The sequence below is a fragment of the Lactuca saligna genome, chromosome 5 (genome assembly GCF_052625555.1).
Source record: "Lactuca saligna cultivar CGN05327 chromosome 5, ASM5262555v1, whole genome shotgun sequence".
In the NCBI taxonomy this organism is placed as follows: Eukaryota; Viridiplantae; Streptophyta; class Magnoliopsida; order Asterales; family Asteraceae; genus Lactuca; species Lactuca saligna.
In genome coordinates this window covers 236,621,571-236,693,659 of record NC_136421.1, presented here as the reverse complement: position 1 = coordinate 236,693,659, position 72,089 = coordinate 236,621,571, and the positions used below count along the sequence as shown (strand labels likewise).

General features: G+C 38.4%; 3 protein-coding genes across 5 annotated transcripts in view; 2 read left to right on the top strand and 1 right to left on the bottom strand.

Annotated features, from left to right (window-relative positions):
* LOC145046598 (C2 domain-containing protein At1g53590-like) overlaps positions 1–1,954 on the bottom strand; it is a 3,810-nt gene extending 1,856 nt beyond the window's left edge. Inside the window, exons 1-8 of one of the 3 annotated variants that reach the window (XM_078994884.1) lie at positions 1,809–1,954; positions 1,386–1,568; positions 1,212–1,286; positions 908–1,051; positions 714–809; positions 501–632; positions 148–342; positions 27–75 (exon numbers count right to left, since the gene is read on the bottom strand). In XM_078994884.1, the coding sequence (XP_078851010.1) occupies positions 27–75; positions 148–342; positions 501–632; positions 714–809; positions 908–1,051; positions 1,212–1,286; positions 1,386–1,511 (817 nt within the window). In that variant the 5' untranslated portion in view covers positions 1,512–1,568; positions 1,809–1,954. Of the gene's footprint in view, positions 1–26; positions 76–147; positions 343–500; positions 633–713; positions 810–907; positions 1,052–1,211; positions 1,287–1,385 lie in introns of all 3 variants that reach the window. The other 2 variants (XM_078994885.1, XM_078994886.1) reach the window with 2 other exon arrangements.
* Positions 1,955–23,151: 21,197 nt separating this feature from the next.
* On the top strand, positions 23,152–26,162 carry GLY3 (glyoxalase II 3). The gene is made up of 9 exons (XM_078994881.1): positions 23,152–23,558; positions 24,316–24,444; positions 24,541–24,648; positions 24,743–24,877; positions 24,971–25,012; positions 25,127–25,186; positions 25,288–25,341; positions 25,467–25,491; positions 25,925–26,162. Exons 1-9 carry the CDS (start codon positions 23,322–23,324, stop codon positions 26,014–26,016), a joined length of 882 nt encoding a protein of 293 aa, XP_078851007.1. The 5' UTR covers positions 23,152–23,321; the 3' UTR covers positions 26,017–26,162.
* Positions 26,163–30,855: 4,693 nt separating this feature from the next.
* Positions 30,856–32,941, top strand: LOC145046594 (large ribosomal subunit protein eL20z-like). The gene is made up of 4 exons (XM_078994880.1): positions 30,856–31,216; positions 31,912–31,993; positions 32,423–32,537; positions 32,635–32,941. Exons 1-4 carry the CDS (start codon positions 31,000–31,002, stop codon positions 32,680–32,682), a joined length of 462 nt encoding a protein of 153 aa, XP_078851006.1. The 5' UTR covers positions 30,856–30,999; the 3' UTR covers positions 32,683–32,941.
* Positions 32,942–72,089: the final 39,148 nt, after the last annotated feature.

The window sequence follows — 72,089 nt, the reverse complement described above, 5'->3', positions numbered from 1 at the left end:
GGAGACACGTAAACTTATTATAATACCTGGTTCAGGTGAAACGAGTTTCTCAACATTCACCACCAACATATTAGGCTGTGAACATGTAATGGAAATTAGAAAACTCATAAATGGAAACCTGTATTAGATTAGATGAATGTTACCTACCTCAACGAGTGTCTCCTCAAATGCAACTGTTAGAAGCTTATCCAGCCATCCAGCAATCCCAGGTAGTTCAGTAACATCAAGACCATGGGAGAAAATCGGTTTCACAGTCATCTGAAAGTATGGTGGTTCAACAAAACAGACCCTCAAACGTCCAAGAAACGGCCATTTTGGGAGGAACTTCACCCCTACCAATACCTAAACAACATTTCAAACACCACAATCACATAACAAAACTCATGAATCCTGATTGATACTTTGATATATGTGGAGGTATCCATTTTCTTTCTGAAAGAGAGGAGAGAGATGAGACTCCAACATATACAAAAGTCAGATAAGTGGAAATTTAACGATACCTTTCCTTCGACATGCATTCCTGTCAAATGCATTTTTGCTGACATTCCAAACCCTAATCTTTTTGTCATTTTTGCTGCTAATATCGCATCCATGTCATCAGCTGTTCGGAAATTCAATCCCAACTCCAAGACCTTGAAACAATCAAAACCGCATTATTTAGAAACTCTTCTGTTCGCTACAAGACAAAAGTTGAAGAGAAGTTATCGACTTACCAAATGGTCGTCACCAGTGGATTGACGACAAACCCTCATTTCAGTGATCATTGGTGGAGATCTTCCCATATACAAACTCTGAACCACAGCTTCTTTCTGAATAAATAAATACATTAATTTAGCACGCTTTTTGACCAATTTATGCATTCTGTTACATCAAAAAGAAGAAGATAAACTTAAGATTGGATTTGTACCACTGTCCATGGTTTGTACTTCTGTAAGAACCAAGGGATGATAGGGAGGAGTATCTTTTGTGAGACGATATTTTCCATACATATAGGCCATATCCTTTCAACCATATGGTTTAACCATCTTACTGATTCAGAATCCGAAAGTACCTACAGAAAAAAGAAAAAGGGGTTTCAGAATTTGAGCTTTTACGGCTAAAGATTGGATCATCTCAATTCTCAACTAGCTCGTGAAAGAAGATAACCTAAAAAGTGATGATCTAGTAAAGAAAATGGAAGTCAAAAAAGGGAAAGAATATTAAGAGTTTACCCTTTTTTGATTGGCCTGTCTTCTTTCTTCGAATCGCACCTTTCTTCTGAATCTTGTGGAAAAATTCTCATGAACCTTTAAAACGAAATAAATAAATAAAATAAAATCATGATTTTTGGGAACATATCAACATACAAATACTTATACTTATAATCTTATATATATCTTGCTTACCATGTAAAGATAGATGAAGGAGATGAAGTAAACTATTGGGTGGCAATAACCGAAGGAAGATAGTAACCATATCACCAAGAACACAATGCCCACATGATGAATGATTGAAACCTCTGTTATATCCATGGAGTTGAAATCCAACCGTTGACCTTTGACCTTGTTCTTCTTCTTCTCAAACGCAAACTACAAGATTCAACTATTTAAATCAACAACTACGATGATTTAAAGAACCCCCACTTCATTAAAAGCTGTATCTTTTTTCTTGGGGACCAAAAACAGGGTCAAGAATCAAGAACAGTCACGAAAAACCCTAGAAGCTGAAATTTGTGAAATAGGTGATCTGGATCTGTCTTGAACAGCTTCAATAATTCAAGAAAATGGGTTTTCGTGGAAGCAAATTATAAATACGCATCGCATACGTACATTGATTGTTCAGATTTTTGAAATTGATACGACTTTGATGAAGTTGACTCACTGGACGTTAGCAGTTAAAGCTGCTTAAGCGCGCATTCAACGGGTGTGATACGTGTTCTACAGGTGTATAATCGTACTGACATCCCAGTGGATTCATCCCCGTTGCTTTCTTTCTTATACATTTGGCAATGTCGGCTATCTACGTGTCATTTCCTACAAAATATCCGTTTGTGAAAAAAAAAAAAAAAAAAAACTGTTTTGTAAAAATGTATGGGCCGAACTAGAAAGAGTGTATTTTAATTGATTTATCAATTGATTTTTTTTATAAGGTATCAGTTAATTATCGTTCGATATAATCGACTTTGATCGAGAAAAGTGGAAATGCAATAAATATGATTGGTTGAAGTGAAAGAAAATTAATATGATCAAGGTTTTCTAGAGATAATGCATAATCTAGAAAACGCATAATTAAAGGGTTCCCTAAATAATGTACTCATGAACGTGGCTCTCGCATGTCGGCATACTTTTTAACTTTCCTTTTTATTTTTAAGTAGTGTTAACACCTCCATGTATTATTGTATTGGAATAGAGACTTTGGTTTGGAAAAAGAATGCAAAAAATAATGTTGCAACATAAACATATCTATTAAAAGCTAAAAGAATCTAAAAATACATATATAAAAACACAAATGTAATAAATATCTTAAAAAGTAGATACAAAGTTGTAAAAAAGTTATAAAAAAATAATTTATAAATGAATTTAATAAAAATAAAGTTGTAAAAAATATATAAAAAAATTAGTTAGTTTTAGAAAATTCTTATTAATTTGAATTGGTTTATGGAAAAGTCTGGATTACTGGATAAGAAACTTTAATAAGCCTTTTTGTTTGGTTTCATATATTTTAACTGGTAATCAGTTGTTTTCGTTTAAAAAAAATGTAAGGACTTTCCGTTAATTTTGTTAAAATATTATGATTTTTCTAAACATAAGCTAATATAATAATATGTTAATTCTTATCCAAAAACAACCCGCTCATTTATATACATCCCATTCATTTATTTTCTCCTTACATATGTTTAAATTGAGAATATATAGTTCTTTGGCTTTGATTTTAAGAGAAATCACCAACAATAGCGGACATGAAGGAACTCGTCATGGTGATTAAAAGTTTTGTGACGAGTTTATGTGTATTGAGGGTGGGTCACTTGACCCACCTTTTTTTTATACATATAACAAGTTGTATATAATTTTTTTTTGTGACCCACCTCAAAAAATATGTATGAACTATCTAAATATTTTTTAAAAAATATATATCAAATTTTTAGAGCCCTTGTTTTATGTTTTAATAGCCCAATATTTTTAGGGTATAATCCAATATGTATATAATGCCCAATAGATTTTAAATATATTAAAATTTTAGAGCCCTTGTAATTAGCTTATTAAAGATTCATTTTTTTAGGTTAACAACTTGCATCATTATCATGTTGATGTATTTAAGGTGGTTATTAATATGCAACTTCAAGAGCTTGGCTTTAATGAAGCCAATACGAAATTACTTCTTTGCATAACTTGTTTGCGTGAATCTTTTAAAGCCTTTGATTTGGATAAGCTAATGGAAATGGCTACACTTTATAACGAAGAAGTTATGGTCTGTCGAAGTTTTACGCCAAATCGACACGACACTGGGAGATGTAAATAGTGAATTTACGACAGATGACTTTTTAGTCTTAGAAATCTAAAAAAATTGTAGTATACGTTAAACCGAGAACATACAAAAAAAAATGCTCAAATCTAACTTCGTACGAGGAAGTAATGAATTTTCTAAGATTTGACTTAGCAGTGCACAACCCGAAACTCGAATATTAGATCAAGCGGTTTTTGGCCTACGTGACCTAAATGAGAATTGAAGATCTCATTAATAGGAACTCAACGGTAAAAAGATGGACGAAAACAGAGTCCGTATGTAGAAGTTATGAATTTTACGCGGACATTTAACAATATAATCTCCTCGTACTGTTAAATTTAAGATCGGTCAAGAATTAGCCAACAGGGTCAAAATAAAAGTTGTAGATCTTATTTTTACCTACGCGTGGATATAAAGAACATCAAAAACAAAGGTCGTATGTGAAAGTTACAGATTTTAGAAGTCGGAAGTGTGTTGTGTGAAAATGGGTGATGTGGCACAATCTTGGTCATTGCTTTCTCCCAAAGTCTTGCCACTAGATGGTGACATATGGCACCAAGTTCAGTCATTTTCATCCTATAAATAGAACCTCTCTCACCCTCATTTTCTTCACACATTTCCCATTCTTTCTTATCTTTACTCTCTCTCTAGAACCTCTCTCTAGCACCGAAACCCCCCGAAAAGCCTAAGGAACCTCCCGAGCACGAGGCGGAAGCCCCAAAGTGCTCGATGGCTCTGAGATGAAGAGCTCTTCGGCTCGGGAACGCTGCTCCAGGCAAAGCCCGATTTTCTATAAAACCTGCTATAAGTGAGCTATCCTTACGCTATTTTTAATATAGCTATTATTTAATTATAGTAACGTTATTAGGAACTTATAATAAGTACTTGGGCTATTATTATGGGTTATATAATTATTGTTTAACGCTTATATAATAGTTGAAACATCCCAAAATACGACCCAAAAATTTTTGTTTAACAATTGAAGAAAGTACCAAAATAATATCACAAAGTAAAACTCATACGTCAATATTTCAAAACAGTAACGAATAGTTATGTAGAACTGTATCAATCACATTTATGAAAAACTAGAAACATCTCCCAGGACAACTGAAACTGTGGTGTATGCGATGCCATCAACTCGAGCTCTTCCCTTTGCTTACGGAAGTACCTGAAACCAAAACCGAAACTGTAAGCACGAAGCTTAGTGAGCTCCCCCAAACTACCACATACCATACAATAAATATAAACACATAATGGGCCTCGCCCACTGCATCGGACCGGAGTCCGGAAACTGCATCGGACCGAAGTCCGGAACTAGCCAGGGCCTTGCCCACTGCATCGGACCGAAATCCGGAACTGCTGAGGCCTTGCCTCCTGCATCGGACCGAAGTCTGGAACTAACTGCATCGGACCGAAGTCCGGAACCACTGATCATAGCATAGCATAAACATATCAACTAGCATGGACACATAAACAGCATACTGCATCGGGCTGTACCCTGAAACACATAACACATAAATCCTGTCTGAGTCACGAAGGCATCAAACATGATAAAATCTGCATCGGACCGAAATCCGGAACTACTACTAGCTATACGGGCCGGCATTGTGGTCTTAGAACCGTTCCTACTGGAAGGAAACTCACCTCGTGATCTGGCTGCTGAGTGTATGGCTCTGGAAGCTATATGCTACTACTCCGGTATCTCCCCGGCTACAATTCCACAAATGCACTCAATCAAAATACTAATAACTGCATTGGGGTAAAATGACTCTTTTACCCCTGGCTAAAGTCAACTCTCCTGGTCAAGGTCAACTCTTCTGGTCAAAGTCAACTTACAGTTGACCTGACTCGCCGAGTTGGGCTGCCAACTCGCCGAGTCCCTACTCTCATTTCTTAACCTTGTTTGCTGCTACTCGTCGAGTATGGCTTAAACTCGACGAGTTCCTATTTGATTCTAAAATTCCGACTATCTGCATCCGACTCGCCGAGTTGTATGAACAACTCGACGAGTTGTATGAACAACTCGACGAGTTGTTCTTGAATTTATGAAGATTGCCTTAGACTCGCTGAGTTATATGAACAACTCGCCGAGTCCCTCCATTACTGAGTCTAACCTTCGACTCACTGAGTCCATTCAACTACTCACTGGTCTCCACTCGGAATCACTCAAAGGGGAAGGATCGGGGACTCGCGACTCGACTCGCCGAGTCTGAAGAACGACTCGCCGAGTCACATGCATGCAATTACTAAAAACTTGATTCTGATCAAAACCACTGCGTACAATATATAGATCTGAGTTCCTAAAGCTGGTTTACCACGTAAAGTTTCCAACTTTACGTCTACATATGCATACAAAAGGATATAAAGGCTAAAAAGGCACTTGGAAGAGTAGATCTAGGGCTATCATGCAAAATGGCTCCATAAAGTTGATAGATTTACGTTTTTGGAACTGAAACATGGCTAGATCCGAAAGCTAATCCATCCAATATGATTTCTCTACTATGAACAAGCTAAAGAATGGGCTAAATATGCTTATAAAGGAGAATCAATCATCAAAACAGGAAGAAACCGATTATTACCTCAAAATACTCTAAAATGGGTGCAAAAACTTGGATCTTCTTCTTCTCCTTTGGATCTAGCCTCCTTCTTATCTTCAAAACTTCAAGATTTACACAAGGAATGCTCAAATACTCTATGAAATGGTTAGGGTTTGCTAAATAATGCTTTGAGGGCGAAGGAGACGGGTTTGGGGGCTCATAAGATGGTTTAAATAGGGTGCAAACCCGAAGATTCAGGGTTTCAACCTGGCAGGCCGACTCGCCGAGTCCCGAATATGGACTCGCCGAGTCGCCGATCTATACACTGCCCAAGATCACGACTCTACTCGACGAGTCGGTCCATAGACTCGTCGAGTCCCTCTACAAACTTCTAAAATAAATAATATAAAAGCAACATACCAGAGACGGGTCATTACAATTCTCCCCCACTTGACTCAGACTTCGTCCTCGAAGTTTGCTACGGCTGAATCTGCAAATAACTCTGGGTAGTGCTCTTTCATCTCATCTTCAGACTCCCACGTCCACTCAGACCCCTTCCGGTGCTCCCACTGCACCTTCACTAGCTGAATTACCTTGTTCCTCAAGGTCTTTATCTTCCGGTCCAGAATCGCGACCGGCCTCTCAATATAATTCAAGCTGCTATCAACCTGAATATCTTCTAAGGAAACAACTGCTGACTCATCCACCAAACATTTCCTCAACTGAGACACATGGAAAGTGTTGTGGATCTGGCTAAGCTTTGCCGGAAGATCCAATCGATATGCAACCCGACCCACCCGGGCCAAAACCATGAAAGGACCAATGAACCTGGGGCCCAGCTTGCCCTTCTTCCGAAACCTGATGACACCCTTCCAAGGTGAGACCTTTAGAAGGACCATATCGCCTACCCGGAACTCCAAGTCTGAACGCCGCCTGTCGGCGTAGCTCTTCTGCCGACTCTGCGCAGTCTGCAGTCTACTACGAACCTGCTGAATCAACTCGGTCGTCTTGAGCACCACCTCCGTGCTCCCAATGACTCGCTGACCGACCTCGCCCCAACAAATCGGGGTCATGCACTTCCTCCCATAAAGCATCTCAAAGGGAGGTCGATCAATGCTCGCATGATAACTGTTGTTATACGAAAATTCCGCTAACGGAAGATACGTATCCCAACTGCCACCGAAATCTAGGACACATGCACGAAGCATATCCTCGAGAGTCTGAATCGTCCTCTCACTCTGCCCGTCCGTCTGAGGGTGGAAAGCGGTGCTGAAATGGAGACGAGTACCCATCTCGTCATGAAACCGCTTCCAGAATCTGGATGTAAAACGGACGTCTCGATCTGACACCACAGATACCGGCACTCCATGACGTGCAACTATCTTCCGCACATAGATATCAGCTAACTTTTCCGCCGATATGTTCTCCTGGATCGGCATGAAATGAGCACTCTTCATCAACCGATCCACTACTACCCAAATCGAATCTACCCCACGTGCGGTCCTGGGAAGCTTGGTGATAAAGTCCATGGTGATGTCCTCCCATTTCCACACGGGAATGTCTAACGGCTGCATCTTGCCGTGAGGTCTCTGGTGTTCTGCCTTGACCTTCCTGCAGGTCAGGCACCTCTCTACATACCAAGCCACATCCCGCTTCATGCAGGGCCACCAATAATTGGGTCGAAGATCTCTATACATCTTCGTTGCCCCTGGGTGGATGGAAAATCGAGACTTATGAGCCTCGTCCATCAACACCTGTCGTACTCCGCCCCCGTACGGTACCCACACTCTCCCATGAAGGGTCAACAACCCCCGACTGTCATAATCAAAAGAAGCTACTCGGCCCACTATCCTCTCACACTTCTGCCTCTCCTCCTTGAGGCCCTCAACCTGAGCCTCCCTGATCCGATCCAATAACGGAGTAATCACTGTCATCCTCAGACATAAGTCTCTGATAGGGGTTGCTGTCACCTTTCGGCTCAACGCGTCGGCCACTACGTTGGCCTTCCCTGGATGGTAAAGGATTTCACAATCATAATCCTTTAGCACATCCAACCATCTCCTCTGCCTTATATTTAGACTCGGCTGATCCATAAGGTATCTCAAACTCTTGTGATCCGTGTAGATGGTACAACGGAACCCATAAAGGTAATGTCTCCAAATCTTGAGGGCAAACACCACTGCCCCGAGCTCTAAATCGTGGGTAGGATAGTTAGCCTCGTGAGGCTTCAACTGTCTCGAGGCATAAGTTATCACATGCCCCCGCTACATCAATACTGCTCCCATACCTGTGATTGAGGCATCACAGTAGACTACAAAATCCTCTATTCCCTCTGGCAGGGAAAGAATCAGAGCCTCGCATAGCCTCTGCCCGAGGGTCTCAAATGCCGCCTGCTGCTCAGGCCCCCAACAAAACACCACCGACTTCTTAGCCAGTCGGGCGAGCGGTACTGCTATCTTGGAGAAACCCTAAATGAATCTTCTGTAGTACCCTGCCAAACCTAGGAAGCTCCGAATCTCGGATGGAGACTTCGGGAACTCCCACTGCATCACGGCCTCTATCTTGGCCGGATCTACCAAGATACCCTTCTGGTTGATGAGGTGACCAAGGAACTGTACCTCACGCAACCAGAACTCGCACTTTGAGAACTTTGCGAAAAGTCTCTCCCTTCTCAAAACTTCTAGCACCTCCCTCAGGTGTTCCTCATGCTGCTCCTGAGTCTTGGAATATACCAAGATATCATCTATGAATACTATCACAGACCGATCCAACATCGGTCTACATACGTGATTCATGAGATCCACGAATGCGGCTGGAGCATTAGTGAGCCCAAAAGGCATCACCACAAACTCATAATGACTATATTGGGTCCTGAAAGCAGTCTTCTGCACATCTTCGCCTCTAACTCGCATCTGGTGATATCCGGAGCATAAATCGATCTTGGAGAACCAAGACGCCCCCTAAAACTGATCAAATAAATCATCTATCCTCGGGAGGGGGTAACGGTTCTTCACTATTACCTTATTCAGCTCCCGGTAGTCAATGCACATACGGTGCGACCCAGCCTTCTTCTTCACAAACAGGATCGGCGCTCCCCAAGGTGAACTACTTGGCCGAATAAAACCCTTGTCTAGCAACTCTTGCAGCTGCGTAGACAACTCCTGCTCAGGGGGACCTAACCGGTACGGTGCCTTAGCTATTGGAGCCGCACCAGGAATTAGGTCGATCCCAAACTCGACCTGCCTCTCAGGAGGTATTCCCGGTAAATCCTCCAGGAATACATCCGGAAAGTCTCGCACTATCGGAACATCGTCAACTGTCGTCTTGCCCTTCTCCCGGGCATCCAAGACATAAGCTACGTAACCGGCGCAACCCTGCTGAAAATAGCGCCTCGCCCTCGCGGCTGAACAAAAAACTGGTCCACGCTGTGGCCTCTCGCCCTGAATCACTAACTCTCCCTCACTGGGAGTGTGAACCCTCACTAGCTGTAACTCGCAATCAATCACTGCCCCGTTTGGACTCAACCAGTCCATTCCTACTATAACCTTATTCCCTCGCAGGGGAATAGGGACCAAATCCACCGAGAACTGCTCGTCGAACAACTAAAGAGAACATCCTCTATGCACCCTGGCAACTCTCATGGTCCTGTTATCTACTATCTTGACCTCTAGTGGACAATCCAGCTCCCCTGGAGTTCTACTAAATCTCTTGCTAAGCGCTAGTGATACAAATGATCGGGTAGCCCCCGAATCAAATAATACTGTAGCAGAAATGCCGTTCACAGAGAACGACCCTATACAAAACATATATCCAAAAGCAATAATCAATAATAATATAGAGATGAAGGGAAGACACATACCAGTCACCACATTAGGAATCGCTCGCGCCTCCTCTGCTGTCATCTGAAAAGCTCTACTCTTTGCCACTGGTGCCTCTGCTCGGCCCTGTCGGCCATCACTAATCCTCAAAGTAGCAGGGGCAGGTGCAACCACCTTCCCTGCTGCAGCTAAACTCGGACACTGGGACTTTTTATGTCCCCTCTGATTGCACTGAAAGCAAATCAGATCTGATGCTGCAATAGCGGTAGCAGGAGCCGTACAATCCCTGCTCAAATGCCCAGTCCGACCGCACTTGTAGCAGCCGGAACTCCCTACCTTGCACACCCCGTTGTGCAATCTCCCACACTTTCCACATCGACTGTGGCTCTGCTGACTCCTGGATCTGTGATCTGAAACCTTGGGCTTTTTGCCCGAACTGCCTGTACCCGAAACCGCCTCCGGTTTCCTCTTCCTCTCCATCTCAAGGTCAATCTCCCTCTCCCGAGCCCTAGCAATCATGTCATCCAACGTTTTACAGTTGGACCGGCTCACAAACTGGCGGATATCGCTCCGCAGCATCTCATGATAACGGGCCTTCTTCATTTCCTCATTGACTGCATACTAAGGAACGAGAAGAGCCCTCTCCCTGAACTTGGTGGTGATCTCCGCCACGGTCTCCGTAGTCTGGGTGAGGTCCTGAAACTACCTGGCTAACTGTTGTACCTCGATGACCGGTGCAAACTCCGCCCTGAACCTGGTGGAGAAATTAGCCCAGGTCATGGCATCTAACGCTGCATCATCTCCAATGGTATGTCCGACCTCCTCCCACCAATCCCGTGCCCTGTCCTTAAGAAGACAGGACGCCAATCTAACTTTGTCCCCCTCGGGACACCTGCTCGTGCGGAAAGCGTTGGCCACATCCACCAACCATCTAGTACTCGCTATGGGGTCCCGCGCCCCATGGTAATCTGGAGCTCCAGATGCCTGGAACTCCCTGAATGTAAGTGTGCACGACCCCATCATGGCCGCCACCTCGGCACGGAAGGTGCCCAATCTCTCACCCATCAGCTCTAGAATACCCTCCTTGATTGAACCGAAGATCACAGGAGTCTGCTCCAGTATGATACGAGTAACCTCAAAAGAAAGGAACTCTCTGGTCTGCTCATCCAACTGCCCGGCCTCCGGGCTTTGTCCTGATCCCCCTCCGGCACCTGAACTGCCGACTGCTGGTCTCGAACGCAAAACTACCATTCTGAAACAAATCATAGCAACATCAGAAAACTGAAATATCTCAAGGGATCACTAATACCAATACTAGTTTCCTGATCTTGTCTCGGCCTTCCTTGATTCGAGTATGGATCCTCTGCTTTCAGTAGTACGGGCCCATACTACCTTCCATATCTATCCGTACTTTCCTCAAGAACGGCCTTGACTCCACCAGTCACTTCTACTACTACCGATCTATGCTACTCTCATCATAGGCTTGCCCTAGGGGAAATCTCTAACTCCATTCAAAACAGTCCTCAGCTACTGAAGGCCTCCTTGTAATGCTAATTAGTCATTACCTGAACACCATCACATGTAATGAGGATCAGATAATCCTTCGAGTAAAAGACGCGTCCCTATGACGGTTAGACTCAAACAAGAGCTGCGCAATAGGGCCAAATCCAACACTCTGATATTATTCAACCCTGATCCCATGTGATGTGACGTGTTCACCTATTAGCTAACTCCCATCACTCAGAGTCCTACAAAGCACAAAGCAAGCAGCATTCAGATACAGAAAATTATTCAAGCAAATCTATTCTCATAACTAGATACTGTACTAGCATTCAATGATAAGCTCATACTATCAGGCATAACCCTAACAGGCTATCCTACTATTGTCTACTCAATACTAGCATGCAAATTTCGAAAAGCCGAAACTCATATAGCAGGCACATAAGGCATCCTCCTAGATCCTTAGTCCTATTCTAGCATGCTGTCTACTGAAATCAAAACTGGTAATCATAACATAACTTGTATGGGTAATTTGGGAGTACTTACTTGAACTCGGTTGATCGCATACGCCACACCATTTTCCTTTTATAAAACTCTTCTTCTTTCTAAGTTCTTTTTCCAAAATCATTTTCAAAACGTTTTTCTTTTGAAAATCTTTATCGTTTTCCTTAGTTTGAGTTCAGACACACCCGAAAGTGTATCCGAATCCCTCAAACCAAGGCTCTGATACCAACTTGAAACGTCCCAAAATACGACCCAAAAATTTTTGTTTAACAATTAAAGAAAGTACCAAAATAATATCACAAAGTAAAACTCATACGTCAATATTTCAAAACAGTAACTAATAGTTATGTAGAACTGTATCAAAACTGTATCAATCGCATTTATGAAAAACTAGAAACATCTCCCAGGACAACTGAAACTGTAGTGTATGCGATGCCATCAACTCGAGCTCTTCCCTTTGCTTACGGAAGTACCTGAAACCAAAACTGAAATTGTAATCACGAAGCTTAGTGAGCTCCCCCAAACTACCACATACCATACAATACATATAAACACATACTGGGCCTCGCCCACTACATCGAACCGGAGTCTGGAAACTGCATCGGACCGAAGTCCGGAACTAGCCAGGGCCTTGCCCACTGCATCGGACCGAAATCCGGAACTGCTGAGGCCTTGCCTCCTGCATCGGACCGAAGTCCGAAACTAACTGCATCGGACTGAAGTCCAGAACCACTGATCATAGCATAGCATAAACATATCAACTAGCATGGACACATAAACAACATACTGCATCGGGCTGTAACCCGGAACACATAACACATAAATCCTGTCTGAGTCACGAAGGCATCAGACGTGATAAAATCTGTATCAGACCGAAATCCGGAACTACTACTAGCTATACGGGTCGACATTGTGGCCTTAGACCCGTTCCTACTGGAAGGAAACTCACCTCGTGATCTGGCTGCTGAGTGTATGGCTCTGGAAGCTATCTGTTGCTGCTCCGGTATGTCCCTGGCTACAATTCCACAAATACACTCAATCAAAATACTAATAACTGCATTGGGGTAAAATAAACTCTTTTACCCCTGGCTAAAGTCAACTCTCCTGGTCAAGGTCAACTCTTCTGGTCAAAGTCAACTTACAGTTGACCTGACTCGCCAAGTTGGGCTGCCAACTCGCCGAGTCCCTACTCTCATTTCTTAACCCTGTTTGCTGCTACTCGTCGAGTATGGCTTAAACTCGACGAGTTCCTATTTGATTCTAAAATTCAGACTATCTGCATCCGACTCGCCGAGTTGTATGAACAACTCGACGAGTTGTTCTTGAATTTATGAAGATTGCCTTAGACTCACTGAGTTGTATGAACAACTCGCCGAGTCCCTCCATTACTGAGTCTAACCTCCGACTCACTGAGTCCATTCCACTACTCACTGGTCTCCACTCGAAATCACTCAAAGGGGAAGGATCGAGGACTCGCGACTCGACTCGCCGAGTCCGTAGAACGACTCGCCGAGTCACATGCATGCAATTACTAAAAACTCGATTCTACTCAAAACCACTGCATACAATATATAGATCTGAGTTCCTAAAGCTGGTTTACCACGTAAAGTTTCCAACTTTATGTGTACATATGCATACAAAAGGATATAAAGGTTAAAAAGGCAGTTGGAAGAGTAGATCTAGGGCTATCATGCAAAATGGCTCCATAAAGTTGATAGATCTACGTTTTTGGAACTGAAACATGGCTAGATCCGAAAGCTAATCCATCCAATATGATTTCTCTACTATGAACAAGCTAAAGAATGGGCTAAATATGCTTATAAAGGAAAATCAATCATCAAAACAGGAAGAAACCGATTATTACCTCAAAATACTTTGAAATGGGTGCATAAACTTGGATATTCTTCTTCTCCTTTGGATCTAGCCTCCTTCTTCTCTTCAAAACTTCAAGATTTACACAAGGAATGCTCAAATACTCAATGAAATGGTTAGGGTTTGCTAAATAATGCTTTGAGGGTGAAGGAGACGAGTTTGGGGGCTCATAAGATGGTTTAAATAGGGTGCAAACCCGGAGATTTAGGGTTTTAACCTGGCAGGCCGACTCGCCGAGTCCCGAATATGGACTCGCCGAGTCGCCGATCTATACGCTGCCCAAGATCACGACTCTACTCGACGAGTCGGGCCATAGACTCGTCGAGTCCCTCTACAAACTTCTAAAATAAATAATATAGAAGCAACATACCAGAGACGGGTCGTTACAATAGTAATAATAGCTAGACTGTTAATTAGTCTCGACGAATAATAGACTAAACTCTAGTGGTAATAATACTAGGTTTCGTCGAAGGAAATTATTTTTAAGAAGCGAAGCGCTGTCTGAGTTCAGAATCACCACCTTTTCAAGTGAGTGCATGGTCCCTTTCATCTTACACATAGATATGAAGTATTTTATATAAACTATGTGTTATGTGTGCATATTATCTGTATACTTGGTATCTATACTGGATGAACGATTTTATACAAGTTATATATGATTTAAACTGTATATGTACTTATATCTACATAATATGTTGGGTAAAATATGGGTAGATGAAATATGAGTTGGATGACGAGTTGAGAGGTGATATAGACTATGAGGTAAGGGTGAGAGGTGGACGATGTGAGAAGCCTTATTCCCAAATGCTGGCCCCGTCATCTAGCAGAGTATGGATGACAACCACAGACTATTCTAGACAGTCCAGTGGAACACTAACAGACTCGCAACCTGTAGGTGTTGTGAACGAAGTGTTCACCGGTGTACTCTAAAAACCCATTAACATGTATTACGAGTGGACTCTCGAAAACGATACTGTCAATAAAACCCTGGCAGATGTGCCTAAAGGACTATATCGGCAGATGCACCCCATAAAGAATGTCACAATCTTGGCAGCTGCGCCTAAGTGATAGAACTAGCAGCTGTGCTTGACAGCTGTGTCATTGACAACGATGAACTTCGTACTTATTCCTTAGGATAATCCTTAGGAATGAATGAATGAATGAGAAATAGCTGATTCTTAGGGTAGATCCTTAAGAGTAAAGAAGATAATGGGGATGTTTAATTGAGTTAACTGTTTGATGATTAAACATAATAATTATATAATTGTGGGTTGAAAACCCTATGTACTCACCAAGTTTTCCAACCTGACCCACTCAGTTTATTTATATCATAGGTGTTGATATGAAGTCACATTACACTGAGAGATTAAGGAGATATAAATCACTAGTGATAACGAATGTAAGTTTTGTTTATGTTTATGTTTCTGTATTGATGATGACATCCCAAATGTTTTAAAATGAATAAAAATATTTTTCTTTGGAAATGCCATGATAACGCATTTATCATGTTTTACTGAGAACAAATTCAACAACATTTTTATTAAAAGAGGTACTCTGATTTTTATAAAGCATAAACACAATCGGTCTTTTTTGGCCGTGAAAATGGGGATGTCACAAAAAAGCATATAATATATCCTAAGGTTTACCTTCTCTTAAAACTTGCATTGATCTTACTTGTTGCAACAACGAGTGTAGAATGTGCATTTTCAACAATGAAGTTGGTAAAGACCGATGTACGCAACAAAATTGGTGATCAATTGTTAAGTGATAGTTTGGTGTCATATATTGAAAAAAATGTTTTAGATAGTATTAGTAATGATACAATTGTGAAATCATATCAAGCTATAAGACCTCGTCGGGTACAATTGTAAGAACTTAATTTTTCTTTTGTTTTGCTTTTACAACTCGATCCGATTCGAACCCGCAATAATATAGATTTTTTTTTAATATTTTTATTCTTTTATCGGTTTCTTTTAAATAGTGAACCATATGGTTTTACGTTCTAAACTCGTCACTGATAGTCAACATCATGTAAGCATTTTGTGGATGTGAAGTTATGATAAGCATTATCAAGTCATGTAAAATCATAATGTTAATTGCATGTGTTTAGTTTTTTATTCTTATCTTTTTTGGGTACAAAATAGGAGATGAATATAAGAATCAAACATGTTTATTAAATTGATATCAACTATTAAGTTTGATGATGATAAAATTTGTCTATAAATTGCAGAAAGGCTTGTGGAAGTTCTAATACAAAAGTTATGTTATTATGTAGTTATCTTCATAAATACCTTATTAAATTTCAAATTTGCATAGTTGTGTTGGATTATCTCCAAAATAATCTTAAACTCAAACCCAACGAATTATATATTTTCATCTTAAATGCACGTAAAGAAAAAATAAATGAAGATGGTACATATAAACTAGCGGGTTATTTTGGATAATAATTTACATATTATTATATTAGGTTATCTTTAGAAAAAATATTTTGATTAATTTAAAGGAAAAGTCCTTGTGTTCTTTTAACGAAAAAATCTCGATAACCAGTTAAAATATGTGAAACCGGACAAAAGAGTTTATTTGAATATTTTTATCCGGTATTTAGGATTGTTTAGTTCAAAAATTAAAGACTAAACTGCAAATTTGGTCCATGTGGTTATCAAAAAAATGTGGATGGAGTCCAAACTCTTTTCAACTTGCACCACTGGTCCAAAATCGAATCTTTTTTGTGGATATGGTCCTTATCAAACTTAAAAAGAATATTATACCCTTCTGTTTTGTTTTTTACATTTTTTTATATTTATGTCTTTATTTTACTATTTTGATAATTAAAAAATAAAAATAAAAACCCACCATACCCCCCGTTCCACCGCACCCCTCTCTCTATCTCTTTCTCTCTTTTACACACAGTCACACACACAACTCCTTCAAGACATCGTCTTCTCCAAACATCCCAAATCAATGAACAAAAACCTGAATCAAGCCATAGAAACCCCTTTTCTTCTTCAACTGGGTTTACAAACCCAAAGGTTGAAACCTTATGTACACAGGAACAAAATGATTTAAATATTAGTTAATAAAGAGCTTCCATAGAAAGACCACTCGCCCACTGGAGCTTCTTTTTCGAGGCTGGTATTCGATGGTTAGGTTTTCCTCGTGAAGTTCGTGTGGCTCATTGTAAAACCACAAAGAAGCGGTGACGAGTTCAACAGACGAGCATAAACACACATACACCTATTTCAAATTTTGAATGTTGAACACACACACACACACAATCGTCTCTATGGCATAGGTTCGGTGGGATTTCTGAAAGCTATGTAATTTCTGAGATTGAGCCCACAAAGAGGTATGCAGTGATTGCTTTAACCCTAATTATCCCACAAAGGAACAAAATTTGATTCCCATATACATGGCTTTCTGTAAAAAAAAATGATTTAAAACTGAATTTGATGAGAAATTTGAGTTTTTTTTACTAGATTGGGAGGAAGATGTGAAAATTTTGGGGGTATTGAGGTTTTTAGTTGGAAATAGAAGACAAATAATAATGTGTGTGTGTTTCGTAAATTATGTGTGTGCTTAGTAATTATGTATACATGGTGAATGAAATAAATAGGACAAAAGAAGGTGAAGGTGAAGCTGGGTCTAAACCCGATTAGGTTCGTAGTGTTCATGTTCATCGAGAGATGCAATGCATTAGGGGATATTTGGTGGTTTTAAACAATGGAATGTGTAGATGTGTACTCGTCATAACTTTTTTGTGGTTGAATGTCGTCAACGGGTATGGTCGTCGGAGAAGACAACGTCTGGGCAACTTCCGACAGAGCAATCGCATGGGATCAAATGAAATCAAGCTTATTCCAATGGTGGTGATCGGAGGATTGTGTCCACAGAGAGAGAGAGAGAGAGAGAGAGAGAGAGAGAGAGAGAAAGAGAGAGAGACCAGTAGATGATGACTTAAGTGGGTGGGTAGCCTGTTTCTTGTTTTCTTAATTATATAAATATTAATAAAATGAAGAAATAATATAAAATGAAATTAAAATGGCATAACAGTCATTTCAAGTTAAACAGGGACCAAAAAAAAATAATCTATTTTAGACTATCCATGCAAGTTGAAAACTTTTTGAACATCATCCACATTTTTTTGATAACCACAATGACCAAATTTATAGTTTAGTCAAAATTAAAATTTAAGACTTTTCCGTAAACTAGATCAAAATAATGAGATTTTTCTAACAATAGCAAAAAATAATAATAATAATAAAATTGTAAAGCAATTCTTTTTAAAATAATAATTTTAAATTAGACATAAAAAGTACAAACGTAAAAAATTTGGACACCCAAACCCAATATTAATCCATGTAAAAAAATACAAGCAAGAAAGATAGACAAAAAAAATATTCTTTTAAAAAAATAATTTCAAAACATATAAAAAATAAAGGTGCTAAAAATTGGGGAAATTGAAATTTCCAAAAAAAAAAAAAAATAAACATTTCAAAAACCAAGCTAAAATTTTTATTTTTTAAATAATATCACATCCATTTTTAGTAAGATTAAAACCATTTGTTCATAAACCATTATTCCGAAATCAGAGTTAATAAGAAGATAATGCAGTGTCTCAAATCATAGTATGTTGATGTGTGTGTACAGTCTTGTATTTGCAATCCGATACATACATGTAAAATATTTAATCCACAACTATAAGTACAAAGCTTGCTGAGTTCCCCAAAATATCACATACAACATAACACAAATAACAACTTTAGATTATCAGCAACCCTAGAGACTATCTGAAGTCTCAGTACACATAGTAACACATATCACAGTAACAACAAATAAGATCAATCTGTTCAGCACGTATATACTACAACACATGCAAGTATAGTGAGAAAACTCACCTCGTGAATAACAGCTAGCACACTACTCACACACCGGGTAGACAGGTACAAAGAGACACATAACATCAATAAAGAAGTATCATCTCAGTCTACACCCTAAAACCCCAAATTTCACCAAAGTCAACCATGGTCAAAGCCAACGGTCAAGGTCAAAGTCATCATTAGCACGAATCCACGTCGTAGGCACTAAAAGACAGACACAGACGTGATAAGCCCAACTACCACGTCGTGGTCTTCCGTCTGAAAGGCTTTTCTTTCAATAAGGGCTTAATCCATAAGGACCAAAGCTAAAATCATCAAACCTGATTCATAATAAGTTAATAATGGATAAAGTTTCCAACTTTATCCATTACGATGGTCCAAACCACCAAGATCTAAACTTTAAATCTTAAAGGGAACCAAAGATGCATCTTTCTTAACTTAATCCATTAAGTCCAAGCCTCCCACTTTCAGATTTGAATCAACAAGATGTCTAGATGGATAAAGTTTCCAACTTTAACCTTAATAATGTTACAATCTTCCAAGATCTAAACTTTAATACACCAAAATGGCCGAAAGGACCAAGATAACTTGCATAGCTACAAAGGAAGGTACAAGATCATAACTTTCCTAGTCTATGAGGTCCATAAAGCATCCTAAACTGATCAAAAGATATTGGAGTCCAATTAACTCCAAGATCACCCATAAAATGGACCAAAAGTGTCAAAAACCCCGAATGACAAGATCTAATGAACTAGATAGCAAGACTGGAACGTTATACTTACAATAGTCTAAAAATGTAGTGTCTTTGATGGATCTAAAATTAAAGCATCATTCATTGCAACCAAAAGAGCCTTCTTGATCTTTAAAATCATCAAAACATTATAAAAAGCACCCAAAAGAGGAGAGAGGAGAAAGGAGAAGCTCAAATCTTTAAGGTGGAGGCTAGAGTGTCTCCCAAGAGGTTCTAGAGGTGATGGAGGCTGATAAAATGCCCCAAATGCGAAACCTTATGCTTAAATACGTTGAAACCCCTAAAATCAATCATGGGCTTGGGCCTAACTGGCCGTCATGTCGTGGGCTCTGATCCCCATGTTGTGGCCACAACTTTCACCCAAATCCACCTCAACTTCAAACAACCATAACTTCTTCATTTCAACTCCATTTTCAACGATCTAAGGTATTGAATAGCCCCACATTTCTATCTAGTTAATTTTGGCTTAACACATGTCAAACTAAAATCCTTAATTCATGAAAGAAGTTCGAAACTTTACACCTTGACTCCGAAACACAAACCAATGGCACAAATCACATAACCAATATTATCAACTGAAAGATATAATATGCTCAAGAGTCATATTAGAATGATATTCTAATTAACGTATGATCATAAGGGTCACGCGAACAATAACTTGATACAGTTGATTATTTATTAAAATTTGATTTTAATAAATATTGATAAGCTCTTATAATAAATTGGAAAAATATTTATTTCTTGGAAATAATTATTTTACAAAACAAGTAACATATTATTTCATAAGTTATAAATTAATAAGTCACACACAACATTTTGGACCAGTTGAATCCTTTTGTCTTTTACCAAAAGACAAAGTTTATAGTTTATAAACTTTGAGTTTATAAAATTTAAACATTTTGTATTCTTTTTGGGTCTATGGCTAAAAGCTCTTGGAGAGTCAAAGGCATGGCTCATGCAATTGTTTAATGTAAAGAATTCAACCTAAGAAACATGGTAAGACATGTTCATGATATAGGGACATGTTTGCTTAAAGTGTTAAGACCTAATGGGTATTAACTTGACTTTATGCATGTAGATATAAGGCTTGCATTTTTGGTCTTGCACTTCTTCATGCAATTATCGAAACTCTACAAGCTCTCCCTCTCTTCTCTTGCTTTTGAAAACTTGAAGATTAAGTTGATTGCATTTCACTATATTGGAATAAATACTTGGATATTTATTTCAAGCTTAAGAGCTTACATAGAAGTAGCATTCTCATCAAGTTGGTGCATTGTTGGTGTCTCTTTTGGTTTTACACTCTTCATCAAAACTCAAGCCTCCCAAGAGGACTCAAGGGAAAACAAAGGTTGTTATCATCTTCCTTATTCTTTGGTTGTGTTTTTATCTTTCCATTCCTTGCAAGTAGATCCATGGTGGGTTGTAAATGTTATTATGTTCGAAATTTTTATGTCTTCGTTGCTAAGATTATGAGTTTTTGGAAACTAATCTTGAACTCAAACCTAACATCAACATCCAATAGGGGCTAAACCTTATTCCCTTCAAGCCTAAGGCCTTTACTCGATCTATTTACGGCCCGCTATCGCGGAAAAGAAACATTCAGAAACTATGTGTTACATTTCTCTCCCACTTAAACTGGATTTCACCCTTGAAATCTGACTTGGTTAGAATTAAACTGCACTATCACAATCCATATGCTACATCCAACCACTTCTTATAATCAACACATCCGTATCGAATTCGAGAGACTATCTAGAACCCAATTGATGCCAACAAACCACCCGATCATTTGGAACACCCAACTCTAAAACTTCCGCATCACTAGCCTCCTGGTACTCTAATCAGCATCCCAATACACCATTATATCTAACCAAACAACTACGGGTCATTAGCGACCTAAGGACTATCAACAACTTTGAAAATACTCACGACATCCATTAGGTACTAAGACTCGGCTAGTCTAGCATGCACACTACTATGGCATAGGTAATATAGGGAGAGATCTCACACGAAACCTCATCATAAAACGAACATGAGTCCACTAATAAGAATCCCAACAAAAAGATGTTAATATACCACCATGACTTTTCCAATAAGTCAACACCTTATAATTGTCCGAATCAACCTGCCGGTCACCGACCCATTAGGGACAACACTATATTGCACAACGCTCGTCTATGCCACACAAATAACAAACCGACGCATGGGTCTCTGCTACATAACTGCCCGCCCTACTTGCAAAAGTGCAATCCAAGATGGCTCATTGCATGTCGTGACGCCATCCAACCATTGGGATGAGGAGCTCACGACTCCTCGCCGTTCCTTCCATCGCCCAACCACAAACAAGAAGACTCATAGCCAACATTTAACGGCCCTAAAGACACACTTCCATCATCCTACTGACTGATAAAGGCCAGTCAACATCCCAATCAACACATTCCGAAATACAGGAGCCATACTATTCTGAAACCCGCACTATTCCATTGACCAACTACCAATGCCACATTGTCAAACAAAACATGACACGAAACAAACAGCCAAATGCGTGCTCCAACTTGTAAACACAACATGGCACACTTCCCATAAAAGAACACAATGCAGATCAGGCCAACTGTGTTCCTTCTTAAACATGTCCTTACCCATGGTGATGTACCAATAATTCAAATGAAACGACAAACCCCGACTACTATTAGACACATTCTTCCATCAACCCCAATCACAATACCACACCTTGATGCACTGAACATATCCCATTATTGAGGAAAAGACCAATAAAATTTCTAATATCGAAGAAGAACTCCAAAATTATCCAAAAATGCTACCAAAACATAGGTCAAGTCAATCCAAATACCAAACCAGCCGACACGACTTGCCAAATCGAACTTGGGTAACCATGATGATACCTGAAAACTAAGCAACGTTGCCCCGATATCCGATCTTCCAACAACTAAGGCCAATTGCCATATCGAGCCCACTAGAGACCCCAATTCCATGATCAAGAACTCGATAGAACACCTACACAGAGTCCAAGATACAAACTTTACTAAATTTGATTAAGGGTTGACGCATAAACGCACCCTCCGTTGATACCGCCTGAAACCTTCGAATAACCTCAACGAACCCTGAGACCAATCAACTATTTCCCAACTCAACCAAACATAACAACCCATATCGTGGGATAACCATGTTTCCCATGCCTAATTTAAAATTAGAGTGGTTTAAGCTTATCTATCCAATTTCATGGAGCTACCATAAAGGAACTACTGACCACAACAAATCCCTTACCCACCAGCATCCTGCTGCGAGGACAATACACACACCTAATAGCAACTTACTCTACACCCATGATCTGACCAAACCTTAAATTCTTCGCGTCCATGGAGGACTTCAGTGGATCCGTGAGGAACAAAATAAGAAACTTCCAAATCAAGAACACTTTAATGATAACTTGCTTCTTTCCTCCATGCAGTCATAAACCCTAAACTAATATCCTACATCTATGAACTGCAGATTACTATGTCTCATCTATATCCCTTATTCTTTCTCCTTCCATCTTCTTCCCTTTCTCCTCCTTCCCCTTTCTTTCCTCCCACCTTTTTTAAAATTTAAACTCAAGAAAGCAATGTTAAAGATGTGAATTTTGAAAATGGGAGAATAATAATACTGTTGCAACAATAAAAACTAAAAACTAGGGCGTAAGTATTAATATAATATACAAAATTGAGCATATACTAAACTAAAAGGGTTAAAATTTCTGTAACACGTGGACCAATAAAAGGAAGAAAACAAACACGCCAATCAACAGATTAGACAACCGCCATGGCAGGCCAATGGAATCCCGGATTCCGCTCATTTGTTTATTCGCCAATTTGCATAAGAGAGCAGAAATCAAAGCACACGGATTTCACATTTCAGCGATCGAATTACAGCTGGTTTAATGTTGATATAGTCGCCATAAAATACAAAAAGAGTTGAAGATATGCTACGCTTTAGATGTTTATGGTTGTCTAGTTGTTCGTCACTACCTTTTAATCAACAATTTGCTCCTTCTCCAATCCTATCTTCATTAAGATCGAAAATGGCAGCGGTTTCGTACTCAACACAATCGTCATCATCATCATCAAAGAAGTTGCTGTTTCGTCAGTTATTCGAGAAAGAATCATCTACTTACACCTACCTTCTTGCCGATGCTTCTCATCCAGATAAGCCTGCTTTGGTTCGTAATTCTCCTTTTCGATAGTAAGATGAAACTCAATTATGCTTATTTGATTGTAATTTCGACTGATATTTGTTGTTCGTAGTACTTTGGGATCAAATCTCCAATTCCTAATTAAATAGAACTTAGGGTTTGGAATTTGGAATCGAAGCTACCTTAACTAATGTTGCTGTGGTTCCTGTTACTAGCTGTTGAGTTGAAGTCCCCAGTTACTCAAAGTCCACTGGACAGTGTTAATTTGTTCACAATTTGATGTTCCTAAATTGCGTTTCCCTTTTAAGATAGGAATTAAGAATTAAGGATCAAATGTAGGTAAACTTGTCTGAACTAACAACTTTTTGGGACTAAGAGAGTATCAAAATTTGCGTCCATCTGTTAACTTCCTGCAGTTTTTATTCAATAACCAAACGCATACGAGAGGATATTATATTTGTATTCAACTTAAACATTCAGCTATTAGATATTTCATTGATGGACATAGAAGACTTTGATCAAAGAAGGCAAGTCCGTTTTTTAATTTGATTCTAATTGCTGGAGAACTTTCCTTGAGGCTTTACTAGTATCCTTAAAGGTTCTAAAGATCAATCCAGTTATAGATGAATTTGTACAGATTGAACACTCGGAGTTCTATAATTCATAAAGCAACTGCTTCAATTTGGGGAATGGATTATTCTGTAAAAGATACAGATACAATGTTATTTAGAGCACCATTAGAATCTTACTTACTTTAAGATAACAAATTTATTTGATGTTGCAGTTGGTTGACCCTGTAGATAGAACAGTGGAAAGGGATCTTTCTCTTGTAAAAGATCTGGGGTTAAAACTTGTATATGCTATCAACACCCATGTGCATGCGGATCATGTCACTGGAAGTGGACTAATCAAGGTATACAACTATAAAACAACAGATACAGATCTCACTTTCTCTTCTCTTCCTCATCAAGAAACTGTAACAGACAATCATCATATATGATATATGCAGACTAAAGTTCCTGGTGTCAAATCCATCATTTCCAAAGCAAGCAAAGCATCAGCAGATATTCTTGTTGAAGCTGGTGATAAGATCCAATTTGGTGATCTTTACTTGGAGGTAACAAACCATATATTCTTTCTACTAATTTCCTAAAAGTTTTATTTTTTTGTCAAATCTTTAACTAAAATTATCATCTTTTTTCTTCTTCAAGGTTCGTGCAACCCCAGGGCATACAGTAGGCTGTGTTACTTATGTTACAGGAGATGGAGCTGATCAACCTCAACCAAGAATGGCTTTTACTGGTGATGCTGTTTTAATACGTGGATGTGGAAGAACAGATTTTCAGGTACATAATTTTAATAGCAAAATAAATAGGGAAAAAAAATATATTCTATAATGGTATTATCGTCAAGGATTGATTATTTTTATAATACTGCAGGGTGGAAGTTCACAGCAGCTATATGAATCTGTCCATTCACAGGCAAGAAAATGGAAATTGACAAATGAAAGATGGAAGAATTAGTATAGTATGCATTTTGTTGCTGATTTTTTTTAGGTTGAACTTAAATACTTTTGTTGTCATCTATCCACCCAGATCTTTACATTGCCAGAGGACACGTATATTTATCCTGCTCATGATTACAAAGGGTTCACGGTTAGTACAGATAATTTCATTTCATTTTTATATAAAAAAGAAATAAAAAATTGTATACAGAAAGTAGATGTTCATAGACACTCTTGATCTTCATTTTTCAGGTTAGCACTGTGGGAGAAGAGATGCTGTATAACCCTAGACTTACTAAAGATGAGGTACCTTGTTGCTATTTGTTTACACCATCTAATAATATTTGAGATTTGCATTTTTGTTATGTATGAATAAAAGATCTTGCTTTGGTTTTGTTTATACTAATTTCACTTTTTTTTTGTTTTTTCAGGAAACATTCAAAAGCATCATGGAAAGTAAGTAGATTAGTGTACTAATGTTATATTTAAGAGTAAATTACTTTTTTTCTTATATCTGATTTTTACAATTTTGGCCCCTTAAAGGCAATTTTGGTTATTGTTTCTTTTTTGTCCATGTTCCAAATAAAATGGTCTTTGAGTATAGATTATTTTTGCAATTTTGGCCCCAAAAATATTGTCATTTTATTTGGAATACGGACCAAAATTGTTTCAAAACCTCAAATAAGGACCAAAATTGCAATAATCGAGAAAATCAGCTATACTTTATGATAAAAAAAAATGTAATTTACTGTATATTTGATAATAAAATTTCAAAAAGTAGATGAGTTAGAGAAGTATTGTTACTACAAATAACTAAAAAGATATAATATTAGTCTTTAATGCATACGAATATGCGAATATCTATTTCTAATTAAATTCATGTTAACAGATTTGAAGTTATCGTATCCAAAGATGATAGATGTAGCAGTGCCAGCAAATATGGTTTGTGGGTTGCAAGATGTGGAGTCAAAAGCTGCATGATAATTGATAATACTTGTATTATGCCTTACTATACAAGATCGAATTGCTTATAGGAAAAAATAAAATATAGATTTGTAAATAAGAAGTTTGCGAAATTTGCAACTTTAACTTTCACACGTCAATGTATGTTTTAAGACTTGTTGTAACATGATGAGCATAAGCTATATATGTAACGTGTCAAGAAGTAGCGAGAATAATCAAACATACACGCACACATAAAAAGACACAATATTTATGTGGTTGATATGACCTACGTCCATGGGCATGAGAAAATATTCTTATTCACAAGCTTGAAATCAGTATTACAGTATAGTACATAACCATTGAAACCCTAGCTATCAAGCATTATATATATAGGCAAGTACAATGTAAGCCCTAGCTAAAACCGTGTTAGGCCTCTATTCCACAAATTGATCGACAACCAAGCTAATAATCTGTTGGCTAATGGTCAGGTGATGGTCACCGCCTTTGATCATTTGATGGTTTTCAATTTATTAAGTCACGTTTAACGGTCTCCACATTCACTTGTGTAATACACCAAATATTAAAAAAAAAAAAAAAAAAAAAAAAAGAATCCTGCTTCCCTTGCTAATTTTCTTCGTATGATATTAACTCATGTAAACATCTACTAAGTCCAAGCAAAGCTGGAACTTCTCAATGGGCAACAAATTTGTCAACATATCAAATGGATTCTCCTTGGTGAAAACCTGTATTCTTCCAAAACATCCCTAATGAAATCTAGCCTCATATCAATATGTTTGGTCTTTGTGAAATAGACCGATTCTTTGCATGATACAAAGCACTTTGATTATCACAAAACAATATATGTTTCTCCACCTTCAAACCAAGACTCTGAACGATAACATGTAACCATATGCACTCCTTTATTCCATTCATTAACCGATACTCTGCTTCAGGTGTAGACAAGGCATCAATAGACTTTAATGTTGACTTCCAACTTATAACATAGTTCAATAAAGTGAAGATATAACACGTCAATGATCTTCTTCTCATCATATCACCACTATGGGCTATGGCCCGAGTCTGCATATCCAACCAAGTCATTATTTTGAATTTTAGCATCGTACACCAAGAAAATGTTAGTCATTCCCTTCAAATATCACATAATCCATTTGATTTGATTGCTTCCATGTGAGCTTTCCCCAAATTACTCATAAACTTGATTATCACATTAACTTCATGAGCCAAATCAGGTTTAGTACAAACCATAAAATACATGAGACGTCCAACAATACTTGAATATTGGACCATACTCATGTAATCTTTTTACTCATTTGTGGTGGGTATAGTGCTTTGATCAAGTTTAAATGTGTTGCCAAAAAAGTTCAAACATGTTTGGAATGATCAATATAGAACGATTGTAACACTTTCTCAATGTAGTTTTGTTGAAAATGTATATCAACATGAGTTACAAACTCCACATGATCTTTTACGTGAGTACTTGCGGTCACCCGGAGGGTATACAAACTTTGCTTATGACACAACCGATTCGTGAAAGAACTGTTCTGATACTTATCACAAAGTTTCACTCAAAGTCTAATAGCAGTCGTTTGATCGACAACCTCTCGTAATACTTCAACCGTCAAACTTTAAAATATAGCTTTTTTAGTGTATCATCCATGTCTTTCGGTAATTTTTCTTCTCTTTCCAAAGCAACTTCACAACCCTGTTGAACCAGAAAATCCCTCATCTTCACCTTCCATAATAACAAAGTCGTTCAAACATTAATTTTCTCCAACTCAAATTTAATCGATAAAGCAAACCGTAACTCTGATACCACTTTTCAAACGAGAATAATCACACACACACATACAATATTTACGTGGTTCGGTCGATATGAACTACGTCTATAAGTAGGAGAGGTTATTCTTATTCATAAGCTTGAAATCGGTATTACAATACAATACAAAAACATTTAAAGCCTAGCTATCAGCCATTATATATAAGCAAAATACAATGCAAACCCTAGCTAATAGCAGTCGTTTGATCGACAACCTCTCGTAATACTTCAATCGTCAAACTTTAAAATATACCTTGTTTAGTGTATCATCCATGTCTTTCGGTAATTTTTCTTCTCTTTCCAAAGCAGCTTCACAACCCTGTTGAACCAGAAAAGCCCTCATCTTCACCTTCCATAATAACAAAGTCGTTCAAACATTAATTTTCTCCAACTCAAATTTAATCGATAGAGCAAACCGTAGCTCTGATACCACTTTTCAAACGAGAATAATCACACACACACACACACACACATATATATATATATAATATTTACGTGGTTCGGTCGATATGAATTACGTCTATAAGTAGGAGGGGGTACTCTTATTCATAAGCTTGAAATCGGTGTACAATACAACACAAAAACATTTAAAGCCTAGCTATCAACCATTATATATAAGCAAAATACAATGCAAACCCTAGCTAAAATCGGGTTGGGCTTCTATTCCATTAGCTGGCCAACAACTAGGCTAATGGTCTTATCAATTGATGGTCCACCAACAAGTAGTCAACCGACTAATGGCCAACAAACTAGTGGTTATCCAACTACTTTTCATTCAGCTACCGGTCATCCAACTACTAGCCAACTAGCTATTGGTTAGCTTGTTGATGATTTTTAATTCTCAAGTCACATTTAACATTTTGTGTTATTTTTCATGTAGTACCTAGGGGGACTTTAAAGGCCATAATTTGTACATATAACTCATGTTAGACATGTGCAAGCAATCAAAGAAGACGAGAAAAACTGATACAAAGAATTTACGTGTTTCGGTCGATATAACCTATAATACTTATAGTAGAAAACTCTAATATGTCCATATCGTGGGGTCTCTACCCGCACACCCTATAAGATAAGTGTTTGTCGTGTACGACTTCAGATATAACGGCCCCCAACCAACTCCAAACACTTATTCATTCAAAATTGCCATTCCCGTTACTTCTTTTATTAATCCGTTTTGATATGGACATGTATCTTTTAGAGTAAATTACACTAATGGTCCCTATAATTAATTTGAAGTAAATTGCATGTTTGGTCACTAACTTATTTTTTTAACTCGGACGGTCCTTACTATATATTTTTGTTACACGTTGGGTCCTACCAGAAGTAAAAATACTATTTTGCCCTTAATGATATATTTTTATTTTTTTAATTCTTTTTTTATTATTTCAACAATTATTAAATAAAATAAATTATTAATTATTGTTTGCCCACCCCACCTTAAACTTCTTCCCTTCTCCTAAATGCACAAAACTACTCAGTTTTCCAGCACCAGCTCAGGTCACCATCTTCAACCACATATTCGATACACCATAAACTCAACACAAACTACCTAATATTCAACCATAAATCTGAAATACATCTAAAATCAAACGTGCAATACAAATCCAAAAAAAATCCAATCTGCAACTCAAATTTAAATCCAAAATCAAACATAAAATTTAAATCTAACATGCTACTCAAATCTAAATCCAATATCAAATTTGCAGCTCAAACTCAAATTAAAACACCAAAATCCCTCTGGCAAAAACAAAACAGAGATACAATCCAGATGCGAAAATCCCAAATACAATCCTATATGAAAATCGATTAAATAAAGACAAGCCTAGGCAAATCAATATACAAACAAACGAACCTCCATCTACGAGTCGACCCTAGCCTCCATAGCCAGTAAACAATTTACAGATCGAACAATTTGTAGATCGAATGAACCCTTAGGTGGTTAATCTTATAGGTAATCAAATCAAACAAGCTTTAGGTGGCGCTTTAGGTGGTGTTTTGGTGTTTGGATTGGTGGTCGGATTCGTGTGAATTACTTCTAGTGTTCGTCCAACTTACTTAGATTGGTCATATGTAATAGAGAAGAAGAGAGTAAAGTTGTGGGTAAGCCGACTACAGTCTTTTCTGGCAAGGTAGAGGATGACAGGACCAGAAGGCGACTTCACTGGAGGTGAGAGTCGGTTATGAGTGTTCAGAAAATCCATCTCTAAGAAATCATTTTTCGGATTAGGGTAAAAGGGTTTTCAAGGACAACTTGTTGCTAAGCTTCCTTACATAGAAGGGGTGGCATAGGCGGTGTACATTGGTGTTGGGATCAACAGATGCTGGTGGTGATGATTTTGCACCCGCCAAGGATGTTGGAAAAAAAAAAAGGTGTCGACGAGCTAAAGGGTGAGAGAAGAGATTAACCGGAGGTAGAAGACTTGTGTGTGGGATCTCTCTCTCTCTCTCCCCCTCCAACATCATAAAACCTTACATCTCCTCCAACCCCACCTCCACCATTTGCCACCATCATCGCCCTCCTTTGCCGACTTCTTCGACAACGAACCCCCACCACGAACCAGTGCACCGTTCTTTTTTCTCCCCACCACTACTACACCTTATTCTCCCTGTGCTACAACAATATATATCTCTCTATACAACCACCATCATCCACCAAAATGAAAACGACAATGACGGCGACACTAGGTACTAGATTAGAGTAGTCATTGTTGTAATCTCTCTCTATTTCTTTCTCCGGCGATGTCGAACCTTTGGCGAACTAGGGTTTTAAAAAAACGTAAAACCTTCATAGTGTAACCTATTAGACATGGACTTGCAACGCTTCAAAATCAAAACACGAAAACATTTTGAATGAAAAAATAAAAAATAAATAAATAAAGACCAAATGTGAAATTTGGGCAAATAAGGACTATTTCATTGATTCGTTCAAATCGGTATAATAATGGATAGAGTAGAGAGTACAAATTGAGAAAATGTTGATCTGTGATTGCTCGGTGGTACTATTAGTTTATATCCACGTGTCCAGGTCCTATCAACCAACGCTATACAAGAATTTGCTGTATCGAACACCATTACAATTTACAATCCATTTCCTTGTGATCTAAAGATCTAATCTAGAACCCTAGAGAAGTTTGTGTTTGCTGACTTTGCTCCTTCCTTCGATTCCATCTCCAAGATAAAGCATGAGTGAACCTGGAAAAGATGGCAATCAGCAGTACTACCAGCATCACCAGGATCAGCAACAACCGCCGCCGCCTCATGAGTACGGTACTTTCCAGGGCGTTCAAAACTATCCTCCTCCTCCGCCGGTAATCGGCTTCCCTCAGCCTGTTCCGCCTCCCGGATCATCAGGTGGACCTTCGGTCAACCCTTATGTTCATGGCTACCAGGCTGTCCCAGGTACGAATATGTCAAACCCCTTTAGATCAAAGTCAAATACCTCATCGATACGGTTGTTTCTTACCTTTTACCTGAAAATTCGCAATCTCTTGTTTACTCGATCAAGTCAAACAAGTTACAAATAAAACAGAATTAGCTCCTATATCTCGCAAAACGCAATGTGGATGTTCGGACTTTTACATCGAATATCAAAGAGCTACTCTACTAAATTCTTCGATTCAATTATGAAGCATTGTAGTGAACTATGAATTATTCACAAACTATTAGATGTAAATAATTGTTTTCTGATGAAATCGTATGAAATGTACGTTTGCTGTCTAATTGGCCTATTGAATGGGAATTGATTCCAATTTTGATCCCCTTTCTGTTGCTCTACTTATATTTGATTATTCATTGTGCAACACATCTCCGATCTAATGTCTCTTGTGACTTAAACCTGTGAGGTTTTTGCAAGGTTATAAATATAATAGTTTCCTACCATGATTTCTTAAATTTGATTTAGATATTACTGATCAGTCTCCCATCTTGGGGGAGTTATAATCATCACATCTAGTTCAACCCTAAGTAGATCTTAATGTCTGAACCTCCCTTTTTTGAGTTTAAAAGCAGAGGTGTTGTTGACAGATATCATCATTGCTAAAAAGCTCAGTTGAGTTGGATGATAAGTTATGTTAACATTCTATATGATGTTGCAGGTTATGCAGTTGCTGAAGGAAGACCTGTAACTGTGAGAGAAGGTCGCCTTCCTTGCTGTGGTATTGGTATTGGATGGTTATTGTAAGTTGCAAAATTTCTCCTTTTGTTCCAATTGTATAAAATAATAACATGTCATAAAATAAAAGAGGAACTAAACAAATACAATAACATAGGTTTTACTTTCAAATTAATTTATTGGTGGCTTTTAAGGGATTCGATAAAAGTTTACTATTTGTGAGAATGCAAGCATGCCTACCTTTATGAAGCTTTTTCTTGACTATTGCTTCAAAGGCAATTCTTACTTTTTTCTTTTTGTATGTGATAAAGCCTTTTTGTTTAGCCTTTTTAAAGTTAGTTACTACATAGTGGCTCTTGTTACTCATGTTATCTACTAATAACCACTATGAATATTTGATCAAATATTTATACTTTTATTTGTTTTTATTTTAAATTGTATATTTGTATGTCTGAATCATAGTATGGTGTATTTTTTTTTTTCTTTCCCTGAAGGTTCATTGCTGGTTTCTTCTTTGCAATGATCCCCTGGTATGTCGGAGCATTCGTTTTACTGTGTGCTGGATATGATGAACGCGAGAAACCAGGATATGTTGCATGCGTAATTGCTGTAAGATTTATACAATTTTATTAAAAGCAATTTTCTAAATTGTTTTATTAAAAAAAATTAGATCATTATTTTAGTAACATTTCCTTTCCTGTTACAGGCTATTATTGGAACAATTGCTGTGATTTCTGGTGTTGCAAACATTTGATGTCGGTTGTAGAATGGATATATGAAATCAATCAAGTTGTTTTTTTTTTTTTTTATTAAAAATTTAATTTAAATGGCTGTATTATGGTGTGAATTTGTATGGGTATCCATCCAGACTGAAGTTGATTATTGTATTTGCCTGTGTATAAACATGACCCGTATACAAAGTATTATGTCTAGTATTTCTAATTGTAACTTTTGTAAGTTTGTTAAGGAATCATATATTTAAATAGCCATTTGGGGGAGTGTTATTGTTCTCATTTTTTCTCGATTTGTGTAACAGTGTTTTTTTATATGGAACTAGTGTTTGGACCATCCGTGCGATGCTGTGGAAACTCGGTATGTTGAAAAATGCAGCTAGACACCATATATATCATGGAGACGATTAAACCATATAAAGTGAAGCAAAAAAAAAATATCAAATTAAAAGTTGGATACAAACAATTTTTTACGGAGGAGACGACGAAAATAAGACTTGAAAATCTATCCTAAAAAATGATAAATAAAAAGATTATTAAAAACTTATGTAAGGGGCAAAGAAATATAGTAAGAGACCAAATGTTAATATGTAAAATATTAATAATATAACTTTAAAACTATAAGAGATAAAAACTATTAAATAAAAATTAATTGAATGAAAAAGTGTAATCTAAACATATAATACGATCATCGCAAACTTATATATATGTACATATAAGTTTTCACCATGAGTTTTACAAAATAATAGAATTGATAAAAGAAAAAATATGGGTAAAATGAAAGTCAATACCCAAAGTTAAAATTAAAAAATAAAAGACTTAGAAGAAAAAAAAAAAAAGTATAACACAATAAAATATTTAACTGGCAAACACGTGACTTTCATTGGACTTTTTAGAAATTAGAGAAATTTTCCTTACCACATGATTTACCACATCTAACACTTTTTTATATCCTACGGTCAACATTCATTTTGAAATGAATAGTGATTTGCCTCACAAACCAATTTTGGCAATTAATATATAGATAATATGTAACAATGAATCATTTTAGGATGGAAAGTTTATCAGAAACATGTTTAATGGGTTGAGATACATGCGCATGATTCGTGTGAATTGCATAGGTTGATAAGAAACTAAAGTTATAACGTCTGTCATTTAATACAAAAATACATCCAAAACTTCGGATTTTTTTTTAATTTATTTAAACCATTGGTGTAGTTTAGTATTAACGTAACAAATAGTTATCAAAATACATAGTACAAATACATTCAGGACTTGAGGACTTGAGTTGGGTATTACAAAGTTTCTTACAAAATATAAAGCGTACACACTAAACTAGACTCCTCCATGATAGCTTTCCCTCTATTTGGATCGCTAAGCCAACACTCCTAAAGTAAGCTAAAACTTGGTTAATAATAATAACTCAACGATATCATTTCACATAACATTAATGAATGTAGGATGATGTCAATGATCAACTCTTCATCGAAGTTCACATTCAACTTCATCAAGCAATCCACATATCACTGCATCTTTTACAAGTGGATCGTGATGGACTTTCCATCATTCATTTTGGTTGTGATCATAGAAGCAATGATCTCATACATTTCCTGCCGAGCATTTTGATGGTACATTTCCATCAAATCTTGGTGTATTTCGTAGGGCAAGAAGTCAGCAGTCATGGTAGCAATCATAATGCACGACACATTTGTTGCATCTTTCTCATGAACCCTGTATTCCTCAATTTGTTCGAGAGTAGCAGTTTGTTCATCAATCTCCTTCAACTCTATATCGAGAACATATTTTTTGTCCTCGTAGCGAAGGGTCATACAAATGTTTCTTATCCAATCGTTAAAGTTTGTGACAACCCAAAATTATTTCCGTCATTATAACCCATTTCCGTTAAATAGAATATTCTATTTTATAAAAGTTCCGTTAATTTAGGGTTGACAAGATAAATAAATGTTTTATTTTATTTGTATTTTATGTTAATATTATCGTAACAAAATAAATAAAACTCGTAAATTTCATTTCCATTTAGTTGGAAAAAGTTTATTTTTATTACGACCATTTAACCGGGTAAAAAATTTAAACCTCGTTAAACATAAGTATCGGGTAGTCGAATACCGGGTACAACACCCAAGCCTTATATAAAGGAGGGTGGGCATTCCATAGAAACCTTTTACCATACTAGACCCACTTTCTCTCTCTACTCTCTCTCCTCAAGTCCGATTTCATCCAAAAACCACAAGTTTCCGCCTCCAAAACGTAAGTTCTCTTACCCTAACTTGTTCTAGACATCATTGGTTTGTGTTTTAACCCAAAAATCATGCAAGAAGGCTGAAAAAGAGGAGTTTACGGCCTAAGAACCTCCTTAGGCCGTAAACCCCTAAAATGTTGTCAAAAGTGCCAAATTTCTTCCCTTTAAGCTTAGAAACAAGTTTTGGACTTAACCTAGGAGTGTTTGAACCTTGAATGAACAATTTTTAGGGCTTGAAAGAGGGTTTACAGTCCAAGCACATGCTTAGACCGTAAACACCCTCTAAACATGCAAAACAAGCCCAACAACACTTCCAAACCCCATTTTAGGCTTTGATATGACTTAGGGACTTGCTATTTCGGCCTTGGAGCACCTAAATCTTGTCAATTGAAGGGAAAACTAGATTTTACGGCCCAAGCATATGCTTAGACCATAAACTCCCTTAAAACATGCCAAATGAGAGTTTAAGTCCCCTAAAGAGCCTTATACCTTCACTAGAACTTGTTAGGAATGAACCAAGGGCCTTGTAATCAAAGAATGGAGGTGTCCAAGAGTTTACCACCGTAAACCATGGGGTTTACGACCGTAAACTCCCAAGGAGTGGTCCTTGGACCGTAAACTCCAAGGGAGTACACTTTTGGAACCTTAAACACCCCTATAGCCTTGTATATTACCTTAGAACCACTTCTAGAATCACATGAGGCTTGAAAACACTCAATTTCACCCCTCCCATGAGTTTACGGCCGTAAACTCATGGGGGATGTGGTCTCCCAACCGTAAAGTCACTTAAGGTGAGTTTTTGAAGAGTAAACTCCATGGTGAGGTCTTATAGTCTTTCCTTGCAACCCATTAGCCTTCTAGCACTCAACCATAGAACTTTTATTTACACTAGGATGTCGCTATGTGTTTATTTAGAGTCTAAATCACTAATTACTTGTAAACATATGTTTCCATATGTTATTAGGGTCCTAAAGGGTGTTCAAGTCTTTACTTGACACTAAACGCTCATCCGACACTTCCACCCGATCAACTCATTGCAGGTGAGTTCATACCCCTTAATGAACCTTTCTAAATGTTTTTACATGTTTTAGGAGGGGAATACAAGTGCAATACTACAAGTTTTATTATCAAATCATATGTGATTTACAATTTATCATCAAAAAGAGATTTCTCTACACTTATAGATACTTATCAATAATGTTGTGTTAACTAATTATCAAATGCGTTTTCAAGGTTAAATTGTTATTAAACTATTTTCAAAGCTATGTTTCAACTACTTTCCTTTTTAAAATATATCTACACTAATATACTTACATAAGTAAGACTTGAAGGACTTAGGACCGATAGCTCGCCTTATTTCCTGTTCTTGTTTGATGTGGTCTTAGGGTATTGGTTGTTCGTCCGACTATCATTGATTTCTTAGTTATATATTATATATATTTGTGCTAGATATGAAAGTTCTCATCTTATTCATTACCTTTGTTGATCAGAGGCAGAAATTCTCACACTCTAGTTAACTATAATAGGTATAGTTAAGGCTATCGCTCGTTACCTCTACTACTACTATACTCACTATAACTGTTAATATTACAAGGTAATGCAAGTATAAGAGAACACTCTACTTACTATACTAAAAGTCTACAATACAAAAGCATAAGAGAATTCACTAATACAAAGTATAACACTATACCTCTATAATGCACTCTACCGCGCTTACACCATGTGACCAGGGCTTCCCGGAAGGAAAGCAACACTACATGTATAGATCTATATCGAACTGACACTATTACATCCCAACTGTTAACTACAGTCCGAGCAGACTAGGCCTAGGGATGGCACTACATCACTTCACTACGAATAACTGAGAAGGTCATCGGACACTCTATTATCATACAGTTGGTCACATGAAGGGTTACACTATATCCAAACAAATACACTAAGACTTAAAGTCTAGGCTAATATCCCGAAGTAATTAAAGATCTATTAATAACTAAAGTTACACCACTACTACTGTTAGGAGGCATAACATTTCTTCAACTATGTTACTCACATGAGATTTATTACTATATTTTTTTTACAATTGAATGTTTCAAAGATAATACTCTTACACACTCAAAGGATTGATTTACAAATGTACCTCTCTGGAAAATATAGGATTTTCTAGGGATTTCTACTACTCATAAACATAAGTTTCAGTTTTTGTATTACATGTTCGTAAAACTCTTTACACAAACAACGACACTAAAATCTTATGAACTCACCAGCTTTATGCTGATACTCGTTTTCAAAATAACTTGTATCCTCAGGTCAAAGATAGACAGGTACTGGTGCAACTTTTGGAGAAGATGGAGCACATACAAGACCCATCTTTTCTTTTGTTATACTTTCGGTGTCTATTAAACTATACAGAACACATTTGTAATTATTATCACTATATTAATGAAATGGTTGTTGTTTCTTGTTTTTACTATTATGCAATTGTAATGATACTGTACATGACGTCCTCCACCCCAGAACATATTCCGCCGTTCTCGGTTTTGGGGTGTGACAAAGTTTGACCCACCGAAGATAGTTCTTCCAACCAAGTTCATGAGGGAGAATGAGCTAGAAGGGTTGGAGCTTGAAGCATTGTTTGGGATAGACATCTGAAAAGAAAAAGAACAAAGTTTAGATTAGATGAAAATCCTTAATATTACACCCAAATGAAATATTAAGGTTAGGACCCAACACAATATTTTACAATTCAGAAGAGGGATGCCGTAATCCAATTGCAAAATATTTGAAGGTAAGTAAATAATGATTTACTAATTTCCACCATGAAAAACGAAAATGATTATTAAGTTTTAATTGGATTAAAATTCCTAAATTCTTTTGAGATTCATTTAAATTTTCATTGACATGTTTAAATCTCAATTGTGCCCTTCAAGTTTGTGACTGGGATGCCGATGATCACAAATAAGGTGTGAATAACCATGCAAATATACTTGGTACTCTTAATGTTACAAATCACCTAATCAATGTGTCGGTTAACCACACACGTTCCATTGATCTATGATTAACATCAAGTTACCCTTTGCCACCCTTGTTAGTCCCAAATTAATGTGTCGGTTAACCATACACACTCCACTAACGACTTAGTAAAGGTGTAAAGTGCAATTTCATGGAATAGCACCATTTTCATATTTTCCTAAAGTAACTAAGATTGATAATTTAATAAAACATTTAGTTACTTTATAATTATCATTATACTTTCAACGAGAATTAATGTCTTATCCTACTCGTTCGGCTCACGACCTTCCACCAGTCAAGGAAGCGGTGAGTGAGAGTGGACACCCATTAAACCACAATTTTATAGGCAGTAACCTTATACCCCCTTATAGACCGACTTCGTGAATGAGTCTTGCTAACGGTAAGACCGACTTGTCTTATATATATATATATATATATATATATATATATATATATATATATATATATATATATAAGTAAACTTATAATATTATAATAGTATAAGGGTTGAATTTTAAACTTTTAAAATTCTAAAGTTTGGAATTAAATGTTTCATTAGTGAGACTTTACGAATTCCAAAACTTGAGGACAAGTTTTCTAACTTTTCAAAACTTTTGGTTTCCATAACTTATGAAAACTTATGAGTTTTAATGTTCATGAATGAGACTTTTCATATAACTTGAGCACAAGTTAGAAAACTTGCTTCAAGAACAACGTAGATCAATTTTAACTAACAACATTATCATATAATATACTGTTGATATAATCTAACACATATAGCAAGACAATTCATATAAAATAATACAAATAATTATCTTATGATCTTAAAATTTGACAATTGTCCTTTAATTGGATGAGGATCATCATTAACAAATTATAAAATACAAATTTTATGATTACAAAACAGTTTGTGGTAATGATCTTAGTCCAATTCTGGCCAAAAACTCAAAATTATGCAACCAGAAGCCTTTACTCGATGAGTACATGAACTAGACTCGTCATCTTGCCCTTTTAGTGAGTGAACTCGTTGAGCCAGTCAGTGGACTCGGCGAGTTCATCAGTCAGAGGCTAGAAAATCGATTTTTCCAACTTTGAAAAATAATCAAGCATCAAATATAATAGAAAACAATCCTAGGCTCTGATACCACTGTTGGGTTTTAAGCATTATAACAATCCTATGGTGCACATACAACCCTAGATGCTTTGGATCTATGTTTTCTCTAATTATACATGCAATTTCAATTTTTCCAAAGCATACATCCTAACTAGCATATAATAAAGGATATACAACATAAAAACCATGTTAGATGATGTCACACCTCAAAACCGGTACGGCGGAAACGTTCTGGGGTGGAGGATGTCATGTCAAGTATCACAACATATGCAATATAGTAATCAAAGTACAACAACCATTGCATTAATAGTAATTATTTTACATAGGTTACATTTAAGAACATCGAAGTAAATACAGAGAATAACATAAAGTGCAGCTCGGTACAAGGCTGTCTTTGCAAAAGCTCCTGGAGTGTACCTGCCTATTTATGACCTGAGAATATAAGTTATTTTGAAAGCGAGTATCAACATTTTAATGCTGGTGAGTTCATAAGTATTTAATGGCATTGATATAAATACATGTTTTTCTTCAAAATAATCTCATAAAAGATGGTGGTTTAGAATTTACAGAGTATTAGAATCCTTTCCAGAAAATCCTATACTTTCTAATAAAAGTAGTCTTCTACCAAGACCCAATTATTTTATGTTTAAACCAAGGAGTATCTCTACTAAAAAACAGTCTTCTACCAAGACCCGACCGTTTTATATTTAAGGAGTAATTTCCCCCAGAAGTACTATCATTATCAAAATATAGTTTATACTTTAAAGAATATGTGAGAAGATCACAAGCAAAAGTAATAGGGAAAATAATATTTTACCTCAACAGTAACACTGTTGGCTAAAAGTAAATAAAACATAGACTCCAGGTCGTATTGAATGAACCATACGCCTCACAAAGTCTAAAGGAATGAAGTACAGAATCCAGACGGTATTAAGTCAACAATACGCCTCGGAGAGTCTAAAAGAATGAAATAAAGACTCCAGGAAGTATTAAGGGAACAATACGCCTCAGAGAGTCTAAAAGAATCAGGGAACAATACACCTCGGAGAGTCTAAAATAACATTTAATCTTATGTGGATTAGTTTAACGGTTTAAAGTGTGGCCTAGTATATAACCAGGAAAATATATCATGATGGTTTCATATATAGAAAATACTGTGATAATACTTATTACCTTAAAGCCATGAATTATAAGGTAAATGTAAAGATACTCGTAACCATACTGATTAGTGATCGAATACTTGACGACCTGCTGGCGTTAGAATGAATGTGACATTTGTTACCCCTTGGCTTGGTCGGTCAGGACTGTAGCTAGCAGTCAGGATGTGGGAGTGTCTGTCCCGTATAGATCTATATACAAAATGCCCGCTCTCCCTCCAAGAAACTCTGGTTACCAACGTGACAATGGTGGAATCCGCGTCATGAGGATGTATTTCGTGTTTTGATTTCTATAAACCTTTCCTTTTACTAAAAGTATATGTTTTAGGATATAGATATAACTAAGTTCTCCTTCATGAGTGTTATGGTTCGTTTCTAAACTATACCTATTATAGTTTACTTGAGAGGTTATCTAGATGCCTTTGCTACCCAAAGGTGATGAATTGCTTGATGGAACTTTTATGACTATATATGTATACATGATATATAATTAATATTTAAACGACCTTTGGACAGATAACCGTTACCCTAAAGCCATATCCAAACGAGGAAAAAGAATTAAAGCGGTTTAGCCTTCCTAAGCCCTTTAAACATTTCTTATATAACCATACATATACAGGCATGCATTTGACAATATAAAAGTATAAAAAGAAGTTTTTGGTAAAACCTTTGGAAAATCTATAAATAAGGATCTATGACTTGATGTCAGTTTATAAAAACAAGATTTGAAAACCTTTAGCTGGATAAGACAGTTTAACATGCATAAATCTATTTGCTAGACAGTTATTAGTCACATGTGATTCATCTAATAACTTACTAGTTCAACTTGTATTCCCCCCTCCCCCCAATAAAAGCATTTAAAATCATTTAAAAAGGTTGATTAAGGGGTATGAACTCACCTGACGTGGGTGATTCGGATGGTATAGAATGCTATGTGTCAAGTGAGGACTTGAACACACACTCAGATCCTATTTAACATATAATGATACATTTAAGACTCTAATTAGTCATTTAATAACTAATTATGCAAGTAAAGACATCCTAATACATGACAACACTTTACCACAAGTGTTAGGAGCACTAAGGGTTGCACATAAAGAGAGTATGGCCTCACATTGGAGTTTACTCCTCAAATGGTGGACCTTATGAGTGTTTACGGTTTCTAGACCACTTTCCCCATGAGTTTACGGTTATAAACTCATGGGGTTATGGTGTCATTGGGTGTTCTAAGGTCTTATACTACTCAAGGAAGTAAGCTAGACTCGAATTAAGAGCTTAGGAAGTGACTAGGGCTCAAAATGGACCCTTGGTGGAGTTTACGGTTGTAAACACATGAGTTTACGACCTTAAACTCATGTTTGCCCACCCATTTCATGTTTTGGTGTTTCTAGGTTAAGCATGCAAGGTTCTAGTCACTTATACAAGCCATAGGGGGTGTTAGGGGCACAATATCACCCTTTATAGAGTTTACGACCAAAGGACCAATTCCTTATGAGTTTACGGTCGTAAGCTCTATGTGGACATGTTTTCTTTGATGTCTAAGGCCCCTAGTTCAATGGTGGTTGGTTCTAGGCTAAGTTCTGGGCATAAGGAAGGAAGGAAGGGCATCATTGCACCCTTAAAGGGAGTTTACGGCCCAAGAACATGCCTTGACCGTAAACTCTCTTCCAACCCTTGTTTCTTGATGTTTCTAAGGCCTAAACATGTTAAACCTAGTGTACAACGAGTTAGAACAAGAGTACTTACGATCTAGGGCTCGAATGGTGGGTTTTGGCCCAGAACACTAGTGTGTGTTCTTGGTGAAACTTGAAAATCTACACACATGGAATGATTTCATGGATGAAACCATGTAAGATCACTAGCTTAAGTAAGATATCAAATAGTTGGGACAATAAACTTACGAGTTTTGAAGATCGGGGACGAAGATCGGGATGATAGTTGAGAGGATTTCAGCCAAAGGAAAGGAGGGAATGAACAAATGGCCACATTTTTCCTTATAAAGTGGAGTTTATGGCCCACATGGAGTTTACGGTCGTAAACTCCCATGTGGTGGCTGTGAACTCCAGCTAAATGTGTTTCAGGCCCGTTCGTTGTACTATAGCTTCGGCAGATAAACCCCAACACTTATTCCTTAAGTGTATTGGGCTCAGAACGCTCGAACGGACTTTAAATTGTGCTAAATGATAGTAGGAATAAGTCCGACAATAATTTGGGTTGACTGGTTGAGCCTTCAAAGCAATAGAAAATTTTGGGTTGTCACAGATGAATACCTCTTGATGTAGTTTGTAGTGTTGGAATAGTGTCTAAGGTTGCAACTATATTAGGCAAGTATTTGACCCGATTATGCATGGTCCTTTTGGGTTACCTTCACCATAGCAACTTGATAGGATGATTTATTATGAGAGAATAGATATTATTAATATATTATGGGAATAATATAATGAATAATAATATTGTTATTTGATTAATATAAGTCATAGATTAATTAGTATTAATTTGGTGACTTAAAGAGATTAATTAAATAAGAGGGTATAAACTGTCAATTGTTTGATAGTTACACTTTGGGCTGTAAATCCTTATAGGATAGAGGGTGGATGATTTCTAGGGCTAAGGATAGCCATAAAATCATCTAAGGCATATCTTTGATAAGGATTAGGATTGCTTAGAGTCTAAGTTATCCAATTAGGGTTTAAGGGTGAAACCCTAGGAGCCTTACAAGTATAAATAGACCCCTTGGGATAGGGAAATCGTGACCTCCTCTACAGCAAGGAAACCCTGGCCTATTTCCTCTTCTCTCCTCTCTCTCAAATCATTCTCTCTGCTAGTTGGTGTTTGTAAGCCATTAAAGGGGTGACAATTGTGACTCTAAAGCTCCAAGAACAAGAAGATCAAACAAGTGTTTCAAGGTATGCTTCTAACTCTGGTTTTGTATTGTTCTTATACCTAATTAGCCATTAGAAGTCTTGGATTCAATGCATGTTTAATTAGAGAAACCTAGATCCAAGCATTAGGGTTTGTATGTGCACATAGGAATGTTCATATGACCAAAACCCAATAGTGGTATCAGAGCCTAGATTGGTTTCTATTAAATTGTTGCTTGATTGTTTGAATCTTACCTACAAAATTCGATTTTTGTGTTTCTGAGTCATGGACTCGGCGAGTCCCATAGTGGACTCGGCGAGTTGGCCTGACTCAGCGAGTCCGAGCGTCAGGAAGAGCCAAAATCGGGATTTTTTCATATTTATCTTATGGAAACCTACCTTTATCATATTAGATCAACCCAAATCCGATTTTATGATATATATGACTATATTTTTGATCTAATTGAAGATATTTATCAATTAATAAAATATTTAATTTCCTTATATGATAATTATTAATTATTTTGATTAAATTGGTAAATTGTTTTTTCAAGAAATCATAAATAAATCAAATATGGATAATTATGTGATTAATTGTTAATTTGAATTATTTGTTATTTGATCCTTTATGTTTTAAATGTTTAAAACTTATCCTCAAGTTTTGAAATTTATGTTTTGTGATTAAAAGTTTAATTTAGACAATTTAAATTTCAAACCGTAGAATTTTACAAGTTTAAAATCCAACCCCATACTAATATAATATTACAAGATTAATATCTATATATGTATAACTTAAATGCTAGTCTTAACGTTAGTAGGCCTCATTCACGAAGCCGGTCTATAAGGTGGGTATAAGGTTGCGGCCTATAAAATGGCGCTTAATGGGTGTACACTCACACCCACCGCTTGCTTGATCGGTGGAGGGTCGTTAGCCGAACGGGTAGGATAGGGCAACCTCATCCTCTCATTAAAAGTATAATATGAAATACAAAGTAACTACATGTTTTATTAAAATTTCCCAATCTTAGTTACTTTAGGAAAAGTGAATTGATGCAATCCCATGAAATTACACTTTGCACCTTGCTAAGAAGTTAGTGGAGCGTGTGTGGTTTACCGGCACACTAATTGGTTCTAAGCGAAGGTGTCAAGGGGTGATTCATTGTTTATCATAGTTCGATGGAGCGTGTGTGGTTTACCGGCATATCGAATAGGTGATCGTTACAATGAAAGCACCATGTGAATTTGCATGGTAATTCACACCCGCTTTGTGATCCTCGGTATCCCAGTCACAAACAAGAGGGGTATATCGAGATTTAAACATGCCATTGAAAAGTTCCAATGAATCTCATCCAAACCTAGGAATTCTCAATACATTTAGGACTTAAAGTTATGTTTTTCATGGTGGAGAATTAGTGAATCGTCATTCACTTACCTTCAAATTGTTTGCATATTAGATTACGGCATCCCTTTTCTAATGTGTAAATATTGTTGTTGGATCCTAGCCCTAATTTTCTTATTGGGTGATAATTAGGGATTCATATTCTAATCTATCTTTGTCCTTTCTATTTGTAGATGTCGAACGCTAACAATGCTGTTGCGAGTTCATTCACTTTGATGAGCCTTTGTCAAAAGGTCACCTTCGATGGAATGAACTTTAGTGAATGGATAAGATCATTCGCACGATTGCTCGCTATGAGGATAAGGAGTATGTCCTCGATGAGAAGCTCGAGAAAATCAACCCTAAAATCGCTACTCCGGCTGAAATGACCGCTTTTGAAACTCATGAGCGTGATGCAACGAAGGTACATTACATCATGATCGCCACAATGAACTCCAAATTCCAAAAGTCCTACGAGGACATGTATCCGTACGAAATGCACCAAGACTTGTTGGATAGATACCATCAAAACACGAGACAAGAGCGTTATGAGATTTTCACTAAGATGATTTCGCTAAGATGGGTCATGGAGAGTCTCTTATCGTGCACCTGCAAAAGATGCAAAGGTATGTCGACCGTCTTCGCAAGTTAAATGTTGACTTTGAGGAAGACTTGGCGATCGACATGGTACTTCACTCCTTGCCTCCAAGTTACAATCAATTTAGGATGAACTATCACATGAACAAAGAAGAGGTCACCCTAAGCAAACTCCAAGGTCTCTTGAGGGTCGTTGAGAGCAACTTCAAGGACAAGTCTGTTGCACCAACTCCCAATCCGCCCACCGCTCCTGTCTTGGCAATTGGACAAGGAAAGGGAAAGAAGAGGAAGGCTTCGTCCAAGAACTATCACAAGGTTAAAGCCCGAGATGGTGCCTCTTCTAGTGGGACCAAAGTTGATCCCGCGAAGCCCTGCCCTAACCCGAAGGAGGCAGAGTGCCACCACTGCCACAAGATAGGACACTGGAAGAGAAGCTGCCCAGAGTACCTGCAAGCCATCAAGGAAGGAAAGATCAAGCCATCTTTCGCAGGTATATACACAATTAAATCTAACGATTCATCTCATGATACTTCTTGGGTTCTTGATACCGGTTGTGGTTACCACATTTGTTCTAATGTGTAGGGACTAAGAAGAAATAGAGACGTGGAGCATGGAAGAATAAATCTAATCATGGGGAACAGAAGATCGTCGCTTGTGACCAAGATTGGAGTGTATTCTTTAGTGCTTAGGAATGGTTTGTCTTTAGATTTAAACAATTGTTGCTATTCGCCAGAAATGGCTAGAAACATCATTTCATTTCATGGTTTGTATAGAAAAGGTTTTAGATTTTCTTTTAATAATGAGAATGGTTCTATTTTAGCTTATCTGAATGGTGTCTTTTATTTTGAAGTTATACCATGTAATGGAATTTATGAAACTGTTATGATTGTTGATAACTTAGGAAATGATGTTTTATGCATGGATTCTTCCAATGGTATGGATAAGGCATCCTTGTGGCATTATCGTCTTGGACATGTCAACAAGAAACGCATAGCCCAACTCTAAAAGGATGGAGTGTTGGAGTCATTCGACCTTAGGGAAGATGACTGATGAGTTTAAAAATAAACTTGAAGATCGATTAGATCTATGAAACAGGTAGAGAAATAACCAGATAAACAATAAGAACAAGCAAATGGATCAAAAGGTGTCGAATGATTAATAAACAATCCTCAGAAGAGCTCGATAAAGAACATCAACTGTAGAGGATTTTAGGGTTTACAATAATCAATGAGAATGACGACCGCTGACATATACGCATACATGCATGCATATATTTATATTAAAACCCTAACAGTTTTTCTAAGAAAAAGAAGGCTAATCTAGATAACCACGGATTGACAAGCCCAATCCGGCTGTAAAACAAAAAGGGCCCAAGATGCAACACAATAATCTTCAACAATCTCCCCCTTTGCGTCTTTGGCACAGAGGCTTCATTCCCTTTTAACAGCAGAAGGTTTCTTCACCGTCTCAAAAATCCTCGGTATAATGGCCAGAATGTGATGCCTGAAAGTGATATACCACCGATGCATATCAGTGAAGTTCTTCTTGTCAGCTGTAGAGTTCTGCTTGCATTGGTGAATGATGTTTATGATATGCTCCAGACAATCTGTTGAAAACAGATGCTTGTCTACCAAAGCAAACAGAAACTTGTGCCTATCGCCTCTTGTGAACATGACCGTCAGATTTGAAGAGTCAATTTGCCCTAACTTCATTTTGTGCACATCTCCTGTATTGGAAGTAGGCTTGACGGTCGGTTTATTGTTCATTATTTTTGCTATTTCCTGATCCATAGTGGCAAGCTCATGGATATAGGAAGCCAACATTCTTTTGAGATGTTTCAGAATCGGTTCATACTCTCTTTGATTGGAGAGAAGAATGTTGTATAGCAGAATCCAATCATGAGGATTCAAACTGGGAAGATCTGCCAGAGAAACAAAATGTTCTGTGTTGGCCGTTCCTCTGTTGACTTTGAAGTTAACGTTCACAAATTTCCCAGCCTGTGTTGGTTTCAGTACCTTGACCTTTATTATCTTCTGTGCACTCCATGTCAAGTATTGTGGTTGACCATACTTCAAATAAAAATCTATTAATTCTCTGTCAACCTTCAAGTTTGGATGAGGGACATCAGCAGTGACATCGAAGCAATGAAATGTAAAAGCCTTTCGTGTGATTGGCATGTCAAACTGCGAGTCTTTGGTATTCTCACACTCAAAAGATGCAATCGGTTCCAACCAATACATGGAGGGAAACTCAATCGCTTGATTAATGAGTGTGTCTCTGTCCCATTCTGGGAACAGAGTCTTCTTGGCCTGTAGAGCATCCTCATCCTCCTTGATTCTTCTTTCTTTGGCCTCTGCCTCTCGAGCTATTTTCAGTGTCTCATCCAGCTCTTTGTCTCTTTTCTTTCGTTGAAGAGCTTCAGCGATAGTTTCATCAGTATCTGACTCGCTCTCAACAAGTAATTGTTTTCCAGAACCCGAAGCTAAATTAACCTTCGGTTCTGTCTTTGGTGTACCCTCCTCTCCCCCTTGTCTCGGAAGAACAAGCTTCTCCGAGACACCCTTCATTTCGCTCAAAATGTTAATCGTAGGAAGGAGTTTAGCCTGGAGATGTTGTCTGATGGTAAGGGTAAGAAAGGGATCATGAGTGTCGAGGACAGTTGTCAACATATTCTTGACATCGCCAGCGCAACCTTGAAGAACAGTCCGCTGAGTTTTCAGCAAAGAGATTTCTTGTTGTGCCTGGGCTAGTTGTATCTTCTGAAGGTCAATAGTTGCCTGATGCTTGACAAGATCCTCTTTTAAATTGCTCTCTGCTGCTAGAGAAGCAAAACGTGAATCCAAAGATTGGAGAAAAGAGGTGGATTCAGTTTTGAGGTCAGTACGCAGAGCCTCAAACTTGGAGGTTTCACCCTGAAGGGTAGCCGAAAAGGAGTCCACAGACGTTTGATACTTGGCCGCATTAGCATCAGCATGTTCTTTGAGAGAATCGAGAAAAATCTGAGTTGTGTGAACAACCTCAGAGACTTCCTTTGTAGGTTTGGAGCATGAAGCGGCTGAGTTGTCAATGGCATCGGTGGAACGATCCAGAGCATCAGTATACGTCTTGATTGCAGACTCGATAAAGGCTTTCAGTACCACACCCCCATAGGCTTTATTATCAGCCAACAAACTATTGAGTTTGTCGTGAATTTCTTGAAGCTGCTGACTGGTAATAGGGGTATCTGCATCAGTATCTGTGGGAATCCGGTATGGGCTATAATAAAGAGAATCGTACTCTTCATCATCACCGCCCAAAGTAGCACCGGAGGTTGAGGATGGAGAAGGTGATGGTGGGATGTTAATGAAAGGGGTTTCAACCACAGTAGTAGCCCCTGTATCAGATATATTGACAGTTACTGGTGGTTGGGAAGAAGTGGTAGTAACGGATTCGGTGATGATTGGAGTAGGGATCGAAGATGTAGGAATAGTAACAGAGAAAGGAATGGTTGAAGTCGGTAAAGAGGTTGGTTCTTTTGTAGTGGGAGGGATGATGATAGGAACAGAAAGTGGGACCTTCTATTTCGGTGATGGGGGTGGGGTAGGAATTTTAGGAGAAGGTGGAGGAGAGGGTGGTTTTGTAATTTTGGGAGATGCTGGTGGAGAGGGAAGATGAGTATCTGTAGGAGAGGATGGTTGTTGAGGAGACTGAGCAGTAGTTGGCTCTGTTGGGGAAGCATGAGGAGCAGCAGCTTCTGCGTCTGATTGGTCATTTGGAGCAGAGCCAGGAGAAGGGGATCCTTTGGCCCTTTTAGCCATCTTCTTAACCTTCTTTGTTTTTGACTGAGAAGGTTCATCTGCATCATGTTTTCGCTTGGAGGATCTTGGTTTTCTCTCCTTTTTTGGTTCTGATGCTTTCTTCTCTTGTTTTTCCTTTTTACCAGCCCTCTTGCCACGGTTGGCAGGTTGATCTAGGGCTTCCATGGCGGCTTTCTGTTCGTCAGACAGAACCCTTGGAGGCAAGGGAGTTCTGGTGCTGTAGTCAGCCATGATCTTGCTATGAGGCGTGACACACCTGTACATGGATTCAGGAATTAATCCATAATGTAGAAACTTACTCGGATCAGAAACAATAATCTTCTTAGTGTGGAAAGAAGCTATTGAAGCGAGAAGAGCATCCTTCATCACGGGGATTTCTAGGGAATCCATGGCTTTCTTCGTGATGAGCGTCCAGAAACGTCCGCAAGAGATCTCGAAGTACCGGGTTGAGGTGTTTAGACTCTGAATGAATTGAGACCAGATTATGGAGCCATAATCTAAGTTGATGTCGTTGTAAAGACCATAGAGAATGGTGAGAAATCCTTTGCTCGTGGTATCAGAACCACCACAGCGTTCCGCTAAACCCTTGATTAACAGGGTAAGCAAGCCATTCCACTGAGAAGGAAGACAAGATTTCTTGACCTTTGCGATTGTCGTAAGAACATCGGTATAACCCATCTCGTACGTCATCGAGAAAAGCTGGGTAGTTGAGACAAAATCCGGTGAGATGACGGAAGAATCAACGGCAAGCCCTAGAAGAGAGCAAAACTTGGTTTTGGAGACGGAGGTTTTCTTGTCATGGATGGTGAAGTAGATACGATCTTTGTGTTTGTCATAACTTGCTGATGTGTAGACTTGAGAAAGCAGGGACATCGGAACGGCTTCCACCTGCGTGAGAGCCAACAGTAATGGGGAATATTTCAGACATTCCACCACATGGAGCATGTACGCATCATATAAGAAAGGGGTCATCTCGATAATCATATTCTGATTAGGCTTGATGGAAAGCAAAGATGAAGATGCAGTTTGATCGTACGCAGAAGAAGAAGTCGCCATTGTTGAATCGAAGAAGAAGATGAACAGTGGAAACTTTTTCAGAGAGAGAAGATACGTGTGTGGTAAATGACAAGGAACACGATCACCTCTATTTATACCGTTCACTGGAGAGAGAAAATCGTGATGATTATGGAACGAAAACGTCACCTGAAGAAGCGCGATTGGATGTTATGGTTTATCCCAGGAAAACGTCAACACACGTGGGTGTGAAACGAATCAACTGCACGCGCCCAAATCATATTTTTGTACCGTTTGAAATTCCTTGTGCCCTTGTTTGGTTACAACTGAAACTTAAAACCACGTACCAAACAACAATTAGAATGTTGGAAAAATTAATTTTCGTGCATAAGAGTGTGAAAGATAAAGAAATAAATCAAAGGTGTTGGAGATGTGAGTGATGTCTATGATGAAGACATAAGGCGGAGGATTCCGGGCAAGAATCACTACCTTCAAAGCCAAGAGAGACTTGAAGTGCTTGTGTGGTTTCCCGAGAAATACGATCAATTGTCTGTCAATAAACAATGAAAGGCATCTTTTGATCATAGGCTGTGGGGTGGCTATCCTCTAACCGAACATCAAGTCTCAACATAAAACTGAGTGTTGGCAAAGGTACCTATAAGACCGATGTGATCTGTTGAACAGGTGGGTGGGAATTATCTTGTGACAAGCATGGGATAAACAGAAATCTCAAAGAAAAAATAAACTGGACCTCTTTGGGAAGAAATGTCTTAGGTAGAGACGATTTCATAAAAGATCACGCAAAAAGAAAATGAGATTTCCAAGTAACATCTTGAGTATATCATGCACCGTCAATTCATTTTAGGTATTGGATGTTGGGTTTCACTTGGAACGTGGTAAGAGAATCCAAGATCATAAACACAGATGTTGTGTAACCATAAGCTTCAGTGGTAAAGACCGAAAGCATCAAGGGTTACTTTAGGGAATTGAAGGTAAATGTAGAATTTGAGGAGGTGGTTAAGAGACCGAATGTACCTTCTGCTACAGAAGTGGGACAAAGCAGAGCAACTCATGTTTCAAATGAGAAGAGTAAGGTAGTTCTAGACCGAGTGTTGGAAAATAGCCTGATTGGGAAGAAACGATAGGAATTGATCGAATCATTAAGGCTTACTCAAGGTCATAGAGGCTTGTGACAACATACAGCAGCATGCTTCTAGGGACGTCTAACTATCTAAGAGAAAAATGAAACATACCTGGTTGAACACTATTGAAGGTGATACTTGTATTTACCTGTGCAAAGCTTACACCAACTAGGACTAGCGAGTAGTGGAAATAAGTAAGAAACGGAATAAAAATAGAAAGGAAAAATGTTTTTGTGTTTTTGAATTTTTTTTTTTTTGAAAAAGAAAAGATAAAATGTACAACAAAAAAAAAATGATGAAGCAGAGATAGACCGAGCGATCTGTGTATTTCGGTGACATTAAAATATCAGAACAGAGACGAACCGAGCGGTCTGTCTATTTCGGTTCCATTAAATCTCCAGAGCAGAGAGAGACCGAGCAGTCTGTCTATTTCGATTCCATTAAATCTCCAGAGCAGAGAGAGACCGAGCGTTCTGTCTATTTCGGTTCCTGATTCTTAGTTAGAGATTTGAGGATTTGGGACCGACTCTCCTACCATCATACCTAAGCCTTGTAGAATTTTGTTGAAAGTCGCTTCAGGAAGAGCTTTGGTAAAGACATCGGCCAACTGATCAGTGGTTCGAACAAAGTGTACTTCAACGTTTCCATCTTCCACGTGATCTTTGATGAAGTGATACCTCAGTGCTATGTGCTTGGTCTTGGAGTGTTGCACTGGGTTATGACAAATCCTAATTGCACTTTCAGAGTCACAATATAGTGGGATCTTTTTCATATTGAGTCCATAGTCTCGGAGTTGACTTTGGATCCAAATAACTTGAGAGGTACAGGAAGCAGCGGCAATGTATTCGGCTTCAGCAGTAGACAAAGACACGCAAGTTTGTTTCTTTGACTGCCAGCTAACCAACTTTCCATCAAGGAATTGGCAGCCGCCAGTGGCGCTTTTCCTGTCGAGACCACAACCACCAAGGTCTGCATCTGAGTAGGCTTGAACGAAGAAGCCTGAGTTAGAAGGGTACCACAAACCTAAAGAGGTAGTTCTCTTGAGATAACGTAATATGTTCTTCACTGCAAGCATGTGAGGCTCCCGTGGATTTGCCTGAAACCGAGCACAGTAACAAACAGAAAACATTATGTCAGGCTTGCTAGCAGTAAGATACATTAGAGAGCCTATCATTTGACGATAAAGTGTAAGATCAACAGCCGGTTTATCCAGGGATGGAGTGAGCTTAGTGCCGAACGCCATTGGGACTTTGACCTTTGAATCTCCCATCATGCCAAATTTTGCTAAGAGATTCTTTGTGTAAGCTTCTTGGTTGATAAAGATGCCTTCAGGTCCCTGTCTAATATTTAAACCAAGGAAAAAGTTAATGGGACCCATCGAGCTCATTTCAAATTTAGTCTCCATCAGCTTTCTGAATTCAGCTGTTAGGCTAGGATTCGTGGAGCCAAAGATGGTATCATCGACATAAATTTGAACGATCATAAGGTGGTTACCTTCCTTTTTGCGAAAGAAGGTTGGGTTAACCGAACCTTGTTTGAATTTGGACATCTTTAAAAATTTAGTCAGCGTTTCATACCAGGCTCTCGGTGCTTGTTTCAGACCATACACGGCTTTATCCAAAATGTAACAATGATCGGGATACTTTTCATTCACGAATCCAGGAGGTTGCTCCACATACACAGTTTCTTCGAGTTCGCCATTGAGAAATGCACACTTGACGTCCATTTGAAAAACCTCAAAGTTTTTGTGAGCAGCATAGGCAAGAAATATTCTCACTGATTCTAGCCTAGCTACAGGAGCGAAAGTCTCTTCATAGTCAATGCCTTCCTCCTGACAGTATCCTTTTACGACCAGACGTGCTTTGTTTCTTATAACATTCCCTTCCTTGTCAAGTTTGTTCCTAAAGACCCATTTGAGACCAACAACCGATGCATATGGAGGAGTTGGAATAAGACGCCATACTTTGTTCCTTTCAAATTCATTCAGTTCGTCTTGCATAGCTTGAACCCAATCGGAGTGATCAAGAGCAGTGTTAACTGTCTTTGGTTCAACTTTTGATACGAATGAGTTAAACATGCAGAATTCGACTTTTGAGAACAAGGATGCTTGTTTTGCCTTGAGTTGTGATTGAGTCAGAACTGTTTCTGAGATATTACCAACAACTTGAGAGACAGGATGATCTCTGGTCCATTTGGTGAGAGGAGGGAAGTTTGGATCAAAAGATGGATCTAATTCAACATTTATCATTTCTTCTGGTTCGGACAGACTGTCGAAGTCGTATGACATATCAGTATGCTCCTCCTCGACAAATGATCTTACAGGAATGTCTTGTGAATCTTGAGCTACATTGGTTTCTTGTGGTGTTGAGCATTCGGGCATTGATGCACCTTCGGTTGGTGAGGCACTTTCGGTTGGTGAGGCACTTTCGGTCGGCAATGTGCTTTCGGTTGAAGGTTGAGACCTTAGCTCCCCCTCAACTTGTGAACTTGGTGTTGGATTAAGGTGTCTAAGTCCATAACTATTTCTGGTATGTACTTGACCCGACTCGGCATGGTCCATTTGGGTTGCATGGCACCATGCAATTGGATAGACTAAATGAGAGAAATAACACTTGGAGATTATTAATATATTATAAGTTCTAATATATTAATAATATTATTTGATTAGTTTGATCAAGAATTAATTATGTGATCAAAAGATAACTAATTAAATATATGGGTTGATTATGTAAATCATCCATATCTTGTATAGTGGGCTAAGAGGCTCCATGGATTATCAAGTTGGGTTCCACCCATAGGATGCTCCATGGGAGTTACAAACCCATGGGTCATGGAAATGAAGAGTCACGACACATTAGGGTTTAACCCTAGATGTGTCAACACTATATAAGAAACATATTCTCCACCAAAATCGGCTACACTAAGAAACAAGAAGGATTGGCCGATTTTTGAGAAGTGTGTGTTCTCTCATAAGTTCTTCCAAGAGCATTTGGTGTTGTGTGAAGCATTTGAGGCATCACACTTGGGGTGCAAGGCTCACAAGGTTTCAAGGAACACAAACAACAACAAGGTAAGTTATTCTATCTACTATTCAAGATAAAATTGTTCCCCATGTATGCTAGATAGGAATATAACCTTGGAATTCAACTTTGCATGATAATTAGACAAACATAGATCCAAGGTTATTAGGGTTGCATGTACACTTAGGAAGTGTTAGAATGCTCAAAACCCATCACTTGGCTGGGATGAAGGTGGATCCTCCCCCTCGACTGATGGTGGACACTCCCCCTCGACTGACGCATTGTTTTTTATTTGTGCTTAAAAGTCGAAAATCTTGCTATCTGCGAGTGGACTCGTCGAGTCTATAGGGGGGACTCGTCGAGTTAATGTGTATCTTCAATCAACTCGGCGAGTGAGTTCATGCACTCGGCGAGTAGGGTCGACTGATTGCAGAATTTCGATTTAGTTGTTGGAAATGAATTAGAAACATTACCCTAAACTGTTTTGGTAATTGAAAACTTGTTTTTGGTGGTGTAATGTCTTTGCTAATTCATTTACAACAACTAGTTATCAAAATTACAAAGTTTTAAGTGTAATTTATGAATGTGTTCACATTCATGTTCTTGTTCTTATGATGTTTTAGATGATCATAGGAATTATTTGTAACCTATGTGGTATATTAATTCTTGATCATAATGTGTTTTAATGGAATCCATAACTTGTCCTCAAGTTATGGAAAACCAAGAGTCACACTTGAATTAAAACCATTAAAACAAACACAAGAGTTAGAAAAATGAAGAGTCTTCATTTTATTACTCTATTAAACTCATAAGTTACAAGAAATGAAAAGTTTTGAAAGTTACAAAACTTGCCCTCAAGTTTTGGAACAAGTAAAGTTAAGTTAAAACTTTAAGTTCCAACCCCTAGAATTTTAAAAGTTAAAATTCAACCCTTATACTTATATTATGATGATTTAATAATTATATATATATATATATATATATATATATATATATATATATATATATATATATATATATATATATGTTTAAGAATAAAGTCGTCTTACCGCTAGTACGCCTCATTCACGAAGCCGGTCTATAAGGTTGGTATAAGGTTGTTGCCTATAAAATTGTGACTTAATGGGTGTCTACTCTCACCCACCGCTTGCTTGACTGGTGGAGGGTCGTTAGCCGAACGGGTAAGACAAGGACTTATAAACTCTCATTCAAAGTATGATGAATATTATAAAGTAACTAAATGTTTTATTAAATTCCCAATCTTAGTTACTTTAGGAAAATGTGAATAAGGTGCTAATCCATGAAATTACACTTTACACTTTGTCTAAGTCGTTGGTGGAGCGTGTGTGGTTAACCGGCACACTAACTTGGACTTAACAAGGTAGGTAAAGGGTGACTTAAGGTTTATTATAGTATCGGTGGAGCGTGTGTGGTTTACCGGCACATCGATTGAGTAATAAACTTTAAGGGTACCAAGTGATTTGCATGGTTACTTCACACCTCGTTTTGTGATCCTCGGTATCCCAGTCACAAAACTTGGAGGGCACTCTCGAGATTGAAACATGCCTTTGAAAAGTTCATTGAATCTCAAAGAATCTAGGAATTTCTAAGAACCAATTATAAAACCTAAATATCTAATATTTCGGTTTTCGTGGTGGAAATTGGTGAATCGTCATTCACCTACCTTTCAAATATGGTATAGCTTAGATTACGGCATACCTCTTCTAAGTTATATTATATTGTGATTGGATCCTAGCCTTAATATTACATTTGGGTGTTTTATTAAGGACTCTCTTAAATCTATACTAAACTTGTTCTCCTCTTTCAGATGTCTTCAAATAATGCTTCTGGCTCGAATCCTAATGGCTCCTTTACTCTTATGAGTTTGTGTGGGAAAGTCACCTTTGATGGATCCAACTTCAATGAATGGATCAGAAACATCAGGATGATTACCCGCTACGAGGACAAAGAATATGTCCTTGACAAGGAGCTTAAGGAGATTGATGAGACCACTGCAACTCCTCAGGAGATCGCTGACTTTCAGGCACATGAAAGGGATGCTACGAAAGTAGCATGCATCATGATGGCCACAATGATAGCAGAACTCCAAAAGTCCTATGAGGATTTCTACCCTTATGAAATGCACCAAGATTTGATGGAAAGATACCATCAAAGTGCACGACAAGAGAGGTACGAAATCATCTGCTCCATGATAACAACCATGATGAAGGACGGGGATTCCGTCACGAGCCACATGCAGAAAATGCAAAGGTATGTGGATCGATTGTTGAAGCTTAATGTGAACTTCCCGGAGGAGCTTGCAATAGATATAATTTTGCGCTCCTTACCATCGTGCTATGATCAATTCCGCATGACATATCACATGAATAAGGAAGAGGTCACACTCAGCAAACTTCAAGGACTTCTCAAGACTGCAGAATCAGGTCTTAAGGGGAAGTCGGTTGCTATCACTCCTACTCCAAACTCAACTCCGGTTTTGGCAATCAGGAAAAGTCGAGGGAGGAAGAGAAAGAGATCTTCGAAGGGTACCAAGGCTCGGACCCTTGATGGCTTTTCTTCAAGTGGAACCAAGAAAGGTTTCATTACTCCTTCTTCTGACCCAAAAGAGGCTGAATGCTTCTATTGCCATGAAAAAGCTCATTGGAAGCGGAACTGCCCAAAGTACCAGCAGGATGTGAAGGATGGGAAAGTCAAACCCAACCATGCAGGTATTTACACTATCATTTCTAATAACTCACCCCATTCGAAATCTTGGGTCCTTGATACCGGTTGTGGTGTTCATATTTGTTGTGACTTGCAGGGACTAAGAAGAAGTGAGGATGTGGAGCAAGGAAGAATAAACTTGATCATGGGGAACAGGAAAGCTTCACCTGTCACCAAGATTGGAGTTTATACTTTATCGCTAAGTAGTGGGTTTATTTTAGATTTGAATAAGTGTTGTTACTCGCCAGGAATGGCAAGAAATATTATTTCCTTTCATGCTTTGTACAAACAAGGGTTTACCTTTTCGTTTAATAATGAAGTTGGTTCTATTGATGCTTTCTTTAATAATGTTCTTTATTTTAAAGCATTACCTTGTGATGGTGTGTATGAAGCTGTATCTGTTATAGATAACTTAGGAAATAATGTTTTGTGTACTGATTCTACTACTAATAATAACTTGGATAAAGCATCATTATGGCATTGTCGTCTTGGACATATAAGCAAGAAACGCATAGGCCAACTCCAAAAAGGATGGAGTCTTGGAGTCATTTGACCTAAAGTCAGATGATAATTGCGAATCATGCTTACTTGGAAAAATGACAAAGTCACCCTTCACAGGCTCGTGTGAAAGGGGTGAAGGTTTGTTGGACCTTATACACACGGATGTGTGTGGACCATTCAAACATGCCACAAGGGATGCTAATCGTTATTATTTGACTTTTACTGATGATTACATTATATATGGATATGTCTACTTAATCAAGCATAAGTCAGAGACTTTCGAGAAGTTTAAGGAATTTAAACAGGAAGTCGAGAATCAATTGGGCAGGAACATTAAGATGCTTCGATCCGATCGGGGTGGTGAGTATCTTAGTTCAGAGTTCCTCGACTATCTAAGGGAATGTGGGATTGTCTCACAATTGACACCTCCCAGGACACCGTAGTTGAATGGTGTGGCTGAGAGGCGTAATCGAACCTTGTTGGACATGGTTCGTTCCATGATGAGTCGAGCTTCGCTACCAATCTCATTCTGGGGGTATGCCTTAGAGACTGCCGCCCATATCCTTAATCTAGTCCCTACAAAGAAAGTTGCCAAAACTCCTCACGAGATGTGGACTGGTAAAGTACCTAAACTAGACCACATCAATATTTGGGGTTGCGAGGCTTTCGTGAGACGCGAGACTCATGATAAGTTCGAACCCCGAAGTGAGAGGTGTATTTTCATCGGCTACCCACAACAATCCTTTGGTTACCTCTTCTACAGACCTAGTGACAATGTGGTCTTTGTAGCAAGAAGAGGAGTCTTTTGAGAAAGAGAGTTTATAAGCCAAGGAGACAGTGGGAAGCAAATTGATCTTGAAGAAATTCAAGAGTCAAGTGGTGAAGGAACTTCAAACTCTAGCCCTCAACTTGAGGAGGAAACTCCTGTTGAGCCAATTGACGAATCTGTACCTCTGAGGCGTTCCACGAGAGTTAGGAGTGCACCTGAGCATTACTATGGATTCCATATTACTGCAGAAGGTGAGACACTTATTAGTGATGGGACACTAGTAAGTCAAGATGACCCTAACAGCTACGAGGAAGCCATGGCAGGCCCCGAGTCTGCTAAATGGAAAGAGGCTATGGATAGCGAGATACAATCCATGTATGACAATCAAGTTTGGAACTTGGTTGAAAATGTACCAGGTCGTAAGACAGTGGGGTGCAAATGGGTCTTCAAGAAGAAGACCGACATGGATGGTAAAGTACACACTTATAAGGCTAGACTGGTTGCAAAGGGCTTCTCTCAAATTCCTGTAGTGGATTATGATGAGACCTTTTCTCCGGTAGCCAAGATTAAGTCTATTCGGGTTCTGTTAGCCTTAGCCGCATTTCATGACTATGAAATTTGGCAAATGGATGTCAAAACCGGTTTCCTTAATGGAAAGTTGGCTGAAGATGTTTACATGAGTCAAGCAGAGGGTTTTGTCAGCAACGAGTACCCTAATAGAGTGTGTAAGCTTGAGAAATCCATTTATGGATTAAAGCAAGCACCTCGCAGATGGAATCTTTGCTTTGATGAAAAGGTCAAGGAATTTGGTTTTTCTAGGAGTGAAGATGAATCTTGTGTGTATGTCAAGGCTAGTGGGAGTATAGTTAGCTTCTTAGTATTGTATGTGGATGACATACTACTCATAGGAAACGACATTCCAACCCTGCAGGAAGTAAAGTCCTGGCTTGGAAAGTGTTTCGCTATGAAGGACCTTGGTGAAGCTGCCTATATTTTAGGGATAAGGATATTGAGAGATCGGAGTAAAAGACTAATTGGACTTAGTCAAAGTACCTACTTGGATAAGGTGCTGAAGAGATTCAGAATGCAAGACTCCAAGAAAGGAGAGTTGCCCATCCAGAGTAACGCCAAACTGAGTAAGACACAAAGCCCTAGCACTGAGGCTGAGATAGCACAAATGAGTCGAGTACCTTATGCTTCGGCTGTAGGATCGATCATGTATGCTATGACGTGTACTCGACCTGATGTAGCTTTTGCCCTGAGCATGGTTAGCAGGTTTCAGGGGAACCCTGGCAAGGCACACTGGACTGCGGTAAAGAATATTCTCAAGTACCTACGAAGGACTAAGGACTGGGTCCTTACCCTCGGTGGGAGTGATGACTTGAGAGTTGTAGGGTATAGTGATGCTAGCTTCCAGACTGATAGGGATAACTTCCGCTCTCAGTCGGGCTGGGTCTTTACCCTAAATGGAGGAGCAATTTCTTGGAAGAGTTCCAAGCAAGAGACAGTGGCAGATTCTACTTGTTGAATCAGAGTATATTGCAGCTAGCGAGGCGGCAAAGGAGGCGTTATGGCTGAGGAACTTCATTGGAGACCTTGGAGTTGTACCAGCTATTAAAGAGCCAATGGAAATTTTCTGTGATAGTGAAAGTGTTGTTGCCTTAGCTAAGGAACCAAGGGATCACGGGAGATCCAGACACATCGACAGAAAATACCATTTCATCAGACATCGGATCGAAGAAGGACTCCTCGTGGCAAAGAGGGTATCATCAGATGAGAATCTGGCAGATCCCCTTACGAAGGGACTGACTCGGGTTAAGCATCTCCAGCATGCTCGGAGCATAGGGCTGAAGGATGATATTAGATTTAGCAGTTAGATAACCTCGAAATTTGTAAAGTGTAATTGACATCTGATGATGAATAAAAGTGTTTTATTTATGAGTAAAGTGTTGTTATCTCTTGTCGATCGTTTACTATATTTCTTTTGCATGTTTTGACTTCCAGAATAATTTTTGTTTGGTATAACATATTATTCAAACCTCCACAGTCGGTCATATGTCGGAAGTAGGTATGAATCAAGACTGTCATGTTTGGTTGTAGAGGTCTTAGACAAGGCTACAACAATCATGAGTGCTCATAAGTTCTGAGCATTGGACTCAACCCACGCTCACTGGAATCACTTCATGGAATTCTATCTCAAGAGATCGTGAGACGGTAATATCGTATAAGTCTTCAAACCTAGATATATGATTTGTTACTTACAAGTTGGTTATGCATTGATTGTACGAAAAACACATTGGTAACTCGATGTGATAAATCGCACTCTTGTGTGTAATTCAATGAGTGGTAGAACAAACATATGAGTCGAAGTTTATCTATTCCTTCTTGGATTAGAAGCTGATATCTGGGGCCCTCGATGATTTTGTTTTGACCTATGTGTCGGGCCCGGTCAGAAATAAATTGATGTGTTCAATGAAGTTCTTTGTCAAACAAATCGGAAATCGGGAAACAAAATGTTGGACAATAAGTAAGACGTTGTTCCGTGTATTTGTCCGACTGATATCTAGAACAGAGGATTATATGATCACTTATCTTAAATGGCGTACCATCATCTTCTCAGTTCCGAGAAACCTTGTAAAGAGCTACGATTGCCGATCGGTTCCTGAAGTCATACTTGCAGTAATAGTTATTAGACTTATCCAAGTGGGAGACTGTTGGATAAGGTGTCTAAGTCCATAACTATTTCTGGTATGTACTTGACCCGACTCGGCATGGTCCATTTGGGTTGCATGGCACCATGCAATTGGATAGACTAAATGAGAGAAATAACACTTGGAGATTATTAATATATTATAAGTTCTAATATATTAATAATATTATTTGATTAGTTTGATCAAGAATTAATTTAGAATTAATTATGTGATCAAAAGATAACTAATTAAATATATGGGTTGATTATGTAAATCATCCATATCTTGTATAGTGGGCTAAGAGGCTCCATGGATTATCAAGTTGGGTTCCACCCATAGGATGCTCCATGGATGCTCCATGGGAGTTACAAACCCATGGGGCATGGAAATGAAGAGTCATGACACATTAGGGTTTAACCCTAGATGTGTCAACACTATATAAGAAACATATTCTCCACCAAAATCGGCTACACTAAGAAACAAGAGGGCTTGGCCGATTTTTGAGAAGTTTGTGTTCTCTCATAAGTTCTTCCAAGAGCATTTGGTGTTGTGTGAAGCATTTGAGGCATCACGCTTGGGGTGCTAGGCTCACAAGGTTTCAAGGAACACAAACAACAACAAGGTAAGTTATTCTATCTACTATTCAAGTTAAAATTGTTCCCCATGTATGCTAGATAGGAATATAACCTTGGAATTCAACTTTGCATGATAATTAGAAAAACATAGATCCAAGGTTATTAGGGTTGCATGTACACTTAGGAAGTGTTAGAATGCTCAAAACCCATCACTTGGCTGGGATGAAGGTGGATCCTCCCCCTCGACTGATGGTGGACACTCCCCCTCGACTGACGCATTGTGTTGGGGAGGGTCTTTTGAACCTGATTCTTCTTCATTCATTCTTCTTGCAGCATCGTCAATAAGTTGCTTCAAGTGATCTACCCTGTTGTCTGTTGCACTTGCTTCAGAAAGAGTGGCCTTCTCTGGTTCATCAAAAAGCTCCATGAAGTTCTTGAATAGATTAGCGATCGAGGCTGTGACTTGGCCAGTTTGAGGAAAGATTTCTCCAGTTGTGTCTTCGTTGGCCTTTAGCTTTTTAACATAGCTGTCATCAAAAGTCACGTAGTAAGTTTCTTCTATTTTCCTTGAACGCTTGTTTAACACCCTGTATGCTTTGGAAGTAAGAGAATAACCAAGAAATATCCCTTCGTCAGCTTTGACATCAAACTTGTTGCGGTGTTCTTTTGAATTGAAAATGAAACACCTGGAACCAAACACATGGAAAAACTTTCACATTTGGCTTCCTGTTGTTGATGATCTCATAAGGAGTGAGAGTGAAGCACTTGTTAAGATACGACCTGTTCTGTGTAAAACAAGCAGAAGAAATAGCATCAGCCCAAAAATATAAAGGTAAGGAAGCAAAACTTAACATTGTTCGGGCAGCTTCACATAAGGATCGGTTTCGTCTTTCGACAATCCCGTTCTGTTGAGGTGTGTAGGGAGCTGAGAAGTTGTGACTGATTCCCTTTTCTTCCAGGAATTCTTCAAATTCTTTATTTTTGAACTCCAACCCATTGTCGATTCTGATATTGCGAACGACCTTCTTCAGTTGTACTTCAATCTGCTTGATGAACACTTTTAGCTTGTGAGTCGCTTCAGATTTAAGCTTCAGAAAGAACACCCATGTAAAACGTGAAAAGTCATCAACAATAACAAGAATATACTTGCTACCACCAATGCTTTCTATAGAAGATGGACCACATAAATCAATATGAAGTAATTCTAGTGGTTCAACAACTTTAGTGTTTATTATAGATGGATGACTTTGACGACTCTGCTTCCCCATTTCACATGCAGCACATAGATGATCTCTATCATACTTGAGCAATGGAAGACCTCTAATGTGACCTCCAGTGACAAGTTTGTTGATATCTTTGAAGTTGAGATGAGAGAGTCTTCGGTGCCATAGCCAGCTTTCGTTAGATTGTGCTTTGGATAATAGGCAGATGGCTGGGTTTCCTTTGATTGGTTTGAGATTTAGGGGAAACATTTCACCTTTGCGATCTGATTTGAGAATAACTTTGTTCGTCTTCTTCTCAATAATTTTCGAACCTTCATCATCGAACGAGACCTTGAGACCAGTACCTCCAACAAGCTGAGATACACTGATGAGATTATGTTGTAGTCCCTCTACATATGCAACTTTCCTGATTGAAAAATCACCGTTTGTAATCATCCCGTAGCCTTTGATGGTGCCGAAGGAGTTGTTCCCTGGTGGTTGTCGAGGCAGACACAAATAATAACCCTAAATATTACACACTAAAATAGTCTATAGTGGTAAAGGGATCGAATCCACGGAGATTGGTTCAATTTGATAACTCTATGAAAAATCTCTTTGTAAAATACTTGGAATATGACAATAAATTAAAAATGGGGGTTTTGATGTTTTGAAATACTTGAAACAAACTAGAATTAACTATGATTTAAATAGACAATTGCAATAAAAATAAGAATTTGATGTAAAATCAATAAGGGAAAGATGGTTGACTTAAAGTTTTCTCACTTTGACTTTTGATGAACATATCATTAGAATTCAATGGTGCAATACTTGTTTTAAATCCTCAATTTGGCTATAGTAATCCAAGGAGCTTGAGATTACCTAGACTTTTCTTAATTGTTGAAATGGCTAGAGAAGCTCATAACAATTTCCTTAGTCAAAGTCACTAATTCCAAATAGCATGTAATTAGTGAAAGTCAACTAGCATTAAGAACCAAAAAGTCACCAAATCCAAGAGGGGTCAAATGCTTTCACCACCATGTTGGAGGAAATGTTTTTATGATTGTGTGAAGCAAAAACAACACAAAAATCATTTGTTGCTTGCTAATTTGAGGATCCTTTACTTAATCAAGAAATTAGCCAACTAATCACCACAAACACATTTAAACTCATGAACTAAAACATACAAGTAATGATAAGATGTTAAAACACAAAACATTCCCATAAAGATTCAAGAACATGTTCATGGATTCTTCAACATTCAACAAAAGTTCAAAGGATTAACCAAAAGTCAACCAAGATTAGCTTAGCCAAGCATAGCTAAACCCAAAGAAACAAAGTTAGAGAAAATTATACCAAACATTAAGCAAGAATCAAGAGGTAAAAATATGATGTTCTTCAAGGGTTCTTGGCCTTCAAAAGTCTTCAAAACTCCAGAGAGAATCTTCAAAAATCGGATGTCCAAGAGTATGCAAAAGATGGGCACCAACCTTCCTCAAATAGCTCAAAAGAAGAATTTCCGAAACTGCCCCTGCAGGAGGTTGCGCGACCCGCGTGATCTTGCGCGGGTGGGCCCTGGATGTAGCATCTTTGAGGTTTTGGGCCTCCATAGCTTAGCCCACTTGGCCCAGGTCGAATCCAATCACCTCCTAGCCCATTTTCTTCAAGTTTTTCTTCATTTTAAGCCCAATTTGACCTCTCTAAGTCCTCCAAAGCTCGTGAACTCGCCCGATTAATAATTTACATACGCTTGAATATTCCCCCGCATCTTGCAAATTTAAAGTTTATTTCTCTCCAAGTCTTCAAATAATCATCAAGATCACTCTATGCATCATCTCCACTACCCATCAAGCCCAACGTCATTTTTGTCTACCAAATCTCATCGCCTCCTATACGTCCCGAACACTCCCGCTCCGCTAGACCCGAAAACCTGCAATTATGCTCACAAGATTCGAGAGTACCCGAAATAGTCATAAAATAACAAAAAGGAAAATATGCATGGAAATTATCTAAATTATGAATGAAATATGCTAAAATAAACTATAAAAAGAAGTAAATAAAATGAAGCTATCATTCCCAAATTTGACATTTCCACCATTTGAAAGAGATCTGAATTCCCTTAGCTCTTCCTTCCTTCCGGTCATGTGACGCGAGCAGCCACTATCAATGTACCATTCTTCGTCAAACTGCTCGTCACTGATAACCTGCAAAAATTAAGCAGATTTAGGAACCCAGAGCTTCTTGGGTCCACGTGAGCTTTTTACTGGAACTGGAATAGTAAGAGAGATGTCAACTAAATATGTTCTTTTTATTAGTGTTGTTTCATCTTTCCTTTTGATGGTGAAAACTTTGATTTTATTTGGATTTGATGCTTTTGGTATTAATTCTGGTTCAATATCTAAAACCTTATGTTTTCCTTTTTGGTCAGCTGATGACTGGAATTTTTGAGAAGGAACAGAGTGGAATTTAGGATGAGAAGAGACAGAAGATTTTGAAGAGTTAGAATGAGATAGCTCAGAACGGTATGACTTCTTGGTTGAAGATTCTAGGTGACTATTTTGCTTTTGATTAACGGTAGGACCAACCTTAGAGTTTTGATCTCTTTTGATTTCCGAACCAAACCTGTGCTTTCGGTTGAAATCATTTTCTGAACCGAATCTATGCGTTCGGTTGTTGTTATGCTCTGAGCCGAACCTCTGCTTTCGGTTGTTGTTTTGCTCAGAACCGAGCCTCTGCTTTCGGTTGTTGTTTTGCTCAGAACCGAGCCTCTGCTTTCGGTTGTCATTGTGCTCTGAACCGAACTTCTGCTTTCGGTTGTTATTACTCTCCGTCGATCCAACAGGATTTTTCTCTGGTTTTAAATTCCTGTCTTGATGTGAGAAATAGGCATTTTGCGATTGCCAAAATTGTTTTCTTTCTGAGAGATTCTTCCTGTATCTCTGATTCCTTTCTTGTTTTTGATTTCTCATCTACTTTGGTTGATGATGGATGTTAGCTTTATGTTTTTGATTTTCGTTGGCTGATCCACTCTGAACTGATGTAGTTTCACTTGGAGATGTGACTTCTTTTGCAGGAATTTCTTTCTCTTGAGGGACATCTTTTGTTCCACTGGTACTTGCCACGTTGAAGCCATCAGGTTTATTTAAAGGTTCTGGTACGTATCTGCCTTTGCTTTTCCATGAAGTCCTTTCAGACAGACCTACCGTTTCATCATCATTGTCAATGGGAGCTGACCAGAAGAACTCGTCACAGCCATCAGCATTGTCTTCGTTCACAATACCTGTTAGTTCAGCAGTCTGATGTTCGGTTACACCTGTGACTTTGTACACCTGATTCGGAGTGGTTCTAACTTTTTGGTATACGACTGCCTTCTCTACAAGAATCGGGGACTTTTGTTGGGACAACCGAGCGAACTCCACAAAATTTTCTGAAATAAGATTTTTGTGGTTCTCGGGTTCATTCTTGACAAATTCTGAACAATCAACTGTGTCCTCTACAAAAATTTCACTCATATTATCATCCTCATTAAGCTCAGATGCATTTTCAACATCAATTTTATTTTCTGAGCTTAAGTTGACATTCAGTGAGTCAAATTTTTGTATGGTTTCGGTTCTTAGCTTCAGTTTATCATTTTCATCCAAAAGATTTTTGAGCATGTTCTTGTGGTCCTTGGATTTTATGAAAGATTCTATTTTGTCCAGTCCATACAAATATGTTGGATTAACATCCTCAGACGAAATAATACTCTCACAATTATATGCATCAGCATCAATTTCATCTTCCTTAAACTCAAGAAAGGGTAAAATCATGCGATGAATCTTTTGCCCTATTTCACAATTCAAATGAAGCTGAGTAATATTAGTATAAAGACGTTTGGCAATCAGACAAAAAACATTTCGCTGTTTCAAAAGCTTTAAATTGTCTCTTTGCAAATAAATGTTTTCATCTTTTATTTTGATTAACTCCGACTCCTTCAGTTCGATCCACATCCGCCCTTCCTCACTCTTCGAAGATACCCTGCTTAATTGGTCAGTTAGGTTAGAATTGGTGACCCGAGTTTGAGTTAAACTACTATCTAGATGAGAGATTCTTGAATTAACACTTTTTAATTCCTTTTCATATGAGCATTGTGGGACTTTAAATGAGACAAAAACTGATTGTACCTTCTTGATCAGTTCATCAAGTTCGCTGAACTGCACGCTGAGTGGTTTGGCAGTAAAGCACAGATTCTGTTGTTCCTTTTCATCATTTCCACCATCAGTGTTGTATCCCCTCATCTGAGAAACGTTGGACACCATCAAGCATCTTCCTCCACTGCTCTCTTCTTTCGCTACATAAGCCTTTCCATGTGAAGGCTTCCTCACTTCATCATCTTCGGAGTCGGTTGACCAGACCTCCACGCCACCGAACTCATCATTAGCTACCGAACCCTGCACAATTAAAGCATTCATAGGAGGATTAGTAGCAGATTTCTTCATCCTTAATTCATCAAGCTTTTTCATCAACGCAACTTCTTCATCATTTTCCTCGTCCTTTTCTGCCATCTTTTTGAGGACGCAGTCTTTTGCATAGTGGTTCTTTCCTCCACAATAAAAGCAGCTTACTCCAGAATCTCTTTCAGCCTTCGGTTCCTTCTTTGACTCTGCAGCCTTCGGTTCATCTTTGACCTTTTCAGAGCTATAAATCCCTTGCCAGTTTCGGTTCCTGTTAGTGAGGAATCTCTTCTTGATGAATCTCTTGGGGTTTGACACCATCATAGCATAGTCCTCAGACGTGAGATCATAATCATCCAAGTTGAGATCTTCGTCCTCTATCACCGCTTTGCTTTTCGATAGGAGGGCCAATGAACCGAGACCTGAAACCACGTTTTTCTCCTGTAATATGATCTTTTCTTGAGATTTTAGGATCCCCACCAGTTTTGCCAAAGAATAGGATTTGAATTGCTCGTGCGCTTTAACTGTGGACACGACTGCTCTCCACTCAGATCTGAGTCCGTTCAAAAACGTAACCTTCTGTTCAATAAGCTTCCTTTCGATGTCATGTTTGATCATCTTTCTAAGAAGATGATTGAAGCGATCGAACGTTTGAGTTACCGTTTCTTCTGTTCCTTGCTTGAACTCACCAAACTCAGACAAGAGTAAGGTTTGAATGGAGTGTTCAAGATCTTCGTCTGTAGAGTACAGTTCATGTAGCCTGTCCCATATTTCTTTTGCAGTCGTGCATGAACTTACCAGCCTAAAAGTATCGGATTGAAGAGCAAATCTGATCAATCTTAACGCTTTGATATTGCACTGAAATTTAACTTTTTCGTCTTGTGCCACATCTTTAACATCTTTCAGAAGATCGTTATACTCTTTTTGAGTTTTAATAATCCTTGAAGTTGCTGAATGAGAAAAAGGTCCAGAGATGATTGCTTCCCAGATGAGGTATCCATTATCCTCAGATCCTGTGACATAATCTTCAAAGTGATTCGCCCAGACTTCATAATCATGGGTGTACAGGATGAGAATCTTCGTTGTTGATCCAATGCTGTTTGAAATATTGATGGGATTAAATTGCGACTCGTCCATAATTGATCGAATAACCTGTTCAAAGATCAGACTTGTAATATATCAAATTAAGGCAAAAATAATAAATATCGAGATACGTCAATTATGAGATGACGACTCAATAAATATCAATGAATGCGGAATAACCCTAATCGAAACTTTTGCACAGAAAAGAAGTGTATCGATTACACAGCCTCCTGCTCTGATACCAATTGATGAGTTTAAAAATAAACTTGAAGATCGATTAGATCTATGAAACAGGTAGAGAAATAACCAGATAAACAATAAGAACAAGCAAATGGATCAAAAGGTGTCGAATGATTAATAAACAATCCTCAGAAGAGCTCGATAAAGAACATCAACTGTAGAGGATTTTAGGGTTTACAATAATCAATGAGAATGACAACCGCTGACATATACGCATACATGCATTCATATATTTATATTAAAACCCTAACAATTTTTCTAAGAAAAAGAAGGCTAATCTAGATAACCACGGATTGACAAGCCCAATCCGGCTGTAAAACAAAAAGGGCCCAAGACGCAACACAATAATCTTCAACAATGACACATGCGAGTCTTGTTTACTTGGAAAGATGACTAAGTCACCCTTCGCTGGTACGTGCAAAAGGGGTGAGGGTCTATTGGACCTCATACATACCGATGTGTGTGGACCATTTAGATCTACCACAAAGGATGGAAACCGCTTCTACGTGACTTTTACCGATGACTATAGTAGATATGGGTATATCTACTTAATCAAGCAAAATTCAGAAACTTTTGAAAAGTTCAAAGAGTTCAAGAATGAAGTGGAGAATCAATTGGGCAGGAAAATCAAGATGCTTCGATCTGATCGAGGAGGAGAGTACCTAAGTCTTGAATTCCACGATTATCTCAAGGAGTATGGAATAGTTTCACAATTGACGCCACCTAGGACACCGCAATTGAATGGTGTGGCAGAAAGGCGTAATCGAACCTTGTTGGACATGGTTCGCTCTATGATGAGTCGTGCTTCGCTATCTATCTCTTTTTGGGGGTATGCCTTAGAGACTGTCGCCCATATCCTTAACCGAGTCCCTACTAAGAAGGTTCCCAAAACAACTCACGAGATTTGGATGGGGAAAGCTCCTTCGTTAGCACATATCAAGGTTTGGGGTTGTGAGGCTTTCGTAAGACGAGATACTCACGGCAAGCTCGAACCTCGTAGTGAGCAACGTATTTTCATCGGCTACCCGCATAAATCCTTTGGATATCTCTTCTATATACCGAAGGACAATGTTGTCTTTGTTGCGAGGAGAGGAGTTTTCCGAGAGCGAGAACTCATAGGCCAAGGAGACAGTGGGAGGAAAATCGAGCTTGAAGAGATTCAAGAGTCGATAGATGAAGGAACCTTTACCGCTGGCGCTCAACCCGAGGAGGAAACTCCGGTTGAACCGATTGACGTATCATTACCTCTTAGACGTTCTGAAAGAGTTAGAGTTCAACCCCAGTTGTATGGTTTTCATATTACTACCGAAGGGGACACGTATATTAGTGATAGTATACTAATAAACCTCGATGAACCTAATAGCTATAAGGAAGCCATGGCAGGCCCGGAGTCTGGAAAATGGAAATAGGCAAAGGATAGCGAGATCCAATCCATGTATGATAACCAAGTTTGGAATTTGGTTGATAATGTGCCTGGACGTAAGACAGTTGGGTGCAAATGGATCTTCAAGAAGAAGACCGACGTGGATGGAAAAGTACACACGTATAAGGCGCGATTGGTTGCGAAGGGCTTTACTCAAACTCCCAGAGTTGACTATGATGAGACCTTCTCACCAGTTGCGAAGATAAAGTCTATTAGAGTGATGCTAGCTATTTCCGCATTTCATGATTATGAGATTTGGCAAATGGATGTCAAGACCGGTTTCCTTAACGGGAAGTTGGCTGAGGATGTTTACATGGCTCAACCAGAGGGGTTTGTGGATCTGAAGCATCCGAATAGAGTGTGTAAGCTTGAGAAGTCCATTTATGGACTTAAGCAAGCGTCTCGCAGATGGAATCTTTGCTTCGATGAAAAAGTCAAAGAGTTTGGATTTGTACGAAGTGAAGATGAGTCATGTGTATATGTCAAAGCCAGTAGAAGTGTAGTAAGCTTCCTCGTTCTATATGTCGATGACATATTACTCATAGGAAACGACATCCCGACTCTGCAGGAGGTTAAGTCCTGGCTCGGGAAGTGCTTCGCTATGAAGGACCTCGGAGAGGCTTCCTATATTTTGGGAATAAGGATAGTAAGAGAAAGAAGTAAGAGACTAATAGGAATTAGTCAGAACACTTACTTAGAGAAGGTACTAAAACATTTTATTATGGAAAACTCGAAGAAGGGAGAATTACTGATACAAAGCAATGCCAAGTTGAGTAAGACTCAAAGTCCGAGTACCGAAGCTGAGATAACTGAAATGAGTTGAGTTCCATACGCTTCCGCAGTTGGCTTAATCATGTACGCTATGACTTGTACTCGCCCTGATATAGCCTTTGCTTTGAGCATGGTTAGTAGATATCAAGGGAATCCTGGCAGAGCCTATTGGATAGCGGTGAAGAATATCCTTAAGTACCTTCAGAGGACGAAGGAATGGTTCTTAGTCCTTGGAGGGAGTGATGACTTGAAGGTGCGAGGGTATAGTGATGCCAGTTTTCAGACCGACATAGACAACTACCGTTCGCAGTCGGGCTGGGTCTTTACCCTGAATGGAGGAGCAGTGACTTGGAAAAGTTCCAAGCAGGAAACCGTAGCTGATTCAACATGCGAATCAGAGTACATTGCAACGAGCGAAGCGTCGAAAGAGGCAATATGGCTGAAGAACTTCATTGGTGATCTTGGAGTTGTACCTGCCATAAAGGAGCCCATGGAGATTTTCTGTGATAATGAAGGAGCGGTTACCTTGACCAAGGAACCGAGAGATCATGGTAGATCACAACATATCGACAGAAAATATCACTTTATTAGACATCGTGTAGAAGAAGGACAACTCTTAGTGAAGAGGATATCATCAGAAGATAACCCAACAGATCCGCTTACGAAGGGACTGAGTAGGGTTAAGCACTTGCAGCATGCTAGGAGTATTGGGCTGAAGGATGTTATTAGCATAGATTAGATAGTATTAGAAACGTGTAATAGATAAATGTAATTGACATTTGATGATTAAATAAAGGAGTTTTATTTATAAGTAATGTTACTGTCTTATGTTAATTGTTTAACTATTGTTTCACTTTGCATGTTTTGACTTCCAGAATAATTGAGTTTATTAAGAATAATCGAATTATTCAAATTGTCCACAATCGTTCATATGTTGGAAGTAGATATGAATGAAGATTGTCATGAATAGGTGTGTAGAGTGTCTAAATGGTATTAGACATAGCAAAAGATTGCTGCAACATTCATGAGTCCTTATGAACTAGTTTTGAGCATTGGAACAAACCCGCGCTTACTAGAATCACCTTATGGAATGTGATATAAAAGGTGATCGCAAGACGATAATATCATATAGTCTTAAAACCTAGATATATGGTTTGTTATTTGTTAATTGATTGTACATTGATAATGAGAAAACGCATTGGTAACTCGATGTTATAAAACGCATTGTTGTGTATAGTTGGTTAATGAATAAGTAAATGCATATAAGTCGAAGTTTATCTGTAACTTTTATCCTAAGAAGGAAAAAGTGATATCTCGGCCGCTCGATGATTTGATTTGACTTATGTGCCGGGCCCGGTCAGAACTGAATTGATGTGTTCGATTAAGTTCTATGTCAAATAAATCGGAGATCGAGAAACCAAATGCTAGACTAATCATTCCATAGAATTGTCAGCATGATATCTAACAGAGGATTGTACGATCCCTTATCTAAAGGACAAGATTGATTAGATCAGAGTTTGATAGCGTCTTTGAGAGCTACGATTGCAAATCGGATTGTACTCGTGCATATAGTTACTAGACTTATCCAAGTGGGAGACTGTTGGAATAGTGTCTAACGCTGCAACTATATTAGGCAAGTATTTGACCCGATTGTGCATGGTCCTTTTGGGTTG

What these genes read in the sequence shown, in the direction of transcription:
- LOC145046594 (XM_078994880.1), top strand. Translation starts at nt 31,000, where the DNA reads ATGAGTGAACCTGGAAAAGATGGCAATCAGCAGTACTACCAGCATCAC. An exon ending in TGGCTACCAGGCTGTCCCAG is followed by an intron (nt 31,217 to 31,911) that starts GTACGAATATGT and finishes ATGATGTTGCAG; the next exon opens with GTTATGCAGTTGCTGAAGGA. An exon ending in ATGTTGCATGCGTAATTGCT is followed by an intron (nt 32,538 to 32,634) that starts GTAAGATTTATA and finishes TTCCTGTTACAG; the next exon opens with GCTATTATTGGAACAATTGC.
- GLY3 (XM_078994881.1), top strand. Translation starts at nt 23,322, where the DNA reads ATGCTACGCTTTAGATGTTTATGGTTGTCTAGTTGTTCGTCACTACCT. An exon ending in ATCCAGATAAGCCTGCTTTG is followed by an intron (nt 23,559 to 24,315) that starts GTTCGTAATTCT and finishes TTGATGTTGCAG; the next exon opens with TTGGTTGACCCTGTAGATAG. An exon ending in CTGGAAGTGGACTAATCAAG is followed by an intron (nt 24,445 to 24,540) that starts GTATACAACTAT and finishes TGATATATGCAG; the next exon opens with ACTAAAGTTCCTGGTGTCAA.